The sequence below is a fragment of the Cydia strobilella genome, chromosome 4, assembly GCF_947568885.1.
Source record: "Cydia strobilella chromosome 4, ilCydStro3.1, whole genome shotgun sequence".
NCBI classification, from domain to species: Eukaryota; Metazoa; Arthropoda; class Insecta; order Lepidoptera; family Tortricidae; genus Cydia; species Cydia strobilella.
The window spans coordinates 17,628,669-17,700,757 of NC_086044.1; the positions used below are offsets into that span (position 1 = coordinate 17,628,669).

General features: G+C 37.0%; 2 protein-coding genes across 3 annotated transcripts; both read right to left on the minus strand.

Moving 5' to 3' along the window:
- Nucleotides 1-1,443: 1,443 nt before the first annotated feature.
- LOC134740738 (class E basic helix-loop-helix protein 22) lies at nt 1,444-7,341 on the minus strand. The gene is made up of 4 exons (XM_063673332.1): nt 6,781-7,341; nt 4,049-4,145; nt 3,455-3,594; nt 1,444-3,103 (listed from the first exon to the last, which is right to left on the minus strand). The coding sequence occupies exons 1-4, from the start codon at nt 6,978-6,980 to the stop codon at nt 2,956-2,958; spliced, it is 585 nt and encodes a 194-aa protein (XP_063529402.1). The 5' UTR covers nt 6,981-7,341; the 3' UTR covers nt 1,444-2,955.
- A 1,204-nt stretch (nt 7,342-8,545) lies between these two features.
- LOC134740746 (ras-related and estrogen-regulated growth inhibitor-like protein) lies at nt 8,546-34,281 on the minus strand. Of its 2 annotated transcripts, none has more exons than XM_063673343.1 (7): nt 33,915-34,281; nt 20,280-20,371; nt 19,309-19,365; nt 19,119-19,219; nt 14,479-14,673; nt 11,807-11,984; nt 8,546-11,609 (listed from the first exon to the last, which is right to left on the minus strand). In XM_063673343.1, exons 2-7 carry the CDS (start codon nt 20,350-20,352, stop codon nt 11,491-11,493), a joined length of 723 nt encoding a protein of 240 aa, XP_063529413.1. In that variant the 5' UTR covers nt 20,353-20,371; nt 33,915-34,281; the 3' UTR covers nt 8,546-11,490. The 2 variants fall into 2 exon arrangements, with proteins under 2 accessions (XP_063529413.1, XP_063529414.1); XM_063673344.1 differs by having other exon boundaries at nt 8,546-11,594; nt 33,915-34,276.
- Nucleotides 34,282-72,089: the final 37,808 nt, after the last annotated feature.

Consider the following 72,089-nt stretch of genomic DNA (forward strand, 5'->3'; position numbering starts at 1 on the left):
CTGGTCCCTAACTTACCGACCCTCCCCCCTTTGGGGGGGGGGGGGGTTGCATGGTACGATTTACGGTACCGGTACCGGGCCCAATCAGCTTTTTTTGACCTAAAGAAGCTGACCAAGCGGCATCGCCTGAGAAAAAAAAATGCATACTTTATGCACTTATAAGTAGTTACACTAAATTGACAGTAAATAAGAACCAAAAAAACTATACTCATCCTTTTTTTTTTGGGTGCTAGTACTAGTGTAAGATAGTATGATTATCTCTGTCTATGTTTAAAATGAGACAGAGTCCTTTGACAAACTATACTTACCCCATGCAGTAGTGGTGAGTATTTGGGTTTGCCACACCTTTTTGTTTCACCGCCAGTAGGTATTTAGTCTAATGACCTGTCGCATTGCCTTTCTTTATAGTTTATTATTTATCACACAACCAACCACCCTCCACCCGCGGCTTCATCTGCGTTCAGCCCCATTTTTACCCCTTTGCTGGTTGAATTTTCAAACAATCCTTTCATAGTATAGCTCCAGAAATTCGAAAATCATACGATTCTTTCAAGGTCCTAATACCTACAATGGTTTAGGCAAAGTTTAGGCGATGTCTGTCTGTATCTATGCGCTGCGACTATTTTATATATTTAAATTATAATCTAAAATATAATATAATTCGTTTATGTGTAGTATTCGAGGTTTAAAATTAGCGATGATTTCACTCATTGCTTTGTTCAACCAAGTTCAACCAACTATTGATCAAAACAGGGTGTTTTCCGCCAGCACAGACTTTAAGCGCCATCTTTCAACGAGGGCTGGAACTTTATGACGATAGCATAGACGTGGCCGTCAGAAAGGTTAATGGTTTTCACTTTTTCTACTGCATGGCGTGATAGCTAAAAATATGGCTTATGATTTCAAATCCTTTTATTCCTAAAGTTTAGGTTTATGACATAATTTAAATTAATCGGCCAATCATCATTAGCTATTAGAATTTAGAATTTTTTTTTTGTTATTTAAATATACTGTAGTACTTTTAGACAGTTGAAATTTTTACAGATAATGTATTTCTCTTGCCGCTATAACAACAAATACTAAAACAGAATAAAATAAATATTTAAGGGGGCTCCCATACAACAAACGTGATTTTTTTGCCGTTTTTATAGATAATGGTACGGAACCCTTTGAGCGCGAGTCCGACTCGCACTTGGTCGGTTTTTTATTTGTATTTATATCTATGTTTTAACCACTAGTCTTTGTTAAGTGTTAAGGTGAAATAGTTTTAGTCATCTCGTATGGAAATAAATACAAATGTTTCATAAAATTTCAAAAATATAGGTGTGTATTGCCATAAACTCATATTCGTAAAGTAACTGTAGCTTTTAGTTCCTGGAGATATGAGTTAACATTTTAATCCAGGAAGGTACTCACAGAAAACTAACATAAAAACAATAAAAATATACAGATACCTTTATTTTTATGTCACCTAAATTAAAATAATATATTAAATAATATTATTGCTATTAACAATCACAATTTCACTTTGGCTTATCAACATAGTGTGTTGAGCTTATTACCTATGATGGCTTACAATAAATGTAACTATAATAGGTATAAAATAATAGACAATCAATTCAAATTAAGTAATAAACAATCCACAATCTCGTTAGCTACACACATGTAAGAAGTCTACAAAACTATTGAAAAATCTTACAACAATTTTAATCGTAGCTAAAATTCCCTATACGGTCCTTAATTATTTTGGCACGTTGATTCACAGTCCTCTCTTGTCTTCAAGAAGAGAAATAACATAATTTACTCGTATATCTAATGCTATGTTACCTCCAACTTCTTTAAAATATACATCTAAAAATATGGAGGGTTAAGTAACTAACACTAGCTACATAGGTAAATAATTATTATACAGCCCGAAAATAGATAGCTGCAAGGAAATATTGACAGAACATTAGGTAGGTATATCTGATGCTTGTAGCAGTTATAGCTGTTACAGTATTACAACAATGTATTCACTTATTTATGCTCTCAATATTCATCATAGTTTATAAACATACATAATCTAATCATTCGAATAAAGTAAATTGTACAGCGTCTTATTAGTTTTTTTGGTTTTACTTGACAGAAATTTAGGTACATTCTAGTCTGTAAACTTCTGAACTTGAGTACATTTCATTGCTTTATCACTATTGATAAAATTACTCATTATTTTATTATCTACCTAAATAAATACATTTAGAGTCAAAAATTACCTAACGAATATATTGAAATAGTAGTCGACATCAGAAGGTTTGGATTAATTCGAAAATATTATTCTAATATCAAATCCTATTCATTTATCCTGTATGTATAACACTGCCTAATTATTTTTATTTGCCCGTCTAAAAAACCACTAAACCCTAGCCCTTTCATAAATACTTAAGTAAATATATTATAAAACATTTTTAAAGAGACAATGGGTTTATAAAGACGTACCTATAATATGACAGTAGAAGTATTATGAGTACAAAATGTATGTTTCACGTGGGTTCGGTCTGTTATTTTTAACAGACACATGTTGCATTGCCACATTCAGGACAAAAGTGTACTGTTTTATATACAAGGAATTGACATTTAGTTAGATACTTAAACATCTTTTACGGAAGCATGCTCCATCCTAGACTGCATCGGCACTAACCATCAGGTGAGATTGCGGTCAAATGCTTACCTTTTTCCAACCTTTTTCCAATAAAAAAATGTTTATAAGTCAAAGTATGGAAAACCACATAACTTGTCGATTTTCGAGATGCCTTAAGTGCCGTAAAAATAACAAAATCTAGAAATGAAAAACTCTCCTAACATTTAACTTAAAAATTTACAGTTTAGATGTTCGCACTACTGCGCCACTAACATATTCATATGATGTCACTAAGGGGGTGATGAGATGGGTTCTAGTTTGACGGGCGGAGGCAGATCTCAAGATGGTGGGTCGGGCGGAGCTGGCGGGCCTAGCGTGGGCGGTTGCAGCAACTTAGCAGCGGCTGGTAGCCCGGTCAGGTCGAAGCCAGGAGGTGGCACCACTATCCCTGTTGCCGTCGCTGTGCCTTGAAGATATGCTACTAACCTGTAAAATGTCACCATTTCAAATTTTGTAAGTAAACGCACTTTGCTGGTCCTCGTTTATAAGTATCTGGTGCCTAAGACTGCGTTTTTGCAAACGTTAGGTACATCATAAGCAGCCTTTTTAGAAATTTCGTGTATAAACTACCCACATGGTTTTTTTTTTAGATAATAAAATATTTGGCCCACATTTGTGTCACCTTGGAAAAAAAATCGAAAAAAAAAATCTAAAAAACAGACGGTAAGAAAATGCTGCCTAAAAAACTACTGCGAACCTTTTTATAGCTCAAATATGCAAGAGGTATAGATAGGCAAATAAAGAAAATTTAAAACTTCGTAAATATTGTAGTTATACCTTCGCAATTCATCCAAGGCGCTGGCCTGCATCAGGATGTAGTTTTTGGCTAGCAGCAGAGTCGCGATCTTGGACAGTTTACGGACGGAAGGTGAGTGAGCGTACGGAATCACGCTTCGTAATTCGTCGAGGGCATCATTCTGAAAAATCAAAAACGGATATTAAGTTTCTAGCTTCTTTCATAGCATAGTAAACCGAGTAAGTTCTACATTCCACAACAAATAAAATAAGAATAAAAAATGCGCATTGAGTTTGTGCGTGACAGTGTCCACCGCCTGGTGGCTATTAATTGGCAAGAGGATTACTTCGAGCATCGCATTTTAAGTGCCAATAACTAAAGTAAAATTTATTTTATCTAGCGTACTTATGAATGCCTTTAGGGATAAAATATTATCATACATGCACGTAAGTAGGTAGTTAGTTATTCTGTTATCTTATCAATCAGAGTAGTCTTAATTTTTTTTTGCTAAGGTTATAGATATACCTATGTGTGTATATGTGTGTGTGTAACTTATACAAATTTTGTGACACATAATAACGGGAATCAATTCATAGGTAATAAGTAACAAAAAAACATTGTAATCGATTTCTTACCAAGTCGTGCATTCTTCTCCGTTCCCTAGCGTTGATATTGAGTCGTACGGTTTTTCCTTGTCGCATTTTCTGTTTTGATTTTCCTTCGCCCATAGGTCTGCAAATAAAGAAGTTTCATCAATAAATTAAAATAATAATACGTTTCTTACATTCAAAAAGAGTTTGAGTCGGCTAAAAATCAGTAAACGTCATAGAAATAACTGTCCACAAGTACTTATACTATTTAATGACGCCATTTGTTCAGTTTTAACTTTTGACAAAGGGTTTCGTTGTACGAGACAAGTGGCCGATTTTTGCAATAATATTTGGACGAGTGCTACTGTGCTATCCCTCAGGCAGGGTAGAGGGCTATTCTATTAACAACCCTCTAACTATATTGAATCAGATTCAATTTAAATGTATGAGCTCGTTTAAATCTAGAATACCTATTCGAAGTTCCTTATCGATTTTTCTTCTACAAAGCGTATTAAACACTGAAATATAATCGAATTTTTAACGACGTTAGGGGTGCGAAACTCCTCGCTTCGGCCAAACTCGACTCCGTTCGGCTCAGCATTGCTCTGAGCAATTATTAGGGTTGGCAAAACTTGACGTCCCTTTGCGTGCACGACCACATATAAGATAATGACTTGAATTTTGACAACCCTAAATAGCCGAAAGGGATAGTGCCATACATTAGAAAGGAACAGCATGATTCAACCCTGAACCGCTGTCAAACTTCGGTTTTGTGGGAGTTTCCTTTCTGTACGGTAGTACTATTATTTATTCTGTGACGACGTGCTTATATCTCCTAAACCTAAAAAATCATATATTTTTAAAAATCGTATTAAGTCAATATGGTCTTGAACTAAATAGTAAATAAATAAATCAGTAAATAGGCTATGATTGATTCCTGGACAACTATTGTCACGTAGTGAACTGGCGAGCGGGCACTTGACAGGGGTGCGTAGTGGCCTTTGTGTACAGATGCTAACTCCATTAGAAGCACATCATTGTGCTACCCTTTGTATTTGTGCTACACATGTGCACATGTGGTAGGATTTATACTATACGTGCAATCTGTGCATTTTTATCAGATATATACTGCCATGATTTAAAAAAAATGTGATAAAAGGAACACGACAGTCACTCTTTAGGATATTTTTCTAACGGATGGCCTTGCTCGGAGTTCCCAACTTGTATGGCTTAGCGAGTTGAGAAAGGGGCTGCTGATTATTTTAGGAATTAAAAAACCGGTAGATGTTTTAAACTATTTTTATAACGCAAAAATGGTTTGATCAGTAGAGGCTCGGCACAAAAAAGGCTAGGCAGCCCTTTTCTAGCAGAATAATGAAGCTTTCTGTCGGGATTTCCCCAAGGCACTACAGTACCTATGCCTACGCGGTCGCTCAAGGAATTAACAAGTCTCCGCTACCGGTAATCACTAATCAGTCAGTACAGAGCGATTTTGTAACGCCGTAGTTTAATCTATCAAATCAAATCTTAGTCAAATCACAATCAAAATATATTATTCGCGTCTTTTCTAATTTCTAATTTACGTCTGAATCAGAATTGGTTTAATTATTCCGTTTATAAACGCATATCTACTAAACCTTTTAAAAAACCTACACTTTGTTATAAGTACTGTTATGTTTAATTTTTTGGTTATAAGTTTTTTCATCATCATCATGTACTTAAGAGTAAGTCTCTTGTCGGTGGAGCAATTTCCATGTTTCGCGGTCCCCTGCTTTCTCTTTGACAGCCTGATACGACACGACGTTGTTTTTCCTTTATTTGATGCATGTACGCTCTCCTTGGTCTTCCCTCCTTCCTCTTTGCTTCAACTTTCCCTTCTATGATGTTTTTGATAAATTCGTCGTGTCGTATCAGGTGCCCAAGCATCTTTCCTCTTCTATTATCTATAGTTCTTAACAAAGTCCTCTTTTCTCCTACTATACGTAAAACCTCTTCGTTGTTTTTTTTTAGTCCAACTGATCTTTGCCATTCGACGCCAGCACCACATCTCAAAAGCCTCCAGCCTCTTCCTATCACGTTGCCTCATTGTCCACGTTTCGCTTCCGTACAGTGCAATGCTCCAGATGTACACTTTTATGAGTTTTTTACCGAGTACAAATAAGAGTAATGTAAGATGTGTAAATATTAAAATCTGTAAATAAATGTTACTTATTTCAAGCATAAATAAGTGATGTTGTATCTAATGCTAATATATTTTCGCGAACGTATGGAGCGACGTAGTCGCTAAGCGACTAAACTCCTAAAATTATGAATAGAAAAGTTCCTTATTTTATACCTACTGAAATATTTCTGCGTTTGATTGTGAAAATCATTGTAGCCAATCACGAAATTTTTAACCATTTTTTTCAAACTAATTTCCAAATACCCTAAGACGCATGCGCCATGGGTTGAACAGATACAGCCGACTTAATAAACTTTCAAACCTAAACTTCATACCAATAGGGCTGAAAGTTGCCAGTTATGTGATGCTGGAGTTTCAAACGTCAAAACAGACTCGATTATGCAAATTTAGGCTATTAGTTATGCTATGTTGGTTTTGCTTTAGCTTAGACACATTTGAAAATGATATGCACTACGAAATAATTGCGGCATTCTTATTAGAAATATACAAAGTGCGTGCACTAGGATTTAACACTCTAACCTTACTGTTTCTTTGCGGGTTCGGCTATTAATCTAAATCTAAATTGTTCACCTCTTCGATAAGCAGTTGCACGTACCTTTGACCGTAACTGGTCCCCGGTTCCGGCTGGTTCTCGTCAGTCTGATAGCAGTGCTGTGGCGGCGGTGGCTGCCCACCCTGCATGTAGAATCCTCCAAGCCCCACGGCTCCCAGCGGCGTCCGTCGCCCCGGCACCGACTGCGGTGGCGAGTGCGACTCCACCGGCACGCCATCCCAAGCCCTTCGCCCCTCCATCATTTAAAAAATTAACACATAACACTGGTCGAAAAAATATCTGTCACCACTTTTAACTGGCAGGTTATTGCCTAGGCGTACGGTCGGGATAGGGTAATTAAACAAATAAAAAAATAAACAAACTGGTTGAAAGATCGGGACGTTTGAATTGGGAACCGAGTAGTCGGATAGTGCAGCGTGGAGAGAAGTTGGCGCGGTCCACAATCGATCGCGGTACGCAGCTGGGGTGCGCACCCCTCATCTCGCATTGTTCGAGATGCGATTGTGATTTGTTGTCGCGTGGACGATATCAAATTGGTTTTAAACGCTTATGATATTGATCGGTGGCAGTTATTGCATCTGGTCATTTTATGGTCATAAAATCTTTTTTAAACCATATTGGTTTGGGCATACGATTTACGAGTAACAACTATACTTATATTCTAATATTTACATTATTTTTAAACTTTGTCAGTAATCTTAAACGTTTATATAACTTAACTTTACCGCTAAGTAATAACTATTAACAGCCTAAATGACCTTGTTTTAAGCAATAATGTGAATGAGCAGTTAGCCCACACATTCTTATACTGATTCGTAAATATCATCGACAATCCCTAGCAGGTATCCCAAAACGGCACGGTCATTGCCCTCTAGCGTGTTCATCTCTATCTCAAACATTATCCCGGACTAATTTATGCGCGTGCCAGCAAGTGGGTTAACTCTGTAGAGCCCATCAGCATATATCTTTGGCGTAATGATAGCAATGATGTTAAGGGATTGAGAACGGGATACGGTTATGTTCTTTATTGCTCAATTTATGTGTATTATGTGGCAGTAAATATTTTTTGCGAATTCCGGAATGTCAGCTTTTTAAAAATTGCAACAACTATACAAACAATTTAATAATTTTAAAATAATATTTTCATAATACTTGCTCATATCATAAAGTATGTAATCCCATGCAGGCGTATGCAGCTATTACCTACTGCCCCATCCCATAACTGGTTTAACCCCCAAGGGAGTTATGGATTATGTAAAATTATTTGTTTATAGAAAGTCAAGCTGAGAACAGAGGATACAGTAGCATATTTTTTTATTATCAAGCTGTAAATAAATATTTACTGTCAAGATACTTATAATTTTCTAAAATTCGCCTTCGATGTCATTACTGTCATTATCTCGCGCGCGCCAATAATGAGTGAGCATGACACGACCGTGCTTGTACGAGTATTTCGCGAACACCAATCAGCGAAAGCGATTGTCACGGTCGTATCAAAATAATATAAGATCCTTAACGAATTGTTAAATCAGTATTGGCCTCCTGTATGTTAAAGTGGAATTAATATTTAATAAGGGTTCCTAGTTGACTACGGAACCCTACAAAGTAATGAGTACAAACTTATAGAGAGCAAATATTTTGGTTTCATGTGTCGCATAGGTTTTGCGTTGACATTTCTTGACCTAGATTTTATACGCTAAAATATACGACAAGTAACTAAGTTCTGGGATATTTATCACATATATCTTATAATATGACATATGACCAAGGTGTCAAGGTCTTATATCAGTTTAAATAAAAACAAATCATAGTTTAATAAAGTTTATTTTAAATATGTCATATTAAAGCTAGACAATTAAAATTTATTTACAACTTATTCCAATCAGTTCCGACTTTTTAGTCTTTATATTTTAAATCATATTTTATACTATCAACACATAAATGCAATGCACGCCCATGGAATATGTACGTACTGGTACCTATTGTTTTTAAGTATTTCCTGACGTTTTTTGACAGCTCACCATATCGTTATTATTATCACCCAGGGATCGAATACCGGTATATTTTTCATACAAATTAACCGGTATTCATATTTCGGTATCTCGGTTGTTTATGTATATTTTTCCATTTCATTTAGGTGATTTGATAACTGATACTCCTTACCTAAATACCATTCTTCAATATCAAAGAAATATTTGGAATGCTGCGTGATATTTTGATTTTAAGTTATTCCGGTTACGATCCCTGTTATCACCAAATAATTGTCACTGATGACACAAAATTTTATTTTAAGACTTACATATTTTTTGGTATATTTTGAATAATAACATACATCAGCTTATAAAATCGGCAGCAAATATTTAATAACTTTTAATGATAACAACATCAGTGGTTTTGTTATGTATGTACGTTGTCATATCGACTATGGCTCTCGATCAGTTGGCACAGTTTTATTAAGTATACCGTTACATTTCCATCTCAAATCTCATCAGAACTTAGGAACAATCAAAGAGATCAAAAGATTATGTCCTTTATGTCCGAAATAAAATTCATTTTATTATAAAAAGAAACCCAAACTGTCATGATTGTTGGTATTATGTTGAGAAATATAGATAATTTATAAATACAGCTAACTATAAGCTTTATATTTCATAAATATTTATTGGACAGATATAGGGTCAACGGAAATTCAAATACCCCAAGCACAAGTGCACATCTTATACCACATATTTAAACTGTTTGTAAACATTATTAACATTAAATTTGCCTTCTAACATCTTCTTCAATACTATTTTATGGGTTAACAACAAGGACTAGTTTTACAATAACAGCACCAACATCAAGTGATTTTGTAGGTGTAGAGACAGTTTGACGTATTTTTTTTATTTTTGAAGCAAGTTTATACGGACAAAGTAAAATGAGACTTTTAATACTGTGCAAAAGTAGAAAACTAGTAAGAAAGAGTATACACTTACCTACTAAAATTCATTTAGGCCATTATTTAGAGTACATGCATATAGTCATAAGTATATAGGCTAGGTACCTACATAAGAATCAGAACACCCTTTTTCTAATATAACACTTAGTGTAGATATCACACTTGTTCACCTAGTATCCGAATAGTTACCATTTTTGGCACAGTTCTGAGCCCTATCTACACATATCAACAAACAATGTTTCACTAGATTCTAGTTTCGTACCCTTGTATTTTTTCTATAACAAGCAAAGACATCGAGATACGAGATATTTGTCCATATATCCTTATTTCTAAACAGCATATATATGGGAGACATATATTAAATTATTAGACATGTTGGATCATTAGTTTAAAGCTAGGTTCATGGTTTATAATAGTTGCTTTACAACGATTAAGATCAGATTTTAGACCAGAAATTGAATAATCTATTAAGAGAATTACCTACATATTATAATGATACTTTGGTTTGTATACTTTTGAGATATAATGTAGACATTTAGACAGCTACGCAAATACTGATATACTACAAAATCTTATTATTCCATCATTTGGAATATAAGAACATTTTGAGTGCGTAGGTAAGTACCTTACCTACCTGTATAGTTTGTTATCAAGACAATGAGGAGTTATTATATTTAGTAATGGGTATAAAATGGAGATGAGAGATATTGTTTAATACTCTGTTTTCAATGATTACATATATATAATAGTAAACTTTTTTTGTAGGTATGGGATTTATTGTCTTATTTATTAATAAAATTTTAAAACCATTAATTATATCAACAGTAGTTAACTTCCATCAAAAATTTCATAACATAACGCTTCTCTTTACTGCAGAATTATTTTTCTTTTATATATAAATACCCAGTATGTGTATGGTTGAGTTCATAAATATGTATAAATTTCTTCACTTTAATCAATTGCAATATTTGCAATAAGGTGAAAAATTTATACATATTTATGAACTCGACTGTACAATGACAGACTTGAATCGCCATCGATAAAATAACCATTAGTTTCAGCAAAAGTGCGAATTCTGAATGCTTTATCGAATCATGATACGGCTGCCAGAACATTATAAAATTAACATCTATATTAGGTTATTAGGTTATCTTAAATGTTTATCTATAACTATAACAAATATATTTACAATTTCATAATTTATATATTAATGTAAGACTAGCAATTACCATCTTTGGCTTGTTTGGTGAGATAGCTAATGTTCAGCAACGGTGTTTTCTTGTCCTCCAACTTCTTACTGCACCGTAATATGGATGAGTATCTCGAAAAGTTACTCGCTTATGATTAGGTACAACATCAATTAAGAATATATCTCAGATACGTCTATAACTATTTTTTCCGTATGACGTGGACTTTTCATGATATTACTCATTGTTCTCTTCTGGTTGACTTCCCCTTCATCAATAGAGATCAGCACCATTGTTTGTTAAAGGTGCACTTTACCATTATGCCTCAACTAACTTCAATATTTTTAACAATTTTATTCTTAAACCATATCCTACTTGAAAATTAGTCGACACATAAATCTCACAAACTCTTGCAGTTTTCTTTAAAATCAGATCTGTACAAGTATATTCAGTTCATTAAAATGTACATCAATGTAGGCCGACTGAAGTACGGTAACGAGTAGCAAATCACATGGTGGCAGAGAGCGGCGCGGCGGCGAAGCGGGTGGGCACGGGCAGGCAGGCCAGCCATACGGCGCCCGCGCCGGCGAGGCATCAACGCGCGCGGTGCGCGGGCGCGGCGGGCGGTCAGGGCGCCGCGGCGGCCAGCGGCGGCCGCGACGGCGTGGGCACGCGCGGGCACGCCACCATCGATCCGCTGCGACTCGCTTGGCTGTTGTTCGTGGCGCCACCTGTGTAAAATACTTCTGTTGAACATATAACTTATTTATAGCCAGAATCTTCAATATTTTGACCCAGTTTAAACCATAATAGACTTTTCTGCGACGTTACCATGAGACCAGCTATTTACGCTTTGAGTTTGCCGGATCGATGTAATTGCTAGGTTTCGATTCGAAAGTCAAACTTTGACAAGTTACCTAGCTAATGTAGTATTGTATTTTACCTATAAGAGAGCCCAGCATCTTGGTGACGGAGAACTTGCGTGTGCGCAGAGGCGTGCGCACCTCGGCGAGCAGCCGGTCCACGCAGCGGTACAGGTCGCCGGAATTGTCGGCCACGCTCGCCTCGCTGAACGATGCGTTATGGGCAGCACTTATGCTCTGACCATCTTGAGTCGTTACCTGTAAAATAACCAACATTTCAATTTTAATCTCCTTTTTTTTTGTAACCGTGAGGGCGATTCGAACTAAAAATCTTGTTATGAATCGGTTATAGGCATGATCTGCCATCTGTCAACAGTGACGTTTCTTCAATTATAAATGCCAATGCTGACAGCTGACAAATCACACCCGTAACCGTTGCATAAGAAGAAATAACTGCCTGAATAGACCTCTTTCCTCTACAAAGCGGGATAATGCTGGGATCGGCAACAAGCGTAGCGCTACGTAAACATCGGCAGTGTATGTCAGGCGTGTCCGAAATTTAATAACAGGTTATGAATTAGATCTCGATCAATTATCGATCTGATCTGTCAATTATATAAAACTATGAAAACGGATTATATCGCGTATATTGAATTAATAATACATCCCGATCATCTGATCTGTCAATGTCAAAAGTGACGTTTTTTTGGTTTGAAGAAATGTCACTTTTTAACACTGACAGTTTAGATCCATAAGTCCATAACTGATCCAGAACTAATTCATAACCTGTTAATAAAGTTCATAACGCACATGACTTTCAAGTGCGCCTATGTGCTACGAATTGTTTTTCGCTGCTTGTGACCTTACTCGTAGAATGCTACGCGCTACGGCTACGGTATGCTACGAATTACGTCGAATGAACTAACGGTTATAGTCTGCATCTTCACAAATGATTTTTACGCTTAAGACAGTAATTTGTTAAACAAAAACTATTGTATTTTTTGTGCGAGAGGTCGGCCATTGTGTGCCATTGTGTGTGAGTGACGCACGCGCCGTAAAAATCATTTGAGAAGTTGCAGACTATACTTATGGTATAACTGCAATAGTGAAATGTGACTCACTTTCAAAAGTTCTACATATAGTTTGTAAAGCACTGTCTCATTTCAAACATAGACAGAGAGAATCATACTATCTTTGTCTTATACTAGTTACTTACCCAAAAGAAAAGGATGAGTATAGTTTTATTTGTTCTTATTTACTGACAATTTGGTTTGACCAAATATAGATGTATACATATTTAACTGATGATAAAATATTTGATTACGTATTTATACACCTACTTAAACTTTTACTTTAAATTAATTATAACAACAGTAAACCGTGTTAATATTTAAATTACCAAAACATAATCGCAAATCTAATTTGAACGTGGTTATCCCTCCTCTTTAACAGTGTAATTGGAGCAAAGTTTCTGTTCAATTTGGTCGTTCATTCGGGTTGGCCCCGTTACGTAACTGCCTGTCCGAGCCGAGTTTGCCGTAAATTTGATGGAAAGTCATTTAGTTACGAGTTTGTTATACAATTCTTTGATAAATGTGTCGGTTTCTGGTTTGCAATTTTAGGTCAATTAAATTATGTAACCGAGAGTTTTTATTACAAGTACTTAGATTATTATGCGATTGAACAAAATTATAGTTGTGATACTGAGTGCTAGTCTGGTAATACTCAAAACAGTCAAGAGAAAACAATTTCCGCACTAAGATAACTGACCATTGCATTAATAAGTACTTTGTTTTGGTGACGAAAAATTGTAATCCTAATCGATTCAAGTTCGAAGAATGTATTTGTGTAATTTGTCAATGTTATCTACAACCCATGTTATGCCTCATCAAAATTGCTATAGTCGAGTGAACAAAACGTAAAAATTGAACTTTTACAGATAGGAGTTTGTGACATATGAATGGTGGTTACACCACCAGGGCCCCGCTATTGTTCGTGTACTGAATGCTGACGTATGTTTCATGGAGATGGGAACAATGTCATTCGTGAATACTTGAATCGCGGATACACGTGTAGCGATATGAAATGTGCGTATTAACGCTTTGTATTCAATTGCCTACTTATTCGTGTATGCACAATATTTATATTTGTGTTTTTTGCTTGCGCAGTAATTTATTGTCGCGAAAAAAACGTTCATCTCATAAGCGGCTATCGTAGCGAGAAGTATCATATTTAATAAATTCTAAATACGCCTCCAATATTAATGGAGCTTACGCTTTTATCAAGATGGCGGACAATAAAAAAAGCTACATTCACAAGCCCGCTGGCTGACTTTTCTTTTAATAATATTTACATTAATCCCTAAAAATTTATGATTGATGTTCGGTCCGAGAGGATCTCAGAATCAATGATGATTACTGCCCACAGATTCACAGCATATTCATTTGTAGTCAGTGAGTGTGACATAGAAATAAGTTGTATTATGTATTTATACATAAAGTAAGTAATGAAAACGAACAATATTACAAATTGTCACTAAATGTGAGTCTGATTTGATTATTTTTTGTAACAAATACGTTGATTCTGCCGCCCACATGTCATAGCGGACTGGCTGATTTAATTTAGCAAATTGTGAATCCAACTTTGCGTTGGCAGAGAGACTTAATAGCATAGGTCAGAATTAAATTTATTATCTTTAAAGGTCATATTAAACTTTTAACATTGTTTAAAGTACGTTCATTGCTCTACTGACCTGTCTCAAATGGTCCAAGTCTGTCTTATTTCCTAAAAGGGCTAGGGGCATGGGTGTGCTAGCACCCGTGGGCCCGTGCGCCGGGCTTGCGGTGGCGGGGGTTCTCCTCAGGGCTTTCAGGACTTCCGTGGCATACTCGAAGCTGCTCCTATCCGTCACCGAGTACACGACCAGGCATGCGTCTGCCCATTGGATCTGAAACCAAAAATCTAACATTAACGATCATAGGAATATTATTCAACAGGCAAATTTAATTACCTATACCGTCGTTCAGGCAAGCAATCGACATAGCTATTTCAACCTTTGACTCAGCAGCTCTGAAAAGTGATCTAACACTTTTTTGGAACCAATGGCGCAGATTTCAATTGCAAGTGCAACCTGGCTGAAACGTCGGAGAAAAGGTAAAATAATGAAACTTTAGACCACCACGTTAGACCCTTTAATGACATTAATTATGTTTACAAAACGCGAGTCTTATACATTTTTTGTCCGGCATTTCTTTCACCTAGTGTCCTAAGAAAACTGATCCAATGAATCACTGTAAGTAATCATTGTAACATTTAGCGCCACTTGCAATATCCCACTTACCCGGGGTTAACCGGTTAAACCGCTAACCCAGTGTCAAATTGTACTCCTTTAGTGGGATGGTGCAAGTGGCGCTTACTGTCACACCAACGCGTTTTTGTTTTGACATCACTAAAATCATTTTGCACTTTTTGAGGAGTTAATGGATTACGAATAGCAAAATTTTACATTTACTCGTGACATAGATCTAAACCTTTCATAAGAAAAGCCATGTGCGCGCTTTTGAGCTGTTATTGAAGTAAGTTAAATTGCCTCCTGTTATTGTCTTGTTTGTAAACGTGGGCGGAATATACCGTGAATCACCTTTGAAAGCCGGTCTGTACCGTACCTTTATTAATCGTTCGGGAGATTTTGATTGATTATTTTCTAAATCCGAGCTATGCTATTCGTAAAAAGCTCAGAATTCAGACATAAATGATTAATTACGGGTGGAAGCCAACATTCCGTGCTAAAATTAGACTGTGGCGGTTCACGGGCGCCCCCGCCGTCGCGACGCCGGACGACTGTGATTGGCGATGCTCATTGTTGGGCCAAATTAAACCAAATTGCTTTCCAACGCTGATCGATCACTCCCACATTTCAAAAATAGCTAATGACCTCGCAGCTCATTCATGAGACGTGTTGTTGACGCTTAGACCCATTCAGTATTTGAGATGAGGGTAAATATATTATGTATTTTATTTTTCACTATTTCACTCATGTTAAATATATGTAGAAAAAAACCGGTCAAGTGCGAGTCGGACTCGCGTTCCAAGGGTTCAGTGCATTACACAATTTAAACAATGTATTTTTTATGTAAAATGTATTTAAGTATTAGTAACTAAGTATTTAAGTCCGACCCACGCTTAACTGCACATTTCTAATAGGTTTTCCTGTAATCTATAGGTAAAGATCTATTTTGTATTTTTTTTTTTAAATTTTGACCCAACAATTTCGGAGATAAAGGGGGGAATGGTCATTTTTTGCCTATTTTCTTGAGTAACTTCTAAACTGTTTTTCTTAAAATTATAAAAAAAATATATTTGAGATTCTCACAATGAGCTCTATTATTTGATATGTAACACGATATAGTTAGAAAAACTTTATTTTTTAATTTTTTCATTTACCCCCCAAAAGTGGCTCCCGTGTTTAACATTCATTTGTTTACGTTACATGTCCATCTTTGGGTCACAAACTTACATATGTATACCAAATTTCAACTTAATTGGTTCAGTAGTTTCGGAGAAAATAGGCTGTGACAGACGGACAAACAAACAGACAGACGCACGAGTGATCCTATAAGGGTTCCGTTTTTTCCTTTTGAGGTACGGAACCCTAAAAAAGCATGAAAAAGTGGATAATTTAAGTTATTTTCGCTTTGCAACGAAAGTTGCCCAAAAATACATAAGTTTTATCATTTCTTAGATGGACGTCCATCTTTTTTTAAATATAAAATGGGTGCCTAGCCAAGGTGATAATCGTTTGCGTTAATTAAAATAAAACAAGTAGTCATCATCCCTTAAACACACTATACAGTTTAAATGAATATCTCAGGAGTAAACGTAATTCGTAAATTAAAGTTCCATTTCGCGCCATATAACTTGCATGAAATGATGGGCCATCCACATATTCGGCCAACGTAGGCCAATCTAAGGGACGCATTTATGCGTTATTGCTATCTCATTCCACCGCATAGCTGCGTCCCTTAGATTGGTCTACGTTGGCTGAATATGTGGACTCGGTATAAAATTAATAACTCCGAGCAAGCCCGTAGAACTTTCTTAGGGTTAAGTGGATTATGAATCTCAAATGTCACCACGGTAACAACGTTTAGTATCCTCTTAAGGGGTGAGCGTCATAAGATAATGTTACATTTATCTAATAGATATGTTCCTCATGTATATTGTATAGATAACAATAGATAGACCCCTAATAATAACGGCACTTAGTAACAGCGACAATAAATTATGACCTACCCTCAACCGGGGTGAATAGCGACGGCTAAGGTGAATAGGGACAAAACTTAAAATGTAATTTACCTGACAACTTCTTCAAAAATACTCACACAAATTGTATCATTCGATTGAAAATAATAGTAGGTATATAATATTGTCTTCGGTTACCGCGATAGTTACTCATGAAATAAAACTATGAAATCGGATTATATCGCGTATATTAAATTTATAATACATCCCGACGTTTCGAATCCTTTACAGCTTTGGTGGTCAATAGTAGGTAGGTATATTTTATAGAATATGGTTTGTGTGGGCATTTTTTAAGAAATTGTCAGGTAAATCACATTTCAAGTTTTGTCCCTATTCACCCCGGTTGATGGTATATTGTAATATTATATAAAGTAAATATAAAGAACAGAACACATTGTAACATATTCGATACAGATTTTTAAATAAGCATGAAAAGCAAGCAAGAAGCATAGACTGCTTAATAATAAATCGATCGACACGCTATTTCCTTTCAAGAACTTAAGTTCCTTCCTGTATAGGTTATAACAAAACCACCCCGAAGTAGCTTGATGTATGCAAGACAAGTCTGCGTGGGTAGCATTAAGTAAAGCTTTGTAATGGATCCTTCTGATTCCCATCGATTAGATGTCTAACCGCCCGCTCGCCCACTCCTGTTGGACAAGGACTTTCCTTTTCAAATGTTTTTAAATATTACAAATATTTAATGGAAGTGTTTTAGGATTCGTAATGCTTGTAATATCGCGTATTATACATATTTTACTTATAACAGGAGATGAACGTTGAGGTGCATTAAAACGCAATATCAAGTACACATTATTAGCAAGTACATTTTTACAAAATTATGCTAAAACAATCTAGAAATAATTTAATTGGGCTTTCTCCTGAAGAATTGAGAATAACTCGGTACATACTAACGTATTGGAACGTAAACATTGTGAGTCATGTTGCAGCAGTCTAGCTGGTCACTGGAGCACTAGAAGCCATAATTTATTCCACTCGTAAGTATTATATTAGCGACGATTAACCTAGTTGCTAACTCATAAAGGCCAGTTTAATCTTCAGTTAATCTCCCATTTTGTGTGCGGAAGGCGATGCGGGATCGTTACTTCGATCCATTGCAGACAGAAGCCAGGTGCAGTACAAGAGCGTATCAAAGAAATTATTCATCATAAACAACATCAATCGAACAAAGTACAATGCCAATGATTCATGAGAATAATTATAACCGGGGCATATTCATTGAGACAGCTGATACGGAGATTAATCAATGTTTTGATTTACATTTCGATATTCTTGAATCTGACACATCTATACCTAGTGCCTAAGTATTATGAATGTTCATTACTACATTTACTACGTCGTAAACAGAACAAGATCTATAATGCAAGATCAAGGATCATTATTGATGTTCGAAAAGGCCGTCTGTAATCTTCTGGTTATTTAAGATGTATTTGCGTTTAAAATTTAAATTAGCCGTAAGTAACCTTCCCATAGTTGTTGAATTAACCTTTTAACGTGAAGGTGAAGTCTATTGGATTCGCGGCAAGGTCTCGTAAAGAACTGCTTTAACCTATATCTTCTTCCAATTGGCCTTAGAGCGTGTTCACATTGTACTATCCGATATCGGATGTCGGAAAGAAGTAAAATTTAAGAAATATGTGTCTCTCTGTATTTATTCATACCTTTAATAATTAACCATTATTACTAAAAAACGATAGACAACGCAAAAAGGCGGACTTAATACCAATGGCACTCTCCTACAGCTGTTTTTGTCATAGGTGCCTTCCGTCATCCGATATCAGAAAGGCGGTTCCGATAAATTCAGCCATGTCGGAGCCCGGGGGTCAGCTGTCGGACCGATAATATTAGTTTGTGTGCGTATGTGTAGGCAAAATGTTTATTGTAGTGTGCGTGACCGCTAAAGCGGCGCCCCCCGGGCGCGCCCCTGCGCGGCCTGACTACGGAGATGTAGGATCCTACATCCGATATCGGATCGGCCAATGTGAAAACGTTCTAACACTTACAGTGGAGAGAACTCGAGTAGAAAATTAACCTATTTATAAACAGTAAAACACTTTATTGATCACTCACCTGTTCTGCGGGAAATTTGTCCGAGTTTGAGCCTGAGACATCTATTACTTCTAATTCCACCGGGCTGCTGTTTATTTGAACTGTCTGTCTGTATAATAAATCTGAAATAAAAATAAATACATTTTAATTGTAAATTATTTAAATGTCTTATACAGCTGTTTGTAAAGCTTAACTATCTGTTTTTTATTACCTGTATTTGAATGATATTCTCCAATGTATCGTCTTGTTAGGTATCTTACAATAAGAGCTGTAACAAAAAAAGACAAAATGAATACAAATTTAAACAGGTGCGAGTCGGACTCGCGCACGAAGGGTTCCGTACCATTACGCAAAAAACGGCAAAACAATCACGTTTGACACAGACAGACAGACAGACGGGCAGAGGAGTCTTAGTAATAGGGTCCCGTTTTTACCCTTTGGGTACGGAACCCTAAAAAAGTGTTTTAGTGAGATAAGTAAAATTACATTACCTAGACTTATGTAAGATTTTTTTAAATAGGTGAATGACTTATAAATAGCTATTACAGAGTTTTAAATGTTTCAATTGCAAAATATAAAAACGTCGACGGAAACTCCATAATAATATTGATCTACTTATATATTAAATGCTGGTATTTAATTCTATGTCTATATTTATGAGGTAGCACAGACATGATGTCTTGTCGACGGATCTTGATAATATTCCGATGAATCATCTTATATTTGGTTCAGCTGTTGACCGACTTTAAGCAGGTTGAAGTACGAATTCACTAGTAGAGATTGATTGGTTGTTGTTAAAGAAAACAATATTACATCACCAGTTTCGGGTCACTGGAGTATGCCTTGCTGTTTATGTAATGCCGAGTGGGTCGGGTTGTAACACTTCTGCTAGTTCTTGATAAGAGCATAAAAGCATTTTATGTGTTTTCTTAGGGCTCAAGCGCCCACGCGCTTTGAGAGGAGTGGGATCCTTTATTATTAGTTTATAGAGTATTTCAGCTAGTGTGTTTACTGACTTAAACTAGCACTAATTAATGAAACTCCGCGCTAGGGAGTGTAGTATTTATTAGGCCACAAGATGTAATTAGTGATGAGATCTAAAATGTTTTGACATGACACATTTTTGTATGCGCGTTCTGTGTTAGTACATTTTGTTTTTGTATGAGCATTCAGCGTAATTACCTGACTTTCCCACTCGTGAGCTGCCGAGAACTGCGACGCGCACCCGCGGCGGACTCGCACGTTCGTCCTTCATATTTGGAATTTTCAAATAACTGAAACAATAAGAAAAAACAACATATCAGCACTTAGTTTCACATATCACAATCCATACTATCCATACTATAATACTATATACTATATTATACTATATAGTATATATACTATATACTATAATATTATAAATGCGAAAGTCTGTCTGTCTGTCTGTCTGTGTGTTCCCTCTTCACGCTTAAACCGCTGAATCGATTTAGATGAAATTTGGCATAGAGATAGGTTGAGTCCCTGAGAAGGACATAGGATAGTTTTTATCCCGAAAATCATCCCTTAAGAAAGTAAAAAGCGGGGTGGAATTGAGATAATTAACGAAGTGCCTGCTAATTTGTGTGCATATTATGCTTAAATTTAGATTGCTATAAGAATTTTTCCAGGCGCTATTCTTATTCGCGTATTCTTATTAAGTCGCGGGCAAAAGCTAGTTAGATATAAGCCAAAATAAATGTCATATTTTTCTTAGTGTATTTATGAAATGTATTTTGGTTTATAACTTATTTAGAAGTGTTTCTACTTGAAATATACACAAATTAAAATATTTTCAAAAAGTAATTCAGGTATCAAAAAGTAGTTGACTTTTTCTTGATAGTGTCACAATTTGATAACTTATTATAAACGGTTTTAGATGAGGCGCTAATTGGCGCGTTTGGGTTTCAATCATTTGGCTTGATTTGCTTCATATGACGTCCGTCCTTAAGCTAAAGATGCAGTGAAAAACGTCAGAATCGTAAAAGACACAAATAACTTCATTTTGTTAAACGACTTTCTAATATATGGTTTGAAGGTTTTTCCTAAAACGTTTAAAGTTAATTTATTGAATTAAGTTTCGTTTTACGACTTTCACTGCTTTTGTTGGATGTACTCGTAATGTTGTCTATTCGTTAATCAGTGTTACGCAAAACGATGGCAAAAACAAAACATGCGGCAAGTAAATAGTCTATATTTACAGCGTGAATGCGACAACCTACGTCAGTGCCGTGCCGCACCGCACCGCGCCCGCAAATAGTTGAATAACCCTAAAATACGATGAATAACACCATGGAGGCGGACAGCTTGACAACAATACCACCCAGCGATCTATTATTCATAAATCATAACAGGTGCACAGTGTAAAAAGTGTACAGTGGACCGACGACTTTGACGTGTACCGAGCTACAAACAATGGCGAATGTGTGCAGCTCGGGTGCTCGCGGTACACCCTTCGCCCCTCGCACCCCTCACGATTGCCCTGTCTAGACGGCTTCGTCGAATTACTGTATTGTTTTATAGACTGTGACAGGTGCATGTACTAACTTATCGTTTTCTATTTTAAGATTTATTTATATGTTTGAACATATTATCTGCTTTGCCCGAAGGTTGACTGGTAGAGAATGCCTCACAGCATTAAGTCCGCCTTTTGTACGATTGTATTTTCTTTTGTGCAATAAAGATTAAATAAATAAATAAATAAATATTCTAAAGTAGGTATTTCTTATTAGCGAAATGTTTCAAGGTTAAATACATTTCAATTATTCTAAAAATCATTAAGGGGATCCCATGCCCCAATGACCTTCGATTTGAAGTGTTTTTAGACAATGTTTAAAACAATCATAAATTAATAAGTATTCATTTTTTTTCACAATCCGGTAGACAAAAATGAAGATAAAAGATTGAAGAACCGATAGCCGCTTGTCTTATAATTCTATATGTAGTGCAAAAGTAGGAGATACGATTCAAAACTTGTCAAAACTCGATGAAAACCTCAGGTAGCCCCTTAAGTTGTAATCTTGGATATATATATGTTATAAAACTTTTTACAGAAAAAAGAAAACCAACTTCAAAAAGGATAAAATAAAATATTATCCTTTTTAAATATAAACGTTACCAACTGATATGGTTTGAAGAAGTCGGTGCCGAGCGAAATAGTAGCAATACCAGTATAAAAATCAGCTTTATATCTAAAAACCACAGTACAACTGTACGAATATTATAAACGTGAAAGTGACTCTGTCGTGTCGGGGTAAACGATGAACATGCTACATTTAAAAAACTATTATCATTATCATCAAAAAATTATCACCATCAGGGGTCGTAGCACGGTACGCTTATCACCATGCCTGTCACTTTCTAACAAGTATGTGAGTGCGAAAGTGACGGACTTAGTGATAGGGGAACCATGCTGCGCGGGCAGGTCGACTTCATCAAATTGGTGGTTTTCGAGAGAACGTGTTAGTTTCTTAAGAAAATACCCAAATCACTATACATTTTATGTTCCCTCAATTCCTCGTGGATCCCATTATCAGAACAGCACCAGATTAATTTGGGACCACTTTGGAGGTAGTTCCTTTCGAACAAATAAATAATTATTCAAATCGGACCACGGGTCTCGGAGTAGGTAATCGGTGAACATACCTACTCGTTTATAAAAAAATGGCCAAGTGCCAGTCTGACTCGCGCACGAAGCATTACGCAAAAAACGGCAAAAAATCACGTTTGTTGTATGGGAGCCCCACTTAAATATTTATTTTATTCTGATTTTAGTATTAGTTGTTATACATGCAACAGAAATACATCATCTGTGAAAATTTCAACTGTCTAGCTATCACGGTTCATGAGATGTGACAGACGGACAGACAGACAGACAGCGGAGTCTTAGTGATAGGGTCCCGTTTTTACCCTTTGGGTACGGACCGTAAAAAACACCAAACCGAATACAGAACCTCCTCTTTCTATGATATTGAAGTCGGTTAAAAAGTATATATATATTTAACTCATTACCTATGTGTAAACAGTTTAATCCACACAAGATTACGTCGTTTCGTGACGCATGAATACTAAATAAAATATGCAATATTGATGTTGGTACATAAACACTTCCACCGTTTTAAAAACTTTTCCCGACACAATTTGTAAGACAGAGGCTGGCATAAAAAATATTACTCACCTACTTACCATTTTTAGGCCATGTCTGTCTGTCTGTCTGTCCGAGGCTTTGCTCCGTGATCTTTAGTGCTAGAAAGCTGCAATTTGGCATGTATACATAAATCATGCATTGCGACAGAACGGTAAAATAAAAACTATAATAATCGGCCAAGAGCACGTCGGGCCATGCTCAGTGTAGGGTTTCGTAGTTACCATTATGTCTTGTACAAAAATACACATTTGACGGTCTAAAATAGTACCTATTTTTAAAATTTCTATAACTTTATATTTGGCACCTAGGTACTTACGTATGTACCTACATAGTAAAAAATAATACCTATTATACAAATAACTAGATGTATTTTATACGACAATGTGCCTTCCGTAGCCCTTGCCATATTCATAGGTACTCAATGCTACTGATGTTCCCGGTTAGTGAATATAATTATAACATTATGTCGGTATACGAGTACCAAAGTAAAAAATAGGATTTATGAACGCTAATTTGTCGTTTAAACAGTTTTTTTACAGTAACATCGTGACAGAAATACAGTGTACACTAAAATATCACTAAACCGGAATACTGATAGTGAGCCGCCTCGCCGGCGACGCCACTTTTTATTTACGTTTGGCGCCAAAATTAATCTATCAACCGGCTGTGGTCATGAGCTGCCAAAACATCACACTATGTAGTGAAAAGGTAGCCAAAATAAATTAAATTTAAGCATTGACGACCATGCAGCAGGATGTGGATATAGGCACTAGATGAGTTTGTAACGAACTTTTCCTCTTGTACCTATATCCGTTGTTGTACGTGTGACCGATAAGCGAACGGTTGTTTGCATATCTCGCTAGATGAATTGATCTTGTTGATGTGCAACAAGCTTGTCATCGATTTTTTTCCATTTTTAATATTTTCCAGTTCATCGCAATAACAAGCAGATGCGCGTGGAGTGTAAACTATAAGCAAATGCCTTGTTATTCCTAAGGTAGGTACTCTGTTGCGCACTATAAAATGAATCCACCTAATCATTAAATCGGCTGCAAAAGCGATTGTTACAGCGCTAGCAAATGTGTTTATTTACATTGATTGTTAGTGCGCATTCGATCATTGCATTAACATATTGCTGGCAATTATTTATGTTTACTAATATACAGTTGGTAATTGTAGTAAGTACCTACTAAGCCGCTTGTGCAAGGGTGGCCCGTGGGGATCGTCACGTGAATCTCTGCTATTGGCAGGACCGACTACAATATTCTATTGAATGTAACACTAAACTCTCGCATTTTGTACACATAAATAATAAATTAGTTAAAATAATGAAATCTAATCGCGTTAGACCCGTTAATAACATAAATTAGTGCACATATTACACTCAAACTCCAAATTGCCTATTCAAAAAGAAATAAATATAAATTAGTGCACATATTACACTCAAACTTCAAATTGCTTATTCAAAAAGAAATAATAAATACTTTTTTAAATTTAGTCACTTACCAAATAAATGTAATTAGATACTTTGAAATTACATACCAGCCTGTATACGTTTTCGTCTACAATATTAAAATAAATCAAAGAAAGGAAGTCGTAATAAAATAAATAAGCCTTGGAGACAACAACCTTTCACGGGGCCAGGTTCGTCACCTTTAAACAAATTTTTTAAAAGCAGGTAAAGCGCACAATATTTCTGGAAGCTATTGAAGTATTTGTATAAAGATTAATTTTTACTTTGTTATATTTTTATACGAATGATCTTTTATATTCCAGTATTACATCAAAGCCATAAAGGTTGTATGAACTCAATAAGTAATTTGAGATACAGTTCAGGTCAAAGACATCCTAGGAATGCGATCCTGTTTTCCCCCCAAGAGTATTGATAGTAAAAAGTCGCTCAACACTTACAAAGTGTTTACATAACGCCTTAACACCCTACATCTTAGGCGCTCAGTTAAAGGCCGCGACCTTTGGGTCAAATAGGCCCTTCAGGATTTTCCCATAGGAGTTGAAGGCAAGAAGCAAGGACGCGTCACGCTGACGCGACACTGGCGAAGGTCAAGACTCGCATGACAAGCAGCCCTCAACCTTGATCAACCTTGCTAGTGATCGGATTAATCACAGTTGTCCGTGAAGAATGGCGGTCGGCAATTTGGAGGAGAGTCAATTACTAAACAGTCCAATTAGACGTTGTGTTTGATACTAAAAATCAGAAATAATTCTGGGGTTACTACCGCGACTCATGCTAGGTGTATCAATCGATAGGTCCTGATCCCCCAACCAAGTTGTTTGCTATTTAGTTGTTTGTTATTGTAACTAGGTCTCCATAGTGAGCGTAGCAAAAAAATTCGTTCTTATCAATGTGTAAGAAAGTAGTTATAGTTTTGTTGCTCACTCAGTAACACTAGCGTTATTAGTATTACTCACTCTTATTCAATATCCTACCCCAGTTACCTGGTCCAGCAGGTATGTAAAATAAGCAAATCGTAAATCTAATGATCGAGTTCAAATACCACAGTTCATGGCTCAAGTTATTTATTTAGGTTTGCATGCACCGTGTTGTTTTATACAATACGAGAAACCTTGAAGCGTGGTCTACTTCACATGTGCCAAACGTAACGTTTACCACGCCGCGCCGCAACAATTTTACGACCACTTTCTTGATATCATAAGATTCGTAAACTATGTGTACAGTAGTGGGCGTACGATTCAACCATTTTATTGTTGATTTAATTGTCAGATGGAACTGCGGCACACTGTAAACAAATATTATGACTAACTGGTTTGAGATTTTTAAATGATAAATTAACCGAGAAGGAGTACTTTACCACGAAAGTATGAATCTACAAAATTAAACAAGGTATCATAAAAGATCCAGCTTCGTATTGCTGTGACAAATTGCGAAGCTTCCGTTGCTCAAAGCAATTTTCTTATTCCACTACACACGTCGTTGTGGAACCTGAGCGTACCTATTTACGGAAATTAGTTTAACTGACATAAACAGCGAATTTGATAAAAAAAACAGAACTATTATAAATCTGATACTTATTTAATTTCCAGCGTCGATTCCTGGTATAGGTAGGTACTTACGTAGATTATAGATTACTTTTAATATATTTTGTAATATAGCTTATTAATATTATTTCAGCAAAGAAAGTTTCCTTTTGCATTTCGCTTTGACTAGTTGTTTGTCTGAACGTTAATGAGGCCGGCGACCGGCGACCCCAGGAGTCGTTGTGCTCTAAATTGTGTTAACATTCTATAAATGGTAATGTTGAGACCCCGAAAGTTATTAAGATCTTTTACTGCCATTTAAAGAAACATCTTTTCCCTAATGAAAGATCCGAGGAAGCAACTTAGGTAACTCTTTTCCATTAACAACACAATCAGAATACCTATAAGTAGCCGAACCGCGTCGTAACTGTGTCTCCTTAAAAATCATTACCTGTTTTAGCATTTCAGCAGTGAAAATTTCAACTGTCTAGCTATCAATCACGGTTCATGAGATACAGCCTGGTAACAGACAGACAGACAGACAGACAGACGGACGGACGGACAGCGGAGTCTTAGTAATAGGGTCCCGTTTTTACCCTTTAGGTACGGAACCCTAAAAAGGAGAACTTTTTCTTAGCAATTATTATTTTCAGGCGAGGGAGTAGGTTTCAAGTAGCTAAATATGTCGTACCACAGCGGAAAAGTCGTATCTATAGAATAATTAATAAAACATTTAAAACGCGACCTTTAGGCCTAACTACATGTCAGAAATCTATGCATTAATCGACACACACTCTATTAAGGGTGATGGTTATATAAATATATCCAAAAGCTTGTCTTTGGCTTGCCGAAAACTAACTATAACTACGAGTTTGTAGCTTTTGGCGTCGAGACACTCGGGCCGTGCGGTAAAGGAGCACGTGTACTTCTGAAGGAGCTCGGGAAGCGGTTGAAGGAGGCAATAGGGAACTCGCGCCGGCAGCTTTCTCGCGCAACGGATTGCTATCGCGATACAGCGCGGGGACGCTGCCTGCGTGATGGGCACCTTGCCGAGGGCCATGGTTTAGGTAGGGTTTTTTTTCGTTAGGTTTAGTTTTAGTTGTTTTATTTTTTAAGTACATAGTAATCCTGTTAATGTATTTTTTATATAATTTTACTTTGTTATAACTGAACTATAGTAAGCGTTATGTATATAAGTTTTACTTCTACCCTTCAACCCTAATCCAAAGTACATATAATCTCTTATAAAACATCTACTTAGACCTAATGTAACTGTGTCTACTAAAGTTTCTAACAGAATCGATAACAAAGGTACTTTATACGTTAGGTTCGCCTACAAAATACCGAACTGCTTAAAAAGGGATCGTGACCCGGTCATATTGTTCGTTGTTACATCTGTTTCTGGTTTTAAACTTACAAAGTTTTGTCGTAAAGAGCTTAATAGTTGCCGTAATTATATATCGTTTCAAAGCACGTATCTACGCTTTAAATACTTCGGTTCGGTGTTTTTAATCAATAACATGAAGCACTGATAAGCAAACAGGTATAAAATTGCTATCGATTCGCTCAGTGTACGCCGTGCGTGTATTATTTATCAGGTAGGTATATACCTACTCTGTACTAGTTGTATGTTGCAACGTTCTCCCAAAACGACTCGTACTTGACCTAATATCCCGTTATAATAATTAATCTTCGAAGCAACACACAGTTTACAAGAAGTGTAGGGTACACATCGCTTGCGATACCATTGTTATGCGCCGGCTGGGTTTCTTAACAACCTTTGTCGTTTATCTTAAACGTCCGGCCTTGCCTGAAGATCGTAGAACAATTAACACCTGTTATACATTTGTTAGGAAGCTTTTATTAAAATTATGATATACATTTTAATCTTGATTTCGTTCGATTTCTATAGACCATAAAAAAATACTACGTAAAATTATTATCGTTTAAAATTATTCTTTGTTTGACAAATAAGACAAATTTGATAAATGAGGGCATTTTCTCAAGAATTTTTCATAAAATGACAGACATTCTTGCGCAACTAAACCATCCATCAATATCAGTATGTCTAGTAAACTTGACCCAGTTCACTAACAATGTTATGAAAATTTCACAACCACGGTGAGTCATGAAGTATGTACAGGTACATGTCATTTCAGTGTATGTACAGTCAGCAAAACTATTAGCTTAGCACCCCTTTTACTATCCTATTAGTTTTGTTGACTGTTAGTACACATATGGATGGAATAGGCTAATGAGGATGCTCATTACTTATACCTGGACCACATAATTCATTTACTTTTTTCACGTACAGTATGAGCATAAACCGTAAATTATTTTTCACCTCAGCAGCTCGAACAAGCCTACTTTCGTCACTCCCTGGAGTGAGGAAAGTGCGACTTTCCTCACTCCAGGGAGTGAAACAAAGTAGCTTTTTAATTTAGTGAAGGCCATAAACTGCCACTTCATACTTTTATTACAATTTTTTTTCTCTGTATTATTCTGTGTAATTCGAAATAAATTTTAACCTTTAATATGTTCTCACTACTGAGGTGAAAAATTATGTGTGCAACACGAGAGCAAAGTTATTTAACATCTCGTATTGTTGAGTCCCTCGTTACGATCAAGATTCTAACTTAGAATCACTCGCTTCGCTCGTGATTCAATTATTGAATCTTTCGCTTTCTCGGGACTCAAAATAAACACTCGCAAGAAAAACCAACTTTCCTCTCTTGTTGCACAAATAACTATTGTAAGAGGTTGGAAGGGTACCAATTGACCACTTGGTACGATGTGCCACTCATTTCCTGCACTGCACAAGACTAAATTTTCCAAAATATCTTCGTTGCAAAGCGTTACGTATTTCTACAATTTGCATATGGTATATTCGTGCCAATCACATATTATTTATTCGCGCACTTGTGGCTCAAATCACACATCATATGCCAATATTATAAGCCGCGAAATAATATATTGCAGAGCGACTTTAAAATGTATCCTGGTTTTTCCCAGATTGTAATACAGGATTAGAACCTTTCAAAATATTTTTAGCGAGCAGGAAAATAATTTGACATAAAAAGTTAAGAGCAACATCGTCTCGATATGTTTTCATAATATCACCTACCCTATTCATTAATGTGGGCACGTGTAGTGTAAGCCGAAGTTAATTTAAATTTCAATATTAACGTGAAACGTGGTATCATAATTAATCATAACAAATTGCGCATATAGCTTATTACCTATAGTTTATACCTACATGAGGTTTGAGGAAGTGAAATAACACCCCTGTCCGGGAATTGTGGAGATTTAAAGAAATCGATAGCTTAAAAGAGAGCAGAAACGAAAAGCTGACTTCCAGAACAAGATTTTACTGACAACTAAAAATATAAAACAATAATACAGTGACAGACATAGACAAAAGGTTTAAAAAATATAAACAATATAAAAACCTATTTACTAGTCCTCGTTAACCCCACTTGCTATTTGTCACATACATTAGTATTTCCTGCTTGGTGGGTAATGGCGAAGATGTTCGGTAGAGAAATGCAATGTTATGTTATTCTAGACTGCTTTCTAAGGCTATAGTTAATTATACCTATATCTTAAACGGCTTGATGACCCAAGTGATTAAGAATTCCTAGAATTTTTCATCTGTTTGGACGTCAACGGATGTTTGTTCGGTATTTTACTGTAACGATCTATTGAACGCTGATCAGTGATCGTTAATCACATAATTATCCCGATGGCGGCATCGATGGCGGCCAGTCTGCTCGTAATATGAGAGTATCGAATGACTTTCGAATATGTTTTTTGTTTTCAATTTCTCTCGCTAGTCTTTAGTTAGCTTATCAAACGTCAAACTATCGATTGCCTCTGTCAATGTCAAGTGTCATTGCCAGTCGTCTTGATTTGGTTGTTACAGGTCCTAACCTTCACGTTTTATATTTGTTATTTTTACTTATTTTTCTCTAGCTCCGTAAATTAATCGGTTTGTAATCAACATTATACTTAGACAAAAAATATAGTACTATAAAAACCTACAGTTTAGTTAATTACAGCTGAGCGCCAAATCATTAAGGTATCCTCATGGTATCCTAGGTACTGAGACGCGATTACCTATCAAACTGTGTCGTGATCGATCTCTGCTCCCCAGACGCTTTTTATGGCTCGGAAAATTTCCAGTTGTGCAAAAATTCCTCCCGGAAAACCTGTGTCCACGGGGTACGTAATGAAAATGGATGAATTCTCGGGTTTCTCCGGTAGTTGCTACGCGCATAATTGTAATTTGTCGTCGTTTCGCCGCTGATAGTTGAGGTATGAAGTATATACGAGTAAATGCGATCTTGACCAGAGAACAGTTCATTTAATTTTTATCTTGTTACGTCAAAAATATGACTGTTACGTAGAAAGTATCGCCCTCATTTATTTTCTACAATTTCTTGTCGGACTATAATTTCCGTTATTTAATTAACCTCTCAGTCGATAGAGGTCGCTGACATCTTAGAAGGTGTAAATAATACGGCACTCGGCACTTCGGCGAATAGTTAAAGGAGAAAGGGAGGTTATCCATTTATTGCCATTTATCACCATAGCGCGAACGGGCGGGAGTAAATGCAATTATCCGAGCTTTCGAGGATATGTTCGCCTGTTAGGCCTGAAAAGTTTCGCTGCAATAAATTTAGCTAGTTTTGTGAAACTTCATCCCTACTGAACAGCATCCATCGTCACACGACATCGTCCTACACGTTGTTTCACGTATTCGATTTTAACGTTCGTTTGTACGGGTGTTCACATGGTAGATTTTCATTTATTTAAAAAACGTTTTCACGACGAATTGCCACAGTTTTCACGCGGTTGTCATGGGTCTCATGGGTCGCAGTCTCGGGCAGCGCAGGTGTAAAACGGTGTCAGTTCCACGTAACACATATACTTTTTTACACCTAACCTGCCCAAGACTTGCGTCAGGTATTAGGCAGTGCAATGCAAATTAGGCTCGCAGGGGCCGTGTTGCATAATAAAATACAACTAATATTACAAGCGGAACTCCTTTTCTAATAAGTGGAATTAGAAAAGGAGTTTCGCTTGTAATATTAGTTGTAGTTTATTATGCATCACGGCCCAGGCAGGGTTTATAGATAACGTCCCAAACAGAATATAATTATTGTTTTTGGATATAGGTATATTCATATATCATATACATTTAAACTATTTGACATTGACTAGTTTGGAATTTATTTCCCGTCATATATGATCAATATTTTTAAAAGCTACCATGCTTTGGTGTTGCAATTTATATTATTTATCTGGCAATTAATATTGAAACTTAATGTAGCCATTTAACCATTTGTAATGGATAAATGGCGTTAAACAGGATATCCGAAAATAACATGATCCATGACAGATACATGCTTACTATTAACACCGACGCGAGAACGCTACGCTGCACCTACGTCTTGCTCAAATGATGAATATCTCGAATATTTGCATGATTACGTACATACAATCCGGGCATTCAAATGAATGCAATGACAATTCGTCATTTTAGATTCTCGAAGTCATACTTCCTGTAACGGATGGGTGAGGTGTACCGCGGTCGGTATAAAATAAAAACTAATTCTGTTGTCTATCTCTTATAAGTGACCTTTATGTAAATGTGTAACGAATAGCAATGTTACTAGTTTATTACTAGTCATTTACGTAAGTGCCGCAATGTTAGGGACGCTGTTTAAACCATCATTAAAAAAAATTATTTTTATATTTTTTTAAATTATAAACTGATCGGCGATTGAATTGATGTTGAAGGCCAATGATGATGATGATATGCTGATGGTTACACGGTTGTATGATGTTACGATTGAAACAAAAATTTGACATATCAGTCTTAGTCTACCTTACCTTAAGATGCTTTAACTAATGGTTATGTGCATCATTAAAGTCTCTTGACAGATACAGCCATTCTTACCTGACATACAGTATGTTGCCATACAAATTTTCTTGCTCAACCTCTATACCTATATTGTTTTTTGGTCCCATATCCCATAGGGCTTTTATAACTATTTGTGTGTTCTTCCAGGTTTTGGGTTAGGGAATTTGTCAACTATCCTTGGCATTAGAACTATAAGATATCCTCGATAATGGATATTTGAGATTGACTCAATACTGTATCAGTGTACGCAGGAGCTTGAGTGTAATGTCAACTTTATCTTAAAAAGCGGCCAAGTGAGAGTCGGACTCGCGCACGAAGGGTTCCGTACCATTACGCAAAAAACGGCAAAAAATCACGTTTGTTGTATGGGAGCCCCCCTTAATTATTTATTTTATTCTGTTTTTAGTATTTGTTGTTTTAGCGGCAACAGAAATACATCATCTGTGAAAATTTCAACTGTCTAGCTAGCACGGTTCATGACATACAGCCTGGTGACAGACGGACAGACAGACAGCGAAGTCTTAGTAATAGGGTCCCGTACGGAACCCTAAAATTGGAATTGTATTATTGTCACTGAATTCAGGCCCGCGCTAAAATTATGCCACATGTGTAAACCAATTAATTCTGAAGTAATAAAAGGAATATTTGGGTAATAGCCGAATACAGGTCTTTATCAATGCATCATTATATCTAATATCAAAAATATTATGTTCTAATTTCAGAGCTTAAAACCTCAGGCTCATAACCTGCTTGGTGTCAAAGGGTGAATCCTTTTAGAACATTGATTTCGTTTTTAGAATCCCTAGCAAAGAAAAATCTATTCTTCAAAAACAATGTTGTTTTTTTTACTGTTTTGGTTTTTTATTGTATTTTTTTTAATTTTTAATAATATATTATGTTATAGTATTCAAAAAAACACTTAAAAATTAAAGACTTATTAATAAAAAATATGGCCTAAGTCGTAGTCGCTCGGTAGGGTGCCCAGAAGGCTGGCCGCATTGCCCCGCTAGATGGAAATGCTGATCCGCTGAGCAAAATATTGGCCAGCCCTCTGGTCACCAGAAGCCTCTATGAGGCGCTTTCACAGCTCCAGACCTTTTTTGTTGGTAAAATTTTCCGGGCCCCCTTAGTGCTTCGATACGCCCCCCGTGACCAGCCCAAATCTAGAATCAGTGTAAACATCCATAGATAAAAATGCCAGTTATAATCGACAGATCAATGGAAAACCAGTATAGTGACGTGTGTTTGTTTATATCTAAGTAAACATTCGTTGAGTCGATCGAAGGAGCCTTTTAGTGTTAATAAAATATGCAGAACTTTTTCACATGTAATTATTAGCTGTCAGTTTATGAAAATGCATTACAAATGATCAAATCTCATCATAATATGCACCTGTGTTACCTGTGTCATCATACACATCACACCGCATTCAGTGCTATCCTAATATCAATAATAGTCTGTTTCTAAAGCCACATATTCGTTGAAGTTATTATTTTATCATATCTAAAAGTATCACCTATATATGATGGCACTGATACAATAATGTAGTTGTGCATTTTATGGTTGCATTGATAATGATCTCCGTTTTTTGGGGTTATTTATGAAAATTACTTACAACAGCAAAAACCACTACAAAATATCGCCTTAAACTGCTAATCAAATGAAATAGTACATATTATTGAAGGTTTGACGTTGGCTGAAAAATTAAATTTAATGAATGAAAGCTCACCTGGCGGCGTGAACAATGGCAGACAGGGGCCTGGACAGCTAACCCACCGGCGAATCACAGCAAACAGTCTCAACCGATCCACAAAACACACCAATTTATCCCGACCTACACAATGTTTATCAGTTCAGTCTTTTCAAGAGAAATTTGTGAAAATGTAATAGAAATGCTAGAAAGCTGTCAAAGCGCAAGCTCCGACATGGGGCGCTGGCGAGCGACGGCGAACGACTGGGCGCCGCGCAGCCGTCCCGTCTATATATATACGGCGTTGTAGCGAGCCACGCCGCCCGCCCTCCGCGCTTTTTGTGCATACAAAAATATCTAAGGAATCCGGAGCCTAATTTTCGCTGTCACTGCCTTAATACCGAGACAATGAGAGCGTTGATCCCCGGGACGCCTGCACGCTGAGACAGCTGACCAAATTCCTTGAAGCTGAGTGATGTCCGGCTCGAGGCGTTATTTCGTGAACACGACTCCATAATTTATACATCCTTGATTTTACTTAATCGCATTCCATTTAAAACATAACTTTTTGATAGCTAACAAATCATTGTTATTTAGGTTAAAAACAATTGCAAAGTGATGAAGAGCGTAAAGGGGCCCACTGATTACCAGTCCGCCGTGTGATATCAGCCTGTCAGTTTTTCGGAACTGTCAAATTTTTGTTCTAACTGACAGGCCGATATCGTCCGGTGGACTGATAATCAGTGGGCCCCTTAACTATAAATCCTACTAAAAAGAAACCAGTTCAAGGACTGCAGCGATTTGCAATCAACATGAGATTTTCCCAATATTTATTGATATTACTAATACTTAAACTTCGTTACCACGTCCTAAAAGTCAACGAGAGGAATTATATTGTTTATTAATATCGGCCTAATGAAATATATGTAAAGCCATTAAATAAAAAACCAAAAACCATAAGAAAAAGTAAAATATTAATGATTACTTATTATCGATTTTCTTAAAAAGCCGAAGTCATTGTAAATCCACTACCTTAATCTTTACCCTAATAATAAGTTATATTATAACATAGCGTAGCTCTTAAGCCCGTCACAGACGGAGCGATAATATATATCGGAAGATACCGTAAGATACCGAGAGACATCTTAAGAGTATCGCTAAGTACCACACACGCCAACGATACCAAAATATATAACGCTCTCTGTCTAGCACCTACATTGTGAGAGTGACGAAATAAATAAATAAATATTACAGGACATTCTTAGACAGATTGACTAAGTCCCACAGTAAGCTCAAGAAGGCTTGTGTTGTAGGTACTCAGACAATGATATACAAATACATAAATACATAGAAAATACCCAAGACTCAAAATACCAAATAAATATACCAAAAAACGAAGAAAAATAAAAAGAAATAAAGAAATATACTAAAATATACCGAACTAATAACATCTTAAGGTATTTTAAGATGCCTTGCTATAAGATATAGTAAGATAGCGAAATATATATTATAGTTTCGTGTGTGGACTCTGTCAAATAGTACGTAAAAGATATCGTAAGATGCCGTATCTTACGGTATCCACCGATATATTATCGCTCCGTCTGTGACGGGCTTTACCTTCTGAAATCGTCCGACTGCGTCGTAATGGATTTTTTTTTCTGTACCTATTCAATTGTATTGTTTGACGACCTTAACATTCAATGCATAAACAATGCCTCAAACATCGGCATTATTGACGTTTTATTGACAATAAACCAATTGAACTATTTATTCACGAACAGACGACCTGGTTATTTAGGCCAAGAACGATGAGATTTTTTTACTACCTACCTTTGTAAATGTTAGCGTACTTGATAGCTTTCAGGTTTATAACCCTGAATAAATAACATTTTTATTTTTATTTTATCTTTAATTTTTTATAACTGTAAGCTTCGACGAAATCGAAGCACACCTCTACACTCTAGAATGTCAATAAAATCCCTACTTAATATTATTTGTAAAAGCGAAAGTAACTTTTATACTTTTAGGATAGTTTTTCCCCTTAGTAATTATTTTTTCTTGCTGTGCGTGTTTACTTTGGATGGCATTCTTATGTAATACCTACCACTCATGTACTCTTTGTAACAATGTGGAATGTTGTCTGTTTCGTGTGCCTTTTAAATAAAAATAATAAATAAATAAAAATAAAAACTGTCTTTCGTTCTGCCTGTTACCTCTTCACTTTTAAATCACAGACCTGTAATTTTTATGCTTACGCATATTTTAACCGCTGAACCGTTTTTGAATACAGATCGTTTGAGGAGATGGAGATAAATTTTACCAATCATCATCATCATTCCACGCAGACGAAGTCGTGGACAGAAGCAAGTAAATTATAAAGTTCCTTACTTCTATACAATAAACTTATCCCTCTAATTTACAGTTTTTTTAGTCATTAAAACTGAATGGTTTACACATGGTACCTTAATGTAATTAACATGCTATTTACTTACATAAATTCTATTCGAATTAAGTAGGTGAATATTACGCTAGTTCTCGGGTTTTCATATAAAAGGCGTTTAAAATATGGTAAGTAATGTAAAAGTGCATCAATACCATTAACTAGGGTGTCGATGATCTCGATGTTATTTAAAATTTTCCGTGTAGTAGTAAACATGTTCATTTATTAGCGTACGTGAGTCAATGCAACGCAATTCCCGGTTCAAAACAATCCGACTTGACTCAAATCTATGGCAGTATATAGAAATGAACATTCAATTGTAATGTTAAATGCCATTTGGTATTGCATAATATCTCTGTAATTGAATTGCCTGGTACAATATTTTATATGCGTTATGCTTATTCTTGAGTGCAGCGAGCTTATGATGGTCGGAGTTTTTCATAAAGCACTCATCACTTTCAAAGCAAACACACACTGAAGCCAATTCAAATTTGCATTTTGACATAAAAATGATTTCATTTTGTTATCATTCGCCCTTGCGTCTCGCTCGCACCAATATATGTACAAACAAGCACGAGCGAAATGCAGGCGAGAATGATAACAGAATGCCATTATTTAGATATCAAAATGGAGGACGTTTGAGTTGGCTTTACTATCGTTATCACGATGCCACCTAGTCCCAATCATGTCCGTACAGTTCTATATTTTCAAGTGCAACGCACTGCTATTGACATAAAGTAGTATCATATTTAAATAATAATACATACATACAAACATACATATAATCACGCCTATTTCCCGGAGGGGTAGGCAGAGACCACGGATTTCCACTTGCTACGATCCTGACATACCTCTTTCGCTTCCTTCACTTTCATAACATTCCTCATACACTCTCGCCGGTTTAGGGTGCTCTTGACCTGGCCTTTCTTCAGGATAAATAATAATAAATAAATAATAAATATTATAGGACACAGATTGACTAAGTCCCACGGTAAGCCCAAGGTGGCTTGTGTTGTGGGTACTCAGACAACGATAAATATAATATATAAATATATACATAGAAAACACCCATGACTCAGGAACAAATATCTGCGCTCATCACACAAATAAATGCCCTTACCGGGATTTGAACCCACCCACCAGGCCAGACCAAAATCAAAATTTATAAATATATTTAACGTTTTTAAACACGCACAAGCCTGCGTATAATTTTCGATTGTCGATCATCTCGTCGATTACGACCAGGAGGCGTATTCTGATTGTAATGAGTTTTTTTTTATATGATTTTCCCCTCTTGTGGGTTTTGGCAGGAGGGATTTTGCCAATGACGACGTTTTATGTCGTACCACGCACGATGAGAATGTTAGGTGAATAATGTTGATTTGGTGTAATAACAGGTTATGAATTTGATCTGGATTTGTTATTTATATGTCAGTGTCAAAAGTGACGTTTCTTTAATGGAATTTGTTGCGTGAGAAATTGGTATACATATTGGAGTTTTCTAATAGCTGTACCACTACCCTTAAGTCGGACCAAGATAACTCTGCATAGCATTTGCTATGATAAAGTGTGGCAATGTCGTCGTTTATGTCAAACTTCTATAAATATACGATGTTTTTAATATCATTTTTTAACTTTGTTCTATTCAAACCGGTGCAAAGCTAGCTTTTGTTTTGTAGTTTTATATTGTACGAGTAGGACAGCAACATAAGAAACGCCACTTTCTGAAACCGCGCAACAATGCTCTATCTTGCCACCATGCATTAAGCGCGATCATAATACACTACTAGTACTTCGCGTCCGCACTTTGTGGCCAAGCGTACGAGCGCCTACAACCAATAAGTTTTCATTATGATAAATCAAATGCGTATTCAAGAATAACGCTCAAAGTTTCCGAGAAGATGCGAAACATGACGCTTCCCATTTGTTTACTTAAAACATATGCCGCTGCTGCCGGTTCATCAGAAGCATTGTTTAACTATAACTCTTTAAACATACTGTTATCAATAACTGAATTATTTAATGATAAATATTTAATAGAAGCGGTAAAATAAATATACTCGTGCGTATGATTCTACTTACTGCGTAGGTACGACGTGTTTCCGCAGTAGTTTTCATTTTTAAGAATGGCATTTCAATTCGGAGTTCTTGTACAGGATGTTTGATGAAATGGTGAGAAAACTTGTATTTATTAAGAGTAGACGATGGTTTATTAATTAAACATATCTATCTATGTACACTGTAGGCCGAGCACATGATTGACGCGACAGTATATCGCCGCGAGATAGACTACCCGTCTTTTACTAACTGTATGAATTAAAGGGGGACGGGTAGTCTATGTCGCGGCGATATACTCTCGCGCCAATCATGTGCTAGCCCGGCTGATAAGTAAGGCTTTCGAGTTATAAAAACAAAACAACCTAAAATAGATTCACTTATCCGTTAATGCGGATTTATAAGCAGATAATAAAAATAGAAACCCTAAAAAGGATTAAAACTTGCCTAACTTCCCTAAGTCTGCAATAATAAGTAGATGAACATAATATTATCATACTTCTTGCTTTCATTCAAGAATATGAAATACGTAGGTGGAATGAATGAGTAGCCTGTTGCCCTATGCGTCCACACGAGTAAGTTCTGTCTGCAACTTGAACATTTGAAATAGTCCGAAGCGAGCTATAACCTCGGTCTAAAAATACCAGTGTTCATGTGTTAATGGAGATTCGAGTGGCAAACATAGAGATAAAAAAGTTGAGAGCGATAATGCCAAACAAAAATGATATTGAAAGACAACAAATCCCAACGTTTTGTATTTAACTATTTAAAATGTATTAAGCATCATGGTCATCCTCGCACCGGCAACGGAGGGAGCGTTTCCTTTGTAAAATCTTGATAGTTGTAATTTCTATACCATTTGTTTCTTTAATAAAATAAATTATACTCGTACTTACATATCAAACTGCAGGAGCATTTTTTTAAATTTAGTTACTGATTTAAGGATTTGCCACACTGGATGCGTTCTGCCGGCAGCGGTCAGGTCAAACTTCAAAGGTTGCTGTCAATGTTGTTCATAGATAATGCGGGTTTGCCCTGACCGCTGACCGCAGAACGCATCCAGTGTAGCAAATCCTTTAATATTTATATAAAATTACTGTCAGTGTATCTCACTTTCCCTTTACAACTTATTAACATTGGCGCATAGAGGTAAATGTCATATGAATAATATCAATAAGAATTTACAAATCATTCGGCCTGATTCGAATTTTAATATATTATACGTTAAAACTAGCTCTAGATGGGCCATTTTATTATTTTTCGTGGATTTAATTTTAATGGCAGATTTTGATAAGAATTGTAAAATCGAAAAGCTCCTTTTTCTGGTCAGAATAAACATGTAATCCAAATTTGGGACAAAAAAATCTATGAAAATTCCCATTGAGTTACGAAAAATTCCACACGTATTCCGTAACTTGGTGGAAGATTGCGCTTTTGTACAGAATTAGGAACTATCTATCCACCAAATTTTATCACAATCTGAAAAGAATGAAAAAATAACAGATACGATATGGATCGGATATGTCAGTATCAAAAGTGGCGTTCTTCAAAAAGAAACGTCGTATTGTAACTATTAGTCGAGCTAATTTTTGACGTATATTAAAGTAATACAAAAATATTATTTTGCTAATCCGCGAAAAGATAATGTGCTAGTCAGTCAGTGCTAACTCGTTATACTTACTTGCGTATTTTTAACATGCAATTAATATTCCCACCCTCCCGCCGCAGAACCTCGCCGCCGCCGCACTTATATTATAGTTCGAATCAGTCCGATTGTCAGCTCCGGATAAGTTTTAAAATCATCAGATTTCACAGTACGTTTAGAGCGTTAGCTACTCTTCTACACTTAATATTTAAATGTTGGCAAACCGTTTATGATGGACCACGAAGGGCCGCGTAGGCGCGCCCACATGCCGCTACGAACACTTAAAAGCCTCGCTAAATGAAAATCTAGCACCAGTTTGCAGCTATTTTCACACATGGAATGGTAATGGGAATGGAAAACAAAACTTTTGCAACACAATACGTAGGTACAAATCTATTTTGTGCTATGTTCAACAATATTTGATCCTTTAAACGAACAATTCTTGTATATATGTACATATATATATTTCGGGGATCTCGGAAACAGCTCTAACGATTTCCATGAAATTTGCTATATGGGGGTTTTAGGGGGCGAAAAATCGATCTAGCTAGGTTTTATCTCTGTGAAAATGCGCATTTTTGAGTTGTTATATGTATTCCGAGCAAAGCTCGGTCTCCCAGATGTTGAAAAGTTATTTGAGACGTTGGAACAAAAATTCTATCTGTACGATGAATATAACGATTGAGTATACTAACCCGTTCAGCGCTAACCACGACATTAGTGTCAAAAGTGACATTTCTTCATCCAAAAACGTCACTTTTGATACTGACAGATCGGTATCGTATCGCTGTGATAAGCATTGTTCGAATACGGCCGATAGTTGTCAAAGGTGTACAATAAACAGAAGATTCTAGATACCGCGGCAAGCAGCCTCCCACGACCGCGTAGTCAAGCCTCCGTAGCGCTGCTACGCGGTCCGTAGCTCGTAGCTCGTAGCTCGTAGGCGTCAGCACTACGTTGTTACAATTAAATTTTTGGGTCCCCTCAAATGTCAAGCGACAGTGTAAATAAATGATGTCAGTGAGACTTCAATACATAGAGTCAGACCAAGCTAACTCTGCAGCGATCTTGATAGCACACTGTGCAAGTGTTATTTTAAACGTCATCTTTCTATGAAATTATGGCTTCTATGAAATAATACTTGCACTGTGCTATCAAAATCGCTGCAGAGTTAGCTTGGTCTGACTCTGAACAAGTAAACTGAAAACAAAATAAACATTAGGTATTTGACATTAAACGAGAAGATTGAGCAGGAAAGCGGACCCTGGCGCTAATAGGCCGGGAAAACGCTAGGTCGAAGAAGATTTGACATTAAACTTTATATACCTTGAAACAAACTTAGTTTAGTAACAAAATTAGGTACCTACGTGTATATCCTATGTGTATGGGTCACATTTCATAATCTATGAGTTTCAAACAAAATGTCCGCACGCAAACCAAAATAAAATATAAAATATTTTTGGTTGGTTTTAGTTAATATTTTGTTTACTTACCGATGATACGTTACGCCAATATCTTTTTTCTTAACAGTGAATTGAATTTACACATTTTTAAGGCGCAACATGGCACTACCGCGTTTTGTTGATACACGGGCGAATGCTAAGAGCGTGACAAAAATCTGTCAAAACGAGTTGCTGCCCCCCCAGCATCAACACATGGAGCAAAATACATGCTGTCTGTGACGGTTCTATACGAAGTAATGAATGAAAATGGCTCCAGATTTGTCTAATTCTATGTAGCCTAGTAGCCTATCTGGTTTTTGGCAAACAAATTAAGTTCACAGGCTATCCTTCAACCCGTTTGTACGTCCGGCCTTCGTAAGAAGTAAACAAACACCCATAAATACATTAACAAACTTCAGAAAAACGTTACCCTCCCAACGAAGTCATTCGGGTCAGTTGGCACATTTTGGCGTACAATACGCCGCTAAACATCTAACACACGTTCTTTACATAAGGCAAGTTATCCAAGAGCCAATCACTCACGCAATCTGTGCCACGGCACGTAACACAGAGGCTATTCCTGTAGCTATCCGAGCGTATCGCCTCAGGCGAACCTGGAGGCCACTTTTCAACATTTTGATGTCAAAATAATGTCATTTGTTTATCATTCGCCTGTGCAACTCGCTTGCGCCAATACGTGTACGGACAAGTAGGAGCGAAATGCACATGCGAATAATAGCAAAATCATTTTGATATGAAAATGTTAGTTGGAATAGGCCTCCTGGAGTTGCCTTGCTCTTACAGGGCGTCACATAGTGTAGTGGGTTTTATGAAGGTGTCTAAATGTTACTTAAGAGGTCTTACACATCTTAAAAAATCTAACCTAATTTTAAAACAAGCTCAGACGCAACTAGTACCAATGAGTGTCTTGTATTCCATAAGTTTTACATAAGCAGGTACTAAATTTTACACATCTATTCATAAATCCCGATACAGTGTAGTTTTCCCTCTGAATTGGAAGGTCTAATGGCAGTCGCTTTCCTCAATATTAATGACATTTACCCCAAATCTTAAGATTAAGTAGCTAGACGGGCCTTGAATTCCAGTACGACGTAATTCTTGACAAATTAATCAAATGGCAAACCATGTTTTTTAAATATCTTAGTATTTTTAATGTACTGGTTTTCGAAGCCTAAGAAGATATGCTTGGAGGACGATGGAACTAATATCTCAGTTTGCCGTCGCCTCCCTGAGGTATTGCCGTATCCCGGATATCCAGTTATTTACGGCCCGGAACTAAACCAGGGCCCACGTAACGGACTAACCGTGTCGCACTAAATCATTTTGTCGCAACGCGTAAGAGGCACTTAACTTGATTAGTTTTATGGCTAATTTTCCACCTATAAACGTTCCGCAATTGTGTTCAGTAATAATAAAACTGTGATTAAGTATAACACAGGCGAGCTGTTTCTCGATTTGGGTTAGCATGCCACCTAGAATATAATTATACTGTGGTCTTAGTTAAAACCAATTTGTTTTGGTTTCGTTGCACGGGGCCGTCCACCCCTTCCCAGAAAAAGTCTTATATGGCTTAGTCGTGTATTGAATAACAGCGATTTGCTTTCCTTTGAATTGATTACCTGTTCATTTAACTCGGGTCTAGGAAGGGGTTTCCCTTTCAGAGTTACCGCTACAAATGAAAGAGTATCCCCTTCCTAATTCAAAAATTAATGACACCTGTGATGTCAACGCGCTAGACGCCCAGTTCTTCATTTAAAACATAAATTAAGAATATTGATCCTATTTTTATGAATAGAAAGATGAAAAGGGCATAAGCGTTATAAGGTTAGCGCTTAGGAACGGGTATCAGACATTCGAAAAGAGAACTGCTTACCCGGAGATTCAGGAATTTTGACACTATTCGGCTATCTAGGAATTTAGGTAAATGGGTAAAATTTATATAAGGTGCAATGAAAGGTCTGATTCTTGATAAATTTAATACTTAATAACGTCATTCTACACAACATGAACTTTCATATTTATAGGTTTGATGTAAGAAGAATCTATAACTTTTATCTTTGGGAGTAAATAAGTTTTATGACGTTCTTATTCATATTAATTACAATTGTGAACCTACCACAATGTATGCTGTCAATTACAAAGGCATACAAGCTGACTGCATTTCAAATACATGTCTAAATACCACCCTAACGTTGCGCGTGTAACGTGTTAAGTCACCTTTCGTAATAGTAGATAGCCGTAACCACAAAATGGATTGAAACTGATTACTACCTACGCCCGACACCAGAGACATGCCACAGCTGGGCCTTTAGTGGCTTTAGTTACTTAGCTCTGGCCTGTGCAATTAAGACTTTCAGGGTGGCCACTGCTGGATACACTTATGTAAGTTACGTTAGTGTATTACGTTACAGTTATAAAAATAGTGCTCATAACATCATCAGCCTATTTATTACGTTTCATTCCTGTCCTCCCGATAACCAAGAGGGTATCCAATGCGGTTTGGAAACTCCTTTGGAAAGCGTGGCCACTGCTGGATACACTTATGTAATTTACGTCAGTCTATTATGTTACAGTTATAAAAATAGTGCTCATAACATCATCAGCCTATTTTTTACGTTTTATTCCTGTCCTCCCGAAAACAAAGAGGGTACCCAATGCGGTTTCGAAACCCCTTCAAGACACAGGTTACCTCTTGATATTTTACTTCATCGAACAGCAACGGGTAAATATGCATCACTTGATATTTCGTAGATAAGTTCTGAAAATCTCAATGCTACGATTTAGGTTTGAACGTCTATGCTAGCATGATATGAGTTTCTAATGCTGTTTATGTTTATTAGGTCTATAATGACCATTATAAATCGTGAAAAAACATAATTTCTGCAGTTCACCTCGATTAGGTTAGATTATTAAAGTCACCACTAATCTTTTTGATGGCGTCCGCAGAAATAATACATGAATCTTAAAGAGACATTATTAAAAAAAGGGTCGATTTTCAGGGATGTCCCTATTATTAAGAGGTCTCGCTGCTCTATTGTAGTTATACTTCGTGACCTACATAATTAGTTTACCCGGCAATCCTAACGTTGGGCACAAACGAACGCCAGTAACAGATGTTTACACTACATCCCACTAATACTGTAAGTGTTAGTTTGCATGTTTGTGGCTCAATCGAGCGAAACGGCTAAAAGGATTTGGACAACATTTTGCAGACAAGTACCTAGTTTATTTATAACCTGGAATAACACCAACCCGATTCAGATTAAACAACTTGTTACGGTTTTGATATTATTTTGACACCTTAAAAATCGGTCACGCTGATTGGTGCATGTGAAATTAAGTGAAAGTCGCGCGTATGATGCGCGCCAATCACCAAGACCATCGTCAAAATCGTTAAAACCAGTTTAAAACCATGACAAATTGTAAAATTTGAATCGACCTCCTAAAATTTAACGCATCGAAATCGCGCACAAAAGCTAGTTCTACTTACACATACATTTACAACATTTCATGATTATATTATTGTTCAAGTAGTGAAATTGGTACAACACATAATTTCAATAGAATATTATAAATTTAATAATCTACTGATAAAGTAAGGCTTCCAATTTTATTGTTTCTGTGCCAAAAATAGCAAGTCCTATCAAATTTAAAGTAATTTTCTCTTTATTTGATACGAGTACTTAACGCTTAATCTTAATATAATTCCTTTTCAAGATCTAGGCCAAGCATCACTCAAGCCGTTGCCAAGTGAAATCAAAGGTCTTTTTGTACAATCAAATCCAAGGATGTTCCAAAATAAATTCACGATTTAACAAGTAGATGTGGGCTACACCTACAATGTACACGTACATACAAATTTACAGAAATTTGTATGCAGGGGCGGAGTCCTTTTCTCTGCAGCTGACTGTACATAGGTATAGGTCCACAAATAGTTGACGTATGTTAAGAGTGAAATTTATACCTATAGAAACCTACCTATAGAAAATGCACGAATGTGCACGAACTTAATTAAGTACCAAACGGCGTAATGCAACACTGCTATATTTTGTTGCGTTGCAAACTATCTAACCTTTTAACCCGGGATTAGTTCTGTTGGCTCGGTTCACCTGAGCTAGGACGTTAAATTTGATTCTATATTACATCTCCTCCTCACATCACTTAAGAGAATCAGAAAAACTTCGTTTTACAAAAATTGGACGTGAGCGCTAATGAGTTAATAACCTGTGAAAGAAAGTAAGTTCAGCGCTATTTCAATCCCTGGCCAATTTCATCGCCTCTCAGTAATTCACCATATATATAAAAAAACATTTGTGATGTCAAGAAAATAATATCTAAGCTAATCTACCGATCCCAAATCCGATCTCGATCCCAGATCCGAATTAATTGCACATATCTTTCCACTCATGTACCAAGAACGTGCGTAATATTAATTGCTATTCCATCAACATTCACTCTATTTACTATTCAGTATGAGTGATTACAACACGCCAATACCAATAATTGCATTGAATACGATTGTACCACTCAGAGCCTTTTATGTGCACAGCTCATACGGAGTATAGAATATTGGTAATATGAATGTTAGTGCAACTGCCCAGAGATCGCGAATCACAACTTAACATGACCACACGTGCCAATGGAATTGTCAATAGATTTTCTGACAATAGGTATATATTCGTTTTCACAATAGAGTAAACCCAACGCCCCTAAAAATAGGTCACGGGATACACGAGAACTCCAATGCCGGAAAAAAATGCCTGTAACTCGAACTCTAACTGAAAATAGAGTGACGCAGCTCGTGGCATAACTCAATAAGTTCAATACTTTACCTTTTATCGAAGACTAGGTAGGTACTTAGTAAGCTTGTCTTCCTTGAAGCAAATGGCTAATAAATATGTGGCTAATAAACTGAACGCCCTGACCAGATTTTAAGCTTATGTTATGTAACTAAATTTAGTAGGTAGGGATAGTTAGAAAATAACCCATAGTGGTTTCACTGCTATTGCCTTTACTGCTATTGCTTTCACCAATGTCGGAATAATAACGTGTTTTACAATATTGTATATTCCTAAGGCTTTTCATTGGTTTAATGGAAGGATATTTTTATGGTTTTCTAACAGAGAATTTATTTCGTACAACAAAAACCAAGTATTGGTATCACCGGTCATATAATATTTTCATGCTAAAGGGGGCAATTGCGTTGTTACGAAATAATTAATTAACTACGCTGTAAAGAAAGTGAATCCTTACAAAGGCGCAGTGGAGTAGGTTCCCCGAAGCGCGCTCAGCGCCGCCGCCGCCGGCGCGCCGTCGCGGCCCGAGCTCTTTGGCTTCTTATCCCTTTCCGGAAACGTTTCCTCGAATAACAACATAAAACCTCATTCATACGGCTAAAACTGACTTAGCACAAATTAGTTACAATGCATATAAAGAAGATTAAATAATATGGTTGCTCCAAAAACATATTACCGTTTGCCTGCCATAACCAACAACTGTATAATTGAAAATTATTTGTTCAACTGTTATTTTATTACTTAAAGAACGGTCATTCAAAATCAGTGTTATTGGAGTTTATTGCCTATTTAGTATATATTTTGTGTAAACATTGACGGTTCTGTTTATGCATAATGTGAATAATGTCTTTGTGCGCATCGCGTTCCGGAGAGCTATTTTAATATTTGCCCTCCAGATTTCATCGCAAGTCCAATTATTATTTTTAGTCATCGACGGAGCAATTCACTGCCGACGCTATGGACAATGTAATAAATGGGAGTCGCTTCTAACATGTATTAAACTGAGCTTGAATTATGCTGAGATGAAAATTAAAACTACTTATAGGTAGGTACTTCCAAAGGAAATGACATACCCCGTAATATTCGCGTTAATAGGTACCTAACATATTAGCATTTACTATGTACAAAAACATGTCTTTGTGCTGTACGCAGTTGAAACAGTATCTATTAGCAGGATGCTGCTGCTTCAGATTGATTATTTCAACTTATGAGCGCACATCGCTTTTACCTGTATGTATATAATAACTCCATTCGAGTTCACGACCCAAGTGAAAACATAGCAGAGTTCTCGCTTGATATGACAAAGCAAGCAGCAGAAAACAAGTAAAAATACGCTTTATTATACTCGTAAAATACCTATTTTACCTACCGTAATAATATATTAATTGACGGTATTAGAGTTAAACAACATGTTTAGTCATTTTAAACATTAAGATCATGTTGAACATGACACAAAGTGGGGCTCTGCTTACTGAGTCACACGAACACAACATATTTGATAATTAATGCACGTAAACAAGTAACCGGAAAATATTGCTATTATTTATTATAAATGTTAAAGTAAATATAAGTATAGTCATTTTCGATTTTTATTCCTCGGATAGAAAATATATTGCTAATAATGTAGATACTGCACGTGCTTCGATTTTGGAACAAACCCTAAACAAAGAATGATTCAGAATATTCTAAAGATTCATGATCGGTTTCCCGCTAAGACATGACTGACAACAATGAAGTCCGTTATTTGTGAACATCGTTAAGGCTGCGTCTTACGAAAGCTAACAAGTCGCGAACGCGACGCGAAGCGGCGCGACGCAGCGGCCCACGCGGCGGGTAAGCGAATTAACTATGAACGCGAAGCGGCGCGACGCGGCGAGGCAGAAACAAACCGTTGATACGTCACTGATATATCCTAGGTGAGCGTTCTTCGCGCGAATGCGAAGCGGCGCGGCGCATTGCGATGGCCTTATCCGAAGTGGGCGCGTCTATAATACACGTGCACGGGTTTGATGCTAGAAATATATCGACCTTATTCTTATTTAATACAGATTTTTGTATTGTGTACTATTGTGCTGAATTTTAAGAAATAAAAATAAAATAACTAGTGGCTCTGTGAGCTTTTGTAGACCTCGCGATAAGCTTCATAAGGTTAAAAATGTAAAAATAATAAATCTTAATTAGTTGAGTCATTATCACAGCGAACTCACAATAGTCTTAAGTGCCCTTGACGTTACAGGCAGGCAGGCAGGCAGGAATTTCCACCATTTTGAACATTGAAATATAAGGAAACAACAAAAAAATATAAACCTATAAAAAATCAAATCCGGTATTTTACATGCGCCACGCCTCTAGCTGCATCGTATTCGCGTCTAAAAATCATGGGATCAATCATCAGGATTGATCGCGCCCGCTTCGCACCGCGCCGCTTCGCCATCGTGTCAAGATCGCTCACCTAGGACAATAACGGTCCGCGTTCGCGTGCAAATCGCGCCGCTTCGCCCCGCGTCGCGTTCGCATGTTCGCAACGAGATCGCTTACGTAGGACACTTCTATGGGTATCAAAGGATTGATTTAGCCGCGTCGCGCCACTTCGTTTCGCGTTCGCGCGTTGTTCGCCTACGTAAGACGTAAAACTTACGTAGCAAGTTTCATTCCATGTTGAAGGAAATGCCAAAATATTTCGCAACTAATAAAAATACCTACATTGTGTTAAGAAAAATACAGTTTACCAAGATCCCAAGTGAGAGAAAAAATGCGGCGTTAATAACATCGGTGTAACCAAAATGGAGTGTCAACGTGCATCTGCTAATATTAGCTGAATTACGTGTCGTAAAGTTCGTAAAAATAAGTGGATTTGTTATTTGTCGCCCACGAACTTGTTGACTGATGACTCACGGGCGTGCCTGCTGTGAATAACGACTTTTACAGGTATGTGACATTTATTAGGAGCCCCAATGATACAAATATGTACGTCGCTTGTCAGCTCGCTAATGAAAGGACATACGGACGATTAGCCGCTCGAATATGTCGCCATGTGCACTCGTGAACTGCTAAAGTAAAATCCGCATCTGTATATTTACATTTTAAAATATCCTCTTTGTCAAATCACATCCATAAATAAATAATTAATATTCTAGGACAATATTTACACAGATCGACCCAGTCCCACAATAAGCACAACATGGCTTGTGTTGTGGGTACTAAACGACTATATAGGGGTCACTTTGTTTGACATAATTATTGAAAGTCATAATGTAATGATTGTCATATTATCATTAGTCATAATTCTGAAACCGTTAACTTTTCAGGATTTTCCTCAGGTTATCCTACAGATAGGTTAGGTTAGGTTAGGTTAGGTTTGTTTTATGGCACGTCTGTCGCCTACACAAAGGTCCCTGCGTGGGCGGGCGCAAACAAGGCGCCCATTGAGGTGAAGGGGTAATTTCCCCAAGAGCCGGGTCCGAGTCCGGACGGCCGCTGGCGAGGTTGCGGAAGAGTACTTCGGCGTTCCTGGGACCTCGCCGTATAGCAGTGAGGCGGCAACAGAGGGGGTTTAGTGGGTAAACCATGGGTCCCATTCGCCTGTATGGGAGTCCCACATAACCATCCCAGGCCCGTCCCTGCGCCTGGGTGGTATGCGTAACGCATTCCCCCTCTATAAAAAAAAAGGTTTGTTTTATGGCAATCCTGAAAGTTGCGCGTTTGTGAGAAAAACCAAATTATGACTAGAGAAAATGTGGACAAACAATACATTATGACAAAACTATATGGGAAACAATAGAGACCCGACGATACAATTATACCTATACATTATGGTGGTCCTTATTATTTCGTAGAAGTTATATTTTTTACGGGGTGCCCGCTTAACGTATATCTACCATTAAAAAACCAATGTAATTATTTTTTTTCAGTATTTTTAAATACCTACAGTTTAGGGGTCGCTGCCGCACTTTGAAAATTTGGACCCTCCATACAAAATGTAATTTTTTCTATTTTTGACGTAAAACTTCTTTAGGCGCGACTAGAGGGGTCTCAGTTTTTTTTTCTGACGGAAGTAACGCGTAGTGACACACGCACAATAGGACACACGTCAATGTGCCAACATACCGATAAACTAATTTTTAACAAGCAGAAACGTCTGCGATCGATGCTATCAAGCTTAGAATAAATTTAAAAGTGGAAAAATTACTGCCTTGAGCCGTCAGAAGCCGTGAGTTCAAGTCTCACCCAAGGCAGTAATTTTTCCACTTTTAAATTTATTCTAAGCTTGATACCGATAAACGTTATCGTCAAAGAAGATTTACTCCAATCGCGCGTAAATATTACACGCACACACTTTTTTATTTTATTTTTCGTTGTGGGACGATGAGTCAGGGTGTATTAGTAGAATAACATCTATAACTCGGGATCAAAAATTTGTGATAGTCACACAAATAAATGCCCTTACCAGGACTCGAACCCGGGACATCCGGCTTCGTAGGCAGGGTCAATACCGACTTATAACACTAACTCACTACTTAAGTATTTATTATATTTTGCGATTCTATTTCAGCACTTTCATCCCACCCAGGGACCCAGCCTGAATTTTGGCTGTAAACTCTATAGGATTTCAACCCGATCTGATCATTAGTCCATTCGTGAATTAATCTCCTAGCTGTACATTTATATTTGCAACACAAAAGAGGAAATCGCAGAGAGTGGGAACCCTTTTAAAATAAACCTGCAAACGCATAGACAGCGGAGCGGAGGCCTAACGTTTGCAATAGAAGAAACATTGCCTATTATCTGCTCGGCTACCGTCCGGTTCTTATTATGACATATTTAAGACTACATACTCGTAGTACGAATATTCCTAATTTTGCCATCCTGTCACCACTATATGTATACAAATCTTGTAGTCTTTAAATTGTAACTTTAGTAATCTGCCAACGAAGTAAAGCCTATAAACCTTCTCGACATATAACAGTTGTTTGTTGTCAAGAAAAAAGTACGTGGCGCCATAAAAGTGTCGACATTTTTTCCCGTCTCAAAGGAAGTCGTACTCTCCAGGAGTGTTAACTGGTCAATTAATTCCGTGTATAATAAATCGGGAATGAAACTGAAAGCATGCATCGATTACAGATGGGCGGCGTCACGGCGGCGGGATGTAGTCTGCTGTCGAATTCCACTCCGACAACTTAATCTCGGCAGTCTAATTAATGGCGCGCTCACGCAGCATCCGCGGCATGTCAAGTGCGGGGCAATGACCGACAGGTGAGAGATTCCGCGGCCACTGTCACCGATCCCGGGATGACCTCATTTCAAGTAAAATGTGCCATTAAGTGTAGGTAGATTATATCTAGCTTCAGAGACGAAAAATCTAAAAACAAAACAATATGGGCAATTTACTTTAACAATAGGGCCCTACATTGTACCACATTATGGTGGTCCCACACTGTCTGTTATAAAATGTTACGTAACATTGTGTGATAGGAACAACATAATATGAACACTATCGATACTATCATGTTGTCCCTGTCACACGACACGATGTTATATAACGTTATAGGTAAATATAACCCCTGACACCCCTGTTCCCTGACACTGCGGTGATGTGTATATTCAAAGAGGATATAATAAGATAGAGCGGTACTGTCATAGTAAATTTTGTAACCACTGTAAATTCACTGCCATCTATCGACATACTTCAAACCTAAAAATGAAGATTTATAAAAATACGTTAAAATGTATTTAAATATGGATAAATAATTTTTTTATTTGCATTAATTATTTTTATATGATTTTGACCCATGTTCTTTTACTGAAATGCGTAAAAAAATTATAAATAACAAACGAAACCGTCAACGCCCTCTATACGAGAGTAGTCCAAAACTAGTGGCGCCATCTGATCGAGAATAAAATTTTCGTTATTTTCGAGGCACGTTTTTTCCTTAGACTGTATCCATCTATTACGGAGTTATATCTATCTTTGGTATAGGTTTTAGTTTTAAAATATATATTTTTTTAAATGCCTTTTTAATGCTGATTAAAAAGATCGAAATTATGTTCATTCACTGGCTTTTGCGGTGTTCATTCACTAGTTTTTATGTTCATTCATTAGGTTTTTTGGTACTTGTTGATAAATTATGCTATAACTCAAAAACTATGAAAGTAATAAAAAATCGCAGAAATTACTTTCTTAATTATTAAATGAGGATTGATTAAATTGCAATTAATTATTCAAATTATTAATGAATGCTGAAAAATTATTTTTCAAACTCAAATATTTCCTTAAGTGTTCATTCACTGGAGGTCTTACCCTACCTAGCTGTTTACATTTATGACATTTGAAGTTATTTACGATACAAGTGCGGAAAAGAGGAAATTCGAAACGAGTGGCGATAAATTAAAACACGACCGCAGGGAGTGTTTTTCGACACGAGTTGCGAATTACCTATTCGCACGTGTATCGTACAACGTTTTACAGTACATATGGCCCTTTAAACTTTCGACACATGCACGAAAAGTGCTCTTTTACGCACTAGTGCGAGAAAGTAGCACCATATATACTGTAAATATTAAAGTTTTTCATTTCATTTAATTAATATTCTGCATCCGCGTTATTTAAAGCACATGCATGAGACATCTCAAGCATTCTCGGTGTATTGGTATTTTAATGCTGTAATGCCGTGTAACCATAATTGTATTAAATTAATAAATAAAAAATATAATAACTGTCAAAAAAATTACATATTTTTAATCTTTGTTTATATATCGAAAGTTACATAACGGAAACAGTTATATTTAATCTGTTAAGGCTTGCTAATGCATGCAGTCGTATCCCTTTCCACATATATTAAATTACGGGATAATTACCACTTTTGGGTTATTGCGTTTATTTAAGTTATTTTTTAAATAACGTTACTACATAACACTTTAAACTCTCGCGTTTTGTACACATAATTCAGTCATTACCGGGTCTAACGCGATTAAATCTCATTATTTTACCTTTTTTCCGATGTTTCAACTAGGTTGCACTAGCTGTGGTCACGGAAGACTGGCGTCCCAGCAAATGTCAATTGAGATATTGGTAAACAACACTAAACTACCCGACATTAGTTTATATAAATGTTCGGGGTAGACAAATAAAAAGGCAAAATAATGAAATTTAATCGCGTTAGACCCGTTAATGACATTAATTAAACGTTACTACAGCTCCTGCCATTTAGTGATAAAGGTTTGAACTACTTGGAGGGTAACACGTAACATAGAGGGCGTTTTACCGAATCGTATTCAAATACTTGGCTATTAAATTACTTGACCGTCACTGGAAGCTTTATAATTGGAGAGAGCATATCTGTTTCCGTCGAATTATCACCAGTCTAGTGCTTTATTTGACTCTTGTTTTCGGCAACAGTGGCGACACCTGGCGGACCGCGCCATTTTTACACCAGGTAAAAGATGTCCGGTGAACTGTTTGTCATTGGCATTAAGTTTCCCGTCGAAACAACAAGTCCGCAGCGAGTCAGGCTCACTGACCCTGCGGCCATTACAATTTAAATTTTAAAAAATGAAATGAAATTGTTACGTGTGATTCCTTAAATCAATACGTTATATTAATTAAAGTGAATCTAAGTGTAACAAGTGACCACGTCACGTAAGTACCTTGATTTCTAATATTAGTAAAATGAATATGTGGTCATATATTTTAACAGTTTTTCTGTTCGGACCACTACCTACATTTTAAATTATTGTGCCAAATAATTAACCAGTTTACTATAGGGTTTTATTTGCAGATCTTTCTATCCGATTATACTTTTTGTGAGAAATTATACAATCGCTTGCATTTTTGACGAACGCTGAGAGTCAAGACGCAAATTTAAATTTGCCGTTCACTTTGATATTGAAACGAAATTAAAGGAACCTTCGGTCCCTAAGACTCCAGTATTTTATTTAAAATGCTTCTTGACGTTCAACGCTTGGGAAGCGCAGCATGGTCTGAGGGTAGATACTCTGATATACAAAAATTTTACAATCATACTCCAGGTTTCATAGACCTGGAAACAAACGAAGAGGTAAACATGTATGATACTTTACGCCATCTAGCTTATGCTGATAGAATCATATGCAGCTATTACCTACTCCATTTTGAAACAAAAACAGGCGATTCAAGATAGATTTCGTAGTCTTTTATGGTGGGCTAAAAGTATGAAATTTTTCTTATGAATTAAATACTAGTTGATGAGCTCGATTTACAAAAGATTTCCTCTGATCTTCTGCAATTAGTTTGTGGTTACCGCGCCGAAGCTATTGAAATACGCAGAGAGGCCATTACAAGCCAAATTAAAGAGCAGAGCCATGTCAAGGCATTAGTAAACAAAATCCCCCCTTCCACAACTAACATTTTTGATGCTGATTCTTTTACATCACCTCTTGAAAAGGCAGGAGGAGTTTGGAACATGTTTGGCCTCTTAAACATAATGATATTACCAAGGCAAATCAGCCTAACAGCCGCCCCTCGCGGGGGCAAGGCATACAAAAACCTACAATTCCATCGCGTGGAATTCAGCGCAATGCGAGCTCAGGGTACTTTTCCTCGCAAAATACGCATATGCAAACCTGTACCGACGCACCCTCGCGGGGTGTATGTCATTGGCAAAATTGTCAACAACCAAATTACCCTTGGGTCAACCTTCAAAAAACCACCTTGCTTACCACACAAGTGGAAGAGCGTAGTTTCAAAATTGAGGCTCGCGGCCCGGTCGTGGAGGTAAGTACTAGAGGTTGAGGAAATTCCAGTAGAGGTTACAAAGGCAACCAGAAACGGCAGAAACCATGACTCGGAACCGTTTCAAGTAGGCCGGTAGCGCACTTCCTCATACAGTGGAAGAAAATGGGAGCACCAGTATTTCTGGTGCTCCCATTTTCTCATTTGCTATTGCATTAAAGTTAATACGAGGGTATCGCATACCATTCCTTGCATAACCACTTCTGGTGTATCCCAATTTAAAATCAGGCCCCTTTCATCACACTCCTGTGTCAAAAGAAAATTTCTTCAATTGTGCACTAGAATTAATATTTATTTATTTGCATTGCTGTTTTAAGAAATGGATAGTGATCAGTGAATGGGTGAGCTTCGCAAGCATATTGCAGTTGGCAATGTCAACACTCTTTGCCAAGATAATAATTGTTTTAAAAACAAACGTTGCCTCAAAAATTGCTTTCCCTGATAACGAGTCAATCCTGTCAGAGGTTAGTGGTGAATTATATAAATAAATAAATATTTGGGGACAATCTTACACGATTGACCTAGCACCAAACTAAGCAAAGCTTGTACTATAAGTACTAGGCGACGATATATATACATATATAGAAATATACCATGATTCAGGATTCTCAGGAACAAATATCTGTGTTCATCATACAAATAAATACCCTTGCCGGGATTCGAACCCGGGACCATCGGCTTCATAGGCAGGGTCACTACCCACTGCAGACCGATCGTCAATCGTTAATGATGTCAATAATGCTCCGTGCCCAAAATGAAGGCTCAAGGCATTCTAAGTGTAGCACTAACCGTCACCAAGCTTCATTTCTCCTCTTTTCCTTTTATCGGACGGATCAGCTCGACCAATTTTCAACTTGAAAGCGCTAAACGGTTTATATACTGGTCGAACCGTTTCACCACATAAACATGCATCGGATACCCGACTTCCTCAACCAAATGACGGGGTGTGCAGGTATATGCCATAATAATCATAATATACTTCCACGTACAAGTCTCACGTTTCACGCACGTACGCCAAGTGTATTTTTTATACTGACAAAATTGACAAAAACGTTGTCAATACTGACAAATTGGGTAGCTCAGACCTTGCGGCAACAATGGAATGTCAGAATTGTAGTTTACCTAGACTTTTTTCTGATTGGCCATCAAAATGCCACACTACTAGATCATGTCAAAATCTTTATTCGAACCCTCATAAGTATCGATGGTAAGTAAATTTCACCCTGCCAGACCCATGGAACACATCGTTCCTAATACCGCAAAGTGTGTCGAGCGATTAAATTGGTGGGTATAAAGTTGACAGGCGTCAACAACTCTACATCACCCTCCCCACCAATTTTCTAAAACCGATGTCCGGGTCGCAGTTGAACGACCTAGCTCTTTCGGGAGCTTCGGAACCTTCATTGCAATCAGAAAGAAATGTTAGCTATCCTTCATGTTCTTCAAGGTTACGCTCACCTGTTGCATCACAGTTTGATGCCTATACAATGCGACAACAGGACGGCCGTAACCCGTCCAATGAAAGAAGGGGGATCGAAATCGTTAGCCCTGGTAAACATAACCCATCGGACTTTAGATCTTCTAGATCAAAATCAAATACACACAAATACATACATTATCTACCGGGGAAGTACAATTGTCAAGCCGATCAATTATCGCGTCGTCACCTACCGCCGGAATGGCACTTACTACCGGCTTGCGTGGATATAGTTTTTGCGAAGTGGGAAATACCGGTGGTGGATCTATTCGCCTCGGCAACAGCCCACATGGTACACAATATTATGTATCCCGAGACCTGAAAGACCCTCAAGCGATGTACCACGCATTCAGTATTCCGTGGAACTATCCACTCGCGTGGGTATTCCCACCACCTTTTCTGATGCCCATAGTCCTCGCTCACTTGAACCAATCGACCGGGATATTTCTGGTAATGATGCCTTGCTAGGGAAAAAATGTTCTGGCGGGCAGATCTCAAAGCCCGAGCGCTAGCAAGGCCGCTTACTCTGAGACACCTGCGGAAGAATCTCAATCTCATCGACACGTCGACAGGGTTACCACCTCCCTAAGTCGAGGAAATGATTCTCGAGGTTTGGAAGTATACTCTGTATAAGTATACTCTGAGGCGCTAGTCATGGAGCTCAGATCAATTATCATTGCTTAACAATTCTTGCAGAAAAAAGACTTTAAGAACTTACAAAAAAGCTTGAGCTTGGCAACGTTGGATTTCTTTGGCATGTACAAATATATATATAAACTAGCACAATTTTTATCGGATTTACATCAAATAAATAAATTATCAGTATAATACCATACTTTTACACAAGTCAGTCGTTTCTACATTGTGTAACACTGAAACATCAAGTTGTTTGAGTTCACATGTTCTGATAAAACATATTCTTAAGTCGATTTCCTTAACGTGTCCTAAAACGACTAAACCCCCATTTTGGGATATTGATTAACTGATAATTCTTTAACAATGCTTTCCAAATAATGCGTCATACTGCCACTTTACTACTTCTTTGCTCTGGTAGGCGCATACATAATTTAACCTTGCTTACGATTGACCATGACAACTGTATAAGATCAGATAAATGTATCATTTTTTGGCCACAGTTTGGCTCAAAAATAGACTTTAGTAATTACAGGCAGTCAGGTTGGAAACTATTAGCAAATACGAGTAATAGTATGCTAAATCTCCCTTTTTTGGATAGAAAGAACCATATCACTTGTAAATGACAGACGTAATGCTGCTAAATAAATCATTTAATTTGTTCATGACAAGTGTCAAGAATCGGCCGCAGCCAGCCTTACGGACGATCATTGCTAATTAGATAAAAACTTTGTTTAAAGAAGCGAACATAGCAGCTGCCCAAGGTAGTATTAGATCAGCTGCAGCTTCAAAAAGTTGGTGGGAAAATCATTCCCTTGATGACATTATGGCTCGTGGAAACTGGCAATCAGCTAACACATTTCCAGCGATTTTACAGGAGACAGGTAGCAAGAACAAGTATTTCTTCTACAAATGTCACACAATTGTTTAATTCTGTATAGGTATTACGATCATTGATTTATATAATATAGTAATAGTAAAGTAAATTTGATTTCTCAGGCACTGTGCCTGGTTGCAATCATTGTACCTGATCGTTCAGGCAAGATTATACAATTAAAATAAGTACATAAATAAATTATAATAAGGAATAACTATAAATCATTACATTTGAACTACTAAGTGTAAAATTATCTGTTCGAAGAATAAAATAATTGAAATCGATATTTCAGTATCATATATTTCAGTCATCATAAATTCAGATACTAATCAATCACATTGGCGCTATAATACATTAGAATTAATCTAATAAGGGGCGACACCAGGCGATAACAAACAGGTCTCAATTATAAAGCTTCCAGTGACGGTCAAGTAATTTAATAGCAGCGTTTTACCTGAAATAAAACGCATATTAAAATACTTACCTCACTGGAAGCTTTCATTTAATTTCTGCCTGGTGAAATTGAGCCAATGACAAACAGTTCACCGGACATCTTTTACCTGGTGTAAAAATGGCGCGGTCCGCCAGGTGTCGCCACTGTTGCCGGAAACAAGAGTCAAATAAAGCACTAGACTGGTGATAATTCGACGGAAACAGATATGCTCTCTCCAATTATAAAGCTTCCAGTGAGGTAAGTATTTTAATATGCGTTTTATTTCAGGTAAAACGCTGCTATTTTGAGAATTAGTTTCACCCCAGACCTACACGGTGTATCAGGTAAGTCAACAAAATCCGTTTACATCCTTGTTTTTCTTTAGATATTTGGTATTATTTAGTAATAAATGTGCTCAATATTAATTAACTGAGATATGCGAACCACAATTTGTATTAATAAAACTTCTGTTTTGGAAAAAAAATCCATATCGAATTCTTGGAGGAAAGGTATTTTATTAACTTGGCAAAATCCGTCAATAATGTTGAGGTAATTGCGTCTTTGTAACGCATTTGCCCTAATGTCAGTGGTCAACAACCTTTTTCTTGATACGTAGTTTTAACAGTATATAAAACATTTTCGAGCTTATTTTTACCAGAATAACTGCATTTTATGTCGTTTTAGTGTAAAATTAAGAACCTATGTGGCTATAGTATGAATTTTTTCAAATTAGTGCGAGCACTGCCGTGCGAGCGAGATGTACCTGTAGAAAGTAAAGTACGTAGACGTTAGCGTATATGTATGTCAGTTTTGAAACTGTCAGTGACTCATGGTACAGGTACTGGTCGAAAGTTCGTCTATCGCTAATTCCAATTTTTTATTTTATTTGAAAAAGTAAAGTTGTTTTTAGTATTTATTGTTATAGCGGCAACAGAAATACATCATCTGTGAAAATTTCAACTGTCTAGCTATCACGGTTCATGAGATGCAGCCTGGTGACAGACAAACGGACAGCGGAGTCTTAGTAGTAGGGTCCCGTTTCTACCCTTTTGTACGGAACCCTAAAAAGGTAAGCTTTAATTACTTAGTCATTCTACACATGATTAAAAAAAACCTTTATGTCTTTCAGACATATTTCTGTCAGTTATAGTCTTTCAGACATATTTTTCAACCATAAACAAATGTCATGTCTTCAAATCCAAGACCTTATATTACGGGAGATTAGGGCAGGCCAAGAAATTTATGCCAACGGATTTGTACTTTTTGAACGCAAATAGTCTTCTTGTTATAAAAAGAAAAAGGTTTTGAGCTTGTGAAACGAACACACCGATTTGAAATAAGACTGAATATTTACAAAGGTTACGTAGCTTGTTTTCTGCAATGGAGAGAACCACGGTGCCAAGACAAGAAGATCATCACATCAACCATAAACTACGCAACCACTTTTATGAATAATTATTGCTAGTTTTATTAATAATCTCTATTGGTAGAAGGTGTAATAATTTCGACTGCTTATAAATGTTTCATGTGTCTTCATAAATACAAAACACTGCAACTAATAAAGAGGCCCACTGACTATCAGTCCGCCGGACGATATAGGCCTGTAGGTTCTTCGGAACTGTCAAATTTTTGTTGTAACTGACAGGCCGATATCGTCCGGCGGACTGATAGTCAGTGGGCCCCTTTAACCCTTAGACCGTTTCCTCACGCTTGCATATTTTCTTTCTTCTTCTACTGTTTTATATCCATAGACAAAACGTTATAATTTGTTAAACAAGTAATAATAACGTTATTAGTTGTACTTATGAAGATCTTTGTTCTTTTCTAAACAATCATGAGGGAAATGAGGTAGCTTTTCAATTTAAAGGTTGCTACTAATTATTGACTGTATTAAAAAAAAATTATACATTATACAAAATACACGTTTCTTTATAAAGTCCCTCATAATACTGTACACTTTTTATGAAACAATTTACACCAAGGCAGCCGCATTTGTTGGCGACCTCTCCACGTGATACTAAGCCCCGTGCTTAAGTACAACAGAAACTTTTCCACAGGCAGCAGTCCTCAGTCCACGTGCAAGGGTTGAAAAGCGTTAGTGAATAAGTATTCCCTAGATAACAATGATTAACAACATAATTAAAGTACCGTCGGAAGCTTATGACAATTTTCAGTAAGTTATTGGGTACGTTACGGCTTTAATACCTTATGCGTGCACTTGTCGTATACCTATGAATTAGATTAGATACCATCCATTCTATAACAAAACGTCTGCCTTACGCATTGGGCGTTTTACGCACTCAATGTGATGCGGGTCGAGGTCGATATGTCAAATAACTAAATTTTCATTTCAGTCGAGAAAACTTTAAATTACTTAGTAACCTGATAACAAAGTTTGATTGATGGAAAATTCCAACGAAAAAGCCTCGGCCGCTTCAGTTTAAAGGATGACTCACGTTAGACCGGGCCGTGTCCGGGCCGGAGCTTCCGGCGCTTCGTTTTCTATGGAAAGCATCACGTGATCACCTGTCACGTCATAGAAAAGTAAGCGCCGGAAGCTCCGGCCCGGACACGGCCCGGTCTAACGTGAGTCATCCTTAAGGGTGTAACGAGAACTCGTAAAATATTTAAGTAATTTTAAAACATTTCGTTTAACGTTAAATATCATGGAGAGGTTGTATGTTTTCAAGATGACTGCTCAAAAATGACTGGGTGAATAATCTGTCCCTCTTCCAAACTCAATTTTCGTTAGCAAACTACACACGTCTGCGTGTAATATAATCTGCCGTCGAGTGCGGCGCGGCGCGGCGCTGGATGGTGCGCGCTGCACAGCGCACCACAACAATGAGTCACGCCGCGCCGGATACAGGTCAGGCGGCCTCGGGGAAGGCCGCCTCCCAGCTACTACACGGCGCGTTGTAAACATTCACGCATTTGTACTGTCCACATCAAATATATCGGAGCGGATCCAGTTTTCAATAATATCTGACCGTGTGAAGTGACAAAAGTTTGCTTAGACATTTGTGAGCTGTAGGCCTAAGATGGTCGGTTTTGTATCATCTGTCATCATGCCTGTCACGTTCTTACAAGTATGTAAGTGCGAAAGTGACGCATGACATGACAAGTGATAAAACTGCGACCATGATACCGCCGCTGGCCGCTCACATATATCACATAATAAACGTCAAAAATGGGGTTGGCAACTGTCAAAGGACTCAAAGGTTTGCAGAGATGGCGCCATCATAGCTTGCCCCTTTTCCATGAGATTTGGCTTAAAGGGCATTAAAAATCAAAAATTTGACAATTCTATGGATTGACAGGGCAAACTATGCTGGCGCCATCTGCTAATTATTTCGACCGGCCAACCCCATTAGATCTCGGTACGATATGGATCGGATCTGTCAGTGTCAAAAGCGACGTTTTTATTTGAAGAAACGACCTATCTAATACATTCACGTGTTGTTTACGTGTGAAAGTCAAAACCAACATTGGCAAATTCACCCTTTACAAAATTGCAGGGAGTAAAAGCCAGATAGGAAAAAAAAATACATTTCCACAAAGCAAAACAACATTGTTAGTTAAACCGTGAACTGTGCATGAGCAGCAATAATGTCGCTTCAAACTGTCGGTTGGAATTTCCGCCAGGTGGTCTTTATGCGGTGGAGGTAAGTGCCTCTTCTGAATGAGCTTATTAATACGTATACATGACATGCATGAGCGACATTTTGACTGAACAGTCTTATTTCGGCGGTTCGGGATTAACCTGCGGAACTTGGCAAAACATTGGCTTGCAAAATAGATACTAGATAGAACACGATTCATTAATTTATGAAAATTTTACAAACCCGGTACTTTTGAGATCGTGTTTATATGACCTTTCTTCTGAACATTAGATAAAAGCATACTATTTTAACAGGATAATACAATTATTAAACGCAACCGTTGATTGAAGACAACTAACTTGTAGAAAGTAAAACGATATGTTACAGTGATTGATTGAATTTATAATAGAGTAGTGTTGAAATATATGCTTATAATTTGTATAATGATCAGAGTTCAGTCACCGAACGTAAACCTTTAGGTATCGATTGCTGATTTCAATTCTATTACGATTATGGAGGGTACATGTTATAAGTTTGGAACTCTTCGCTTTGAACCTTCACATTTGTATCCATCTAAATATAGCGTGTAAGGCATCAAAGAGCATTGCCATATTGATATTGAGGTACGATTACCTTATTTTGAGGTGGGATAGATTATTGGCCTTTAGCATTGTTAGTGGTATGATGTCACATGCTTATTAGTGGTTTGTCCCCTACATCTAATGGGAGAACCACAGGCAACAATTGTAAATGCTGCATTATGCTAGTAAGTAGTACCTATTACAAATATTGGAAATAATTAGTGAACTACAATTTTTTAATTACTATACTTTATTGAAACAAAAAAAAAACATAATTAATAATAACATTAAAAATGTAACCTAAAATTAAAACTACCTAAAAAACTGAATCTAATATCTAAAATAAAACATGGGTAGCTTAACCTAATAGGTATGTTTATCTATTAGTCTAGAGCTAGATCACCCAGGTCCGATCCCTGCTGCGTTACCTCCTTGGATCACTATGCCGATTCGTTGGGCGATGAAAGGAAAAAATCTTTGAGTTTTTTGAGAACTGCCAAATTAGTCGCCTGCGGTATTTCCGGACCGATACGACCTTCAAACCTTCAAGAAAAGAGCGTATTTCCATCTTAAATGCCGGCAACGCACTTACAACCTCTTTAGTGTTGCAGGTGTCCATGAGCAGCGGTAATCGCTTACCATCAGGCGATTCGTCTACTCGTTTGCCTCCTAATATATCATTTAAAAAAAGTTGTGCCTTGGGCACCAAGGTCCCCAAGTTTCAACTGCGAATGCCGCAAATATATCCGGCCTGTGAGAGCGTTATATTTGCGGCAATTTTGCCGCCTCGGCAGCTACGGTCGCCCCGTCCGCTCTCAATGGTGTTCAACCACGCACGCAACGCACGTTGCATCCCAAATAAGAGGTCATCCCACACACCAGAGCACAAGGATCATTTCTTCGGGCGTCTTGTCATCGTCACGGGCGAGGCCAGGTGGTATGTATGTATGTATGTAAACACTTTATTGTACATAAGACAGATTACAAACACAATAAAATAACAAAAATATATACAATGTACAAAGGCGGACTTATCCCTATAAGGGATCTCTTCCAGTGAACCTTGGTTCTAGAATGGCTGGAACGTTGGCGCTGACGAAGGCCTGACGGAGGATGTCATTGAGGCAAGCGTGGCGTGACAGGTGGCCGGCACTTTTCGTACAGTATGACAAACCGTGGTGACCAATGCTATCCATAGAGGTTCCGCAGGGGCAGCAATGGGGTGAGACTATGTTGTCTCCTTCAAGTTCGAATCTTGTACGAAGCGGTGATTTTTATTCCATTTTCCGTTTAATTTAAAAATAACAAACTGTAGTATCGTTATCAGACGGATACACGCACAAACGTGTCGCTTGATACCTATCTTCATGAGTGAACTGCTTTTTAAGTATTCGCTTAAGATGAAAGGGGACGACGGCTCCGAAACCGCATTCCATACAAACGTAGTCCCCATTTTCCTCTCTGGATATGAACATTATTGGAAATATTTTTACACAATTTGATGTATTTTAATCATAGCTATGCCCGACCGTTAATTTTTTTTGGCTATTTCATTATTATAAGATGAAAGTTTAATAATCACGTAATTATTTTACTTAATCTTACAAGAATAATGCATGTTAATATAATCCCTGATTCACGACAGCGGGCGCCAAGCGGCGGGCGGTTTACCCAGTCACCCAGAATACTCGTAAAGCATGCTACAATGCCATGCTGCTGTCGGCGCACCCGTCGCTCCAGCCGACTAATCGTCTCGCAACGAGTGAAGACGCAGTTTCGCACTGCATATCCACATGATCATTAATTGGCAAGAAACGGTTGTTATGACAAGCTTTTCAGACATTGAAATGGAAGAATGATCGGAATGGTGGTCTTGTCAGTGGCGTAACTACCATCTGAGGACCGCGGTAATTCATACGTTGGGGTCCCAATTTTGTAAATACGCTGTGAGTGTTAATCATGTGTTTTTTTCCAGCTGAAACAAAAAGTATTTTCGAAAATATTTTGCATAGGTTGTGTAGAATAGGGTCGGTTAGGTTAGGTTTGTTTTATATTTTTTCAGAAATGTAAATAGTTTCAACACAATAATAACAATTATGCGAAATGAGTTTTATGCGTAACATTACATTAGGACAATAAATCATTATGCGACCTAATATAGACCCACGACACTACATGCGTATAAAGGTAATGTACCTAAATATATACTAAAATTACTAGATATAAAAGCTACCCCCACCGGGTCTAGCCGGGGTACGCATGTAGTGTCGATTTGTCGCATAAGTAGGTACATAACAGAATACCTATATTCATCGTCGTATATTAGCCACAAACAAAAACACGTCGTTCAGTATCATACACGAAGTTAATCATTGGATTTGCCTAGTCCGAAAAGCCTAAACTATTCTGCTTACAGGTTAGACAGACTTCGCTAGCCGTCCGCCCTTACAAGCCACGTGTAAACCGTGTCCACTCGCAAACCTGACCTTAATAAACAGTAACGTATTAATTACCTAGGTACTTAATCTAAGTAAATCCATAGAATATTCAGTGAGTCAGATTAAAAGTTGACCTGTTTAATATTTATTAAAATATAAGAAAAATAATTCCAGCGTATTTCAGTGAGGGGCTTGAAACGATGGAGTTGTGATGTGAGACAAATGTAATGCGTTGCTCATGTAAAATATATAACAACCAACATACAAATCTATGCGTATGAAGTCGCGGGCAACAGCTAGTAAATACTTATATAAAAAATATTTTTATTAGTACTAGCTTTTGCCCGCGACTTCGTACGCGTGGATTTGTATGTGTTGGTGGTTATATATTCTACATGAGCATAGAAGATTATGCAGCAAAAGATATTAATCATTTGTTGATAATTACAACGCATGAAATTTGTCTTTCACAAACCATGAAGTTTCAAGCCCCAAAAAAATATCCCTCTCAACCCTCTTAGAATATTTTCAAGTCCACTATTGTTTTTTTAAATCGCTCCCGATGAAAACTAAATTGATACAAAATTTTCAAAAACGGTGATATCAGTATTCGTCTTTTTTAATAATATACCTAATCCCCTATTATCAAGTTTCAAGTTCCTAGCTTAAAAGAAAACTTGTACCACGTATAAAATACATCCCCTTTTTTTCAATTAAGTCCACTATTTTTTTTTTATTTCGCTCCCGATGAAAACTTTATTGATACAAACTTTTCAAAAACGGTGATATCAGTTTTCGACTATTTTAATATAATCCCCTATTACCAAGTTTTAAGTTCCTAGCTTAAAAGAAAACTTGTACCACGTATAAAATTACATCACCTTTTTAACCCGCTTAGGGGTTGAATTTTTAAAAACGTTAAAAGAATTTTTTTTGTATTCTAATAATATGCCCATATACATATTTCAAGTCCCGCACTTGAAAAATTGTTTGATCTTGATCTCCATACATACATCTTAGGGGATGAATTTTCAAAAACGCTGAAATTAGTGTTCTTATATTTTAATAATTTATGTTTGTACGAAGTCTTCAACTACTATGGTGTTTCTCGTGTCCGTCAACTTCGCTTTACTGGCAACCTTTCTTTGTCCATACCATCTCACCGAACAGGTTTCATGTCCTATTCTTTCTCTATTCAGGCAGCTCGCCTTTGGAATAGTCTCCCTGTTAAAATTAGACAGTGTCCGAATAGATTTGCATTTAAAAAATCCTTACGTGAGTACTTTGCTGGCAGAACGATGAATTCTTAGTGTTTCTGTTTTGAAAGTTTCATCTGATATCTTATGTATCTGTATGTATGTATATTGTATGTATTTATATGAATATTATATATACAGATATATGTATGTATGTCTATGCCTATCCATTATTTAACTATACTTGTATATATGTAATCACTATGTTGCACCGCCTACAAATTATCTGCTTTGCCCGAAGGTTGAATGGTAGAGAATGCCTCATAGCATTAAGTCCGCCTTTTGTACGATTGTATTTTCTTTTGTGCAATAAAGATTAAATAAAATAAATAAAAGGTTCAAATTGCTAGCTTAAAATAAAACTTAAACCCCATACAAACTTTCATCCCCTTTTTAACTCCCTTAGGGGTTGAATTTCTGAAAATCGCTTCTTTTCTCTAGTACACATTATAAAAGTAAACTAGTGTGCAAATTTCAACTTTCTAGCTTTTGTAGTTTCGGCTCTGCGTTGATGAATCAGTCAATGAGGACACACATTTATATATATAGATAACATACTCTACTCTGTTAACATGCTCTACTTTGTTAGTTACAGGGATCAACTATCAAGCTTTAAACAAGGAGAATAATGTCTCCTACATCACATTAATATGTACAAAATAAATACGCTGAAACCACTAGATGTGGCGCAACTAAGAAACGGATTCTTCACACGCCTCACAAACCCATTTTTTAAATATTTACATCTCTTTCAGACTTTCACTGAAACATTAACGGTAGACAAAGATATGCGATACGTCGGGTAATGTGGTTTTTATGTGGAAGATCTTAGGTATTGCGCGCACTGCGGCTTGCATTTGGCAGATTGTCAACTATGCGCGAGCTAATAGCTATGGAATCCACCGAGTAATTTCCATGTTACTGCCCTCAAAATTATCAGACACATTTTTGCGCCGTTTATTACTTAGTCTAACCTTAAAAAATAACTCTCATGATATCTTCTACTCGTTTTAAAGCAAATAAGTACGATCGTCCTGAGCTGAATCACATTATTTATGAATTCGGGTGCTGATAATATTGCAAATTACTTATAAAATTGTATCCACCAATTTTCCAATTTATATTCAAGCATAAGCTAGCTGCATAAACTCTTTATTTACATACAAGATATATACAGTGGTACTACGTAAACGAAATTAATAACTAGCTTAAATCTAAAATAGGCCCTTGAGGCATTGTACCAAGGATGCTGGCGGCATTTCCTCGCTGTATCGCAATGCTGATACGTTGTGCGAGGAAGCCGCCAGCTCTTCGGTCACCAGTTACGTCAACCAGACGCTTCGCGATTTCTGCAAACAACTTGTGCGCGCTGGGACCCCATGGACCTAGAGTTTCAACTCCCATGGACCTAGAGTTTCAACTCAGCTAGCTTATGCTTAAATATACATTGGATAAGGGCCACTTGCCCCATTCAATAACCCGGGGTTAACCGGTTAAACCTGGAGTTACCATGGTTACCAGTACAATTTGACACTGGGTTAACGGTTTAACAGGTTAACCCCGGGTTAGTAGGAAGGTACAAGTGGCGCTAAGTAGCGAAATATCCCTGTGCTTGCCATTGTCCCAAAAAGTTTCTGTTCAAATATTGAAATTAGTCTGGCAAACAGTCATACGTGTCACATGTTATCTGAAAGCAAAACAATGATTGATAAAGATGAAAGCTCTCTCCACACTTTAACCACCCAAACACGCGTTCTCATCGTAGCGACGCGCACTCCACGCATCTGCGCTACTTGGAAATGTTCGCGCAAAATTCGCGTAAGTTATTTTTTGATTACCGTTGAACCATTGCCTAGGTTTTTTATCAATCATGAAATTATTTCTAACATTCTGACAGTAGCTGAGGCAACAAGCAATTTTTTGGTTTGCTGAACTGCGATCGACCTTTTGGTTAATACGTAATAGTTGTAGGAGTAATAATGACGCACTGAATTTGAACCGCAATTTATGTATAAGAGCAAAAAATTGTACATTCAAGACTGCAATAAATAAGTATTTATTTATTGGCTTTTTAGCGCTGACTCGTTTGTATCGAGTTAAAATCGCTTTGGGATTGAATTTCCACGATAAAATTGGTCTATGTTGTTTCTCGGGGTTAACGCTCTTCCTGTCGACTTCATGATCGGTATAGAGGCGAAATCCTGAATGTGTAAAAATGTAAATACATGCGAACATACTTTTTCGATTTTGTTCATCTTCGTTAAGGGGATCCCATGCCCATATGACCTTTGATTTGAATCCCTTAGCTTTCTAATGTTTTTTGTAACTTATCATATTAACAGCAACGGCTAAAAGCAATATTAGTAGTAGCCCATATTTACTTCAAAGTTCATTGTTTTCGAGATATTTGGCTTCAAAGTTGAACAATTTTGTTATTGGCCATAACTTTTGTGTTAATTAGTTTAAAATTTAAACCAAATTTTTAGAGACGTCAAAGACGAACACATATATTTTATTATGTAGATTTCGTATACGTAAGATCTTTTACAGCAATCGAGATACGAAAAAAAGTGCTTTTTAGACAATGTTTAAAAAAAACATAAATAAATAAGTATTTATTTCTTTCAAAATTCGTTAGACAAAAATGGAGATAAAAGATTAAAGAACCGAATCGTTTGTCTTATAATTATATATGTAGTGCAAAAGTAGGAGATACGATTCAAAACTTGTCGAAAATCGATGAAAACCTGGGGTAGCCTCTTAAGATCCTGCGCAGTTAAATTTGTTAATAAAATTATCAGTTTAATTTATAAACACAGTATAATGGATCTTTTGATTGCCTATACCTACCTATATTAGAAAATAAAATACGAATTCATTAAAATTATTGTTACTTTATACAACGCGCAACAAATATTTAGATGCTTATATTTTAAGATTGAACTGATCTATATTTAAAATTATTGGGTTAAAGCATATTTATGGCATCAACATTATTGAAAATTTCCGCATTGATCCTTGGCATCAGACCACCAGCCACCTGCAATAATAACAGAGCCAATTTCCAGGTAGGTGTCTGGCACTCGGGGTCAGTCCATTACTCATTTCTGAATGGACTATTGAAAATTTTACGTTGATACTGCATCATGTTACTGAAAGAGCTCCAGAGGTTATTTACAATGTTTACCCGTAAACACAATCCAGCAGCATAACTTAACACGTGCAGAATGCAAAGTAAAGTAAAGAGCAGGAAAAAGAATCCGGTCATAGCCCTGTTTCCCGATGTTTTTATGGCAGGTATCGAGGTCATTATCCTTCGTCTGAAGCAAATTATAAGTATAATGTTTATCTGTTACGAATGATGACTCCATCAAGTCCGATTCACTGAGCACGAGCACGAGTATGGTGCAACGAACCCCTCGTGAGGAAAACAAGGGGTCGGCCCATCTCGAGGGAGGTCAGCTGCTGTTACGGAATCCAATCAAACGTTAGAAACTTGTAATAGGAAAACACGGTCTCGGATTTTTTTTATTACATCGCAGCTTTTTAACTTATATGGGTTTGTATTATTTGTAAACAAGGATTTTTATAATTTTATTAGAATCTATATCTTGATTGATGTATTACAACCTTACTGAGTTACTGCGCTAGATAAATACACGAACCAGACATAGATATTTATATGGTACGTAAATGTTCATGCCAAGTTTCATGTCATTTTTTTTAAAATGAGAAAGTAACTTGACCAACTTCGATTGCATGGGAGCGGCTATTTGGCGGCGGCGGCGGGTCCAACTCTAGTTACGATATTAAAAAAAGAATAGAATATATTTATTTGCTTGAATACGTAACAATCAGACCTTATAAAATAGTTAGACACAGTATTCAGTCGACACAACATCGATATGCAAACATATTTTTTTTAAATGTTCTAATTTACTATAAATAGTTATAGTATATATTCATGAACAATACAGGAGTCTGTATTTACATACAAGATATATACAGTGATACTACGTAAACGAAATTAAAAACTCGCTCCCCAAGGATTCCGTGCCGGCGGAAAACGTGCGAGCTCGACTTACCGCTATCTTTGACCCAGGAATACCTCTCCACGAAGCCGTCTACTTCTCCACACGCATAATGTAATTGGCACTAGTTTGAAATGACTTTAGGCCGACAGGTGCCTTTCTATTATTTTTGATGATTTTAAGCCGTAGCAGCGTACGCTCAGTCAAGTTCAACGAGAAGGTTAATGGCCGCCGGAAACGGCTAGTGTTGTGACAAACCCTACCCGAAGTTAAGAGATGTCACCTAAAATCGATATTCAAACGAAAGTTTAACAGCCATACTTTTAAAATGTATATACGGGCTAGGGGGAGAATGTGAAACTTTTGGAAAGGAGGTCTGCACGTGTCATTAAATTTAGCGCCACCCAATGCTCTTATACAATATTCCTCGATCATAAATGTCCTCTGGACGTCAACAAAATTACCCCACAGTTGCAGGCCGTAATTAAGGGTAGATGACACATATCCGTGGTAAGCTGCTAACGCGGCCTGCTTATTTAATAAACGGACGGTTGACTAACTTGTAATCCAGTAACTATACATTTAGCGTTAGCACCAAATCCGGTAGTTCTGATTTTTTGCAAACTTGTTTGTGATGTTACCCCAATGAATAATCCAAGTTTGTGACCTCGAGCGCCAAACGCAACTTTGTCAAACATCGAAAAAACCTCAAAAATTTCAGTTTATGTTTAGATTTGGGCGATTATAACCTTAAAGGATTAGTTTTTGATAGTACCTTCTCATGACGTTTTTAAAGTAGACTAAATTTACTACGTAAGGCAGAGAAGAAAACTGCTTAAGAATAATAATTCGTTCAATGTAGGTATACTTTCGCAATAAAACAATTGCTTTGTTTTTCTCAAGTTTTGGCTGATTGATACCTTACCCGAGGTCATTAACCGCGAAACACGCATAGGTAAATAAGAGGGTTTAAAAGGCTTTCCCGTTTTGGGAGCATTGCTCTTTCGCTAACATATTCAGCGCTAATCACGACACATTGTCTCCGCGCCTCTACGGCCGCTTGTAAAAAGTTAAGCATTGTTTTTTAGCTCTCGTAGGAAACAAATATACATTGTGACTTTAGTTTGGATCTCCTGTGTATATAAATAGTAACTCGCAATCATCAATAATAATCATCAATCAAATAGTAATATGTCCTTGCAATCATATAAACCTGAATAAAATATTATTGAATAGATGGATAGATATACGCAACATACTCCAATACTATTCGTACTATATAGTCGTATAATATGTGTAGCTATAGGTACATGGTCGGTAGTTTGGCAGTCGCCCCGGCTGCGCCAGCGTTCATTCAGCAGCGCTGTCGCAAGCGTTGCACAACCGCAGACACATTAGAGCAAACATCCGGATTTATTTGGGTTATTGTTTCAGCTACTCGAATACTGCGGACTTCATAGACGACAAGGTTATGTAAATCTTGCCAATGTACCGTTTAAGGAAACTGAAATTGTAATTTCGACTGTAAGAACAAACTCTTGGAAACTTTTATCTTTTCCTGAAAACAAGTGAAAATTATATAAACAAGACTAGGAGTTTTCGGTAGATTTATAAATAACTTTTAAGATTTGAAGGACTTTATAATGAAAATTCCTAATTTAATCAAACCTACCTACTTACCTACTTATTACCCTGTTATGATGTTCGTATGAAAATATGG

Bases quoted from the DNA above. Each gene is read 5' to 3' on its own strand.
- LOC134740746 (XM_063673343.1), bottom strand. From the start codon at position 20,352: ATGAAGGACGAACGTGCGAGTCCGCCGCGGGTGCGCGTCGCAGTTCTC. The intron at 14,674-19,118 runs GTGAGTGATCAA...TTTTGGTTTCAG, and splicing joins ACAAATTTCCCGCAGAACAG to ATCCAATGGGCAGACGCATG. The intron at 11,985-14,478 runs GTCAGTAGAGCA...GTTATTTTACAG, and splicing joins ACTTGGACCATTTGAGACAG to GTAACGACTCAAGATGGTCA.
- LOC134740738 (XM_063673332.1), bottom strand. From the start codon at position 6,980: ATGATGGAGGGGCGAAGGGCTTGGGATGGCGTGCCGGTGGAGTCGCAC. The intron at 3,595-4,048 runs GTAAGAAATCGA...TTGATTTTTCAG, and splicing joins GGAGAAGAATGCACGACTTG to AATGATGCCCTCGACGAATT. The intron at 3,104-3,454 runs GTATAACTACAA...GACATTTTACAG, and splicing joins GCCTTGGATGAATTGCGAAG to GTTAGTAGCATATCTTCAAG.